This window comes from Triticum urartu, chromosome 1A (genome assembly GCF_056163025.1).
Source record: "Triticum urartu cultivar PI428250 chromosome 1A, HENAU_Tu73, whole genome shotgun sequence".
Classification (NCBI taxonomy): domain Eukaryota; kingdom Viridiplantae; phylum Streptophyta; class Magnoliopsida; order Poales; family Poaceae; genus Triticum; species Triticum urartu.
The window spans coordinates 17520563-17592651 of NC_141873.1; the positions used below are offsets into that span (position 1 = coordinate 17520563).

General features: G+C 42.9%; 3 protein-coding genes, 1 long non-coding RNA gene and 1 pseudogene across 5 annotated transcripts in view; all 5 read right to left on the reverse strand.

Moving 5' to 3' along the window:
- LOC147988470 (NADPH-dependent aldo-keto reductase, chloroplastic-like) overlaps positions 1-723 on the reverse strand; it is a 3294-nt gene extending 2571 nt beyond the window's left edge. The window contains exons 1-3 of the mRNA XM_087541349.1: positions 454-723; positions 262-312; positions 21-97 (exon numbers count right to left, since the gene is read on the reverse strand). Coding sequence (XP_087397475.1) covers positions 21-97; positions 262-312; positions 454-666 — 341 coding nt within the window. The 5' untranslated portion in view covers positions 667-723. The remainder of the gene's footprint in view (positions 1-20; positions 98-261; positions 313-453) is intronic.
- Positions 724-8926: 8203 nt separating this feature from the next.
- Positions 8927-11667, reverse strand: LOC147988471 (uncharacterized; annotated as a pseudogene).
- A 20870-nt stretch (positions 11668-32537) lies between these two features.
- LOC147988472 (uncharacterized) lies at positions 32538-33206 on the reverse strand. The gene is made up of 2 exons (XM_087541400.1): positions 33127-33206; positions 32538-33034 (listed from the first exon to the last, which is right to left on the reverse strand). The coding sequence occupies exons 1-2, from the start codon at positions 33191-33193 to the stop codon at positions 32643-32645; spliced, it is 459 nt and encodes a 152-aa protein (XP_087397526.1). The 5' UTR covers positions 33194-33206; the 3' UTR covers positions 32538-32642.
- Positions 33207-33267: 61 nt separating this feature from the next.
- Positions 33268-34723, reverse strand: LOC147988473 (uncharacterized). 2 transcript variants are annotated; one of them, XR_015615410.1, is made up of 3 exons: positions 34643-34723; positions 33499-33568; positions 33268-33409 (listed from the first exon to the last, which is right to left on the reverse strand). It is a non-coding gene; the product is annotated as an uncharacterized LOC147988473 (long non-coding RNA). The 2 variants fall into 2 exon arrangements; XR_015615412.1 differs by having other exon boundaries at positions 33499-33573; positions 34643-34722.
- Positions 34724-36501: 1778 nt separating this feature from the next.
- On the reverse strand, positions 36502-39462 carry LOC147988474 (uncharacterized). The gene is made up of 6 exons (XM_087534880.1): positions 39427-39462; positions 37320-39080; positions 37130-37201; positions 36937-37010; positions 36749-36839; positions 36502-36660 (listed from the first exon to the last, which is right to left on the reverse strand). Exons 1-6 carry the CDS (start codon positions 39460-39462, stop codon positions 36502-36504), a joined length of 2193 nt encoding a protein of 730 aa, XP_087391006.1.
- Between the last annotated feature and the right edge of the window lie 32627 nt (positions 39463-72089).

A 72089-nucleotide genomic window follows, 5' to 3' on the forward strand; every position in this document is an offset into this window, starting at 1 on the left:
TCCCAATGCTCTGAGCTTACCACAGCTTAGAGGTGATAAACAAATCTTCCCGCTTCACGACACCCTCTTCGAATAGCTTTTGCAGTGCCAAACCAACCTGAATAATCCAAGAGCAAATGTTATGCCTTCCTTAAGCCAACAATTGTTAATCAGTTGGAATGGAAACAGTATTGTCAACAACAACAACGATAAACTCCCTCCATCCACAAATGTAAGGATTTTTCTAAACGCTTGCCAAACAAGGAATAAATGATCACCTACCTCATTTTCGTTGCGGTAAGCCCTGGCACAATCGATGTGTCGGTACCCTGCCTGCACGATTCAAAAACAATCTCAAATCTGTGATTCTCTTGGAGGAAATATATATAAAATCACCATTCAAATACAGAGACTAGGACTACACAAAGGGAATAAATGATCTGAAGAAACCAAATCATGTGAGGCTGTGCGAACCTTGACGGCGGCGTAGACGGATTGGCCAACCTCATCTGGCTTGGACTGCCAGGTGCCATACCCCACTGAGGGGATCGTGCCGCCGGTGTTGAGCGCGAGGTGCCTCGCCATCACCACCGCCCAACGAGCTGACAGACTGATGCACAACGGCTGGTCCGCGGCACTTGCAGCACCGCATGAGATTGGAGAGGAAGAGGAGTGAGCAGCTAGCATCTGGTTGTTGGTATGTAGCACGGTACACCAGTACAAAGCTAATCCAAGAGAAAATCTAATTTATTAGGAATAAAGCTAATCTAAACCTGATGGCGTTTGTGCTCGGTAGCACGGTACAGATACGATAAAATATCACGTGGCCGCCTGCTTTAATCTATCCGCCGGGTCATCATCCCCTGGATTGATTTGATGGCCAGGCATCTCCCCCTCCATCATGGAAGAAACCAGTGGAGAAACCTTTTTGTCGATATCGTAGCGTACCTAGTCCTATAATGAATGTTTTTTTATCTCTACTTGTTTCATGGCACTCTTGAGAGCTTAGCATTGGTCTTGGCACTGAGGCAATATTTTTGTTATTTGCTTAATATTCCACACGAACGTTCAGTCTGGAACACAACAGCACGGCCATGTTATGAGCCGTAGGATCGGCCTTGCGACCACATGTGCATCTACATGGCTGACGTGTTGCACTACGCACCCACAACCCCGTTTTCACGGTTTAGATTGCTCCCATTTCGGACATAGCAAAACCTTTTTCTATTTTTGGTTTGAACTTAGGCAAAAATTGGAGGCTGTTTTTGTACAAAACTTTTCCAAAAAAAAATCAGGACGGAAGTGTTAGGTGCATGGGCGTCCCAAAAATTTGAATGGATACATTAAGGAAGACCGTGATGGGCTTGGGCGTTCATTAACCAAACCAGAACTAGATTTTCTAGTGTTTGTCCTATCAACTAAGCTGCTAAACCTGATTGAGTGTGTCAACCATTTTGTTCTTTTTCCTTATCTTAAGGATAGTCTGTTTTGCTAGCAAATGATAGGTCCACAAAGAAACATTTCTTGAACAGACCAAAAGGAGTCCATACATCACTAGTATAACATTAGCGGCATATGACGGCCAGATGATTTATGGCTTATCTTCCTAGACGAAGATATGTGAGTTTTTGAGGCTTGTGTCATGTGCATCCACTTATACTTGCTTGCCATCTATAGATTATCCGAGACATATTTTTAAGTAGTCACATGGCCTTAATGGGGTCCGAGAAGATACCATGACCATAGTTATTGGCCATGCCAATGTAGGGAGCGGTGACAATATCCAAATCGAGAGGCCCTATGTCACAGTGAAGGCGCTCTCTGTGGGTGCTAGAACGATTCTGCCAGGGTTTCACTCAGCCTGTGCATGTGTCTTCTACTCTTCTTCGACCCATGAGACGAGCTCAAACAAGTTTTTATTGTCCCTAAAGTTGGCGAGCCACATGTCGGTACTCCACCTCGAATTAGACGAAGTGTTCATCATGCAGCTGATTGTACTCCAATGTAAATGCACGGAGTATCCTCTCAGAAAATAAATGAGTACTAGAAACCAGGGGTGGAATCATAATCTAACACTAAGATATTTTAGTAATTATATTTTTCGAGTAAATTAATAGTTATATTCCGACTGTGCAATTGGATACCGTAAATTTTCTCGTGTTTAAACATTGTCCAAGTTATTAATTGTACCCAAGCTGTGCACACTTTAGCTGTGCATGACAGTCTTGAAGTATCGGCGCTTGAGAAATGTGAGCAGAACAGGACTCAGCATGCCACATTCTCTTTTTGTGCCGCTCCACTATTGGTGTTTATAATTTGGCACAGTCCTTGCTCGACCTCTCAGATCTGGCTACCACGTTTTGGCATCTGATCTGTCCATGGAAGCTTGGTGGACCTGCCTAACCTCTAGCAATAGCATGCCATGGAAAGCGATGGCCTCACTCACCATTTTGATCGTGTGGGAGGTTTGGAATGAGTGAAAAACATGTAACTATCGTTACCTTTCCACCATGCTTAATTCTGTCTTCTAGAAGATCAAGTCTAAGGCAGTCTCATCGGCCTTAGTAGGGGCAAAGCATTTGAGTTCTATAATGGCCTGAGAATAGTTATTTTTATATATTTTTTCCTCATTGTTGCCCTTCTTTGTTATTGTCTTGATTCTCATTAATTCAAGAAATGTGGTACGTTTTTTCCCTGTAAAAACAAAAACCATCAGCGAAGCAGTCTCATAGGCATAGGATAGTCGTGGCATTGTAAGGATGATGCATGTTCAGTGGGAATGGATACAATGAGGCAGTTTGCACAAAATTGGGATATGTTGCAATGTTGAAGATTAGCATGTCGACACTTGACTTAACAATGTTGCTTTCCGTACTGGAGGACGGTGCACACGATGCATGCCTATTGTATTGTAGGACACCGGCAAACCGGTGCAATGCATGACTATTATATTTTCACTTGTTGTCATTATGCGTTGGTCAGTCATGCTTGTTGTCATGCTTACCTTAATTACGACAGGGCCTTGATCACCTATAAATACTATACCAACACGATCTAAATACCATCCAGCGCCTACAAGTACAGCTAGGAACTAGTCACCAGCAATTCTTAAACAGACTCATCGGCTAGGCGGTACGATGGGAAGAGTCGAGCCCGCGGGTGCTGGTGGGGGTGGTGAGGGCACCGGGAAGACCTCCTGGCCGGAGGTGGTGGGGTGGCCGGTGCAGAATGCGGTGGTATGGATGAAAGGCGATAGGCCCGACGTCTCGTTCATTATTGGCGGTACAGGCGGCCAATGGCCACCGGGCCACAACCCCTCACGTGTCGTCATCCTCTCCAATGAAGTTGGTGTCGTTGTGAAGACCCCCGTCATTGGCTAGCTCAACCTAGCTCAACGGGCAGGGCAGCTTAACTAGCTCCATGGAAAGCGTAGTTGTGTTGTGCTTGTGCCCACTGGTATCCCCACAATGACAGTGCTAGGTGCTGCGTGCTTGCTGTTGGTAGCACTTTAAATAATGTGTAACATTCCGTATTGATTAATGAAATAAAGCACAAAGATATAGGTAATCTATATATTCATTGTTCCCTCGTCGAAAGTCTGCACCATCGATTAAATCCACAACAAAAGAGGTCATATGGTCCACAACCGGGACGACATGCTCCAATGGTCCCAGAGAAAACGCAGTGATGTTAATTGTGGTTTAGTGTACGGTGATTAGATAAGAGGTTAGTGCATATGGTGTATGTGATTGTGAGCTCGATTTTCTGCGAGTGGAAGGGGCTTGTTGTACCTAATTGTTTATTTGCATTTTTTGAAATGTAGCACCATTTTTGCACTTTCTTTACTGACTGGGTGTTAATGCATGTTGAGTTTTTTATCTGGTGTAACGATCGGACACATCAAAATTGAAGTTTTAGCTGGATCGGGAAGGCCAAAGATTGTCAGTTGATGTCAACCATGATTTTGTGAAGATGGACGCTCAATAGAAGTCAAGATGCATAACATGGCTGCTGTAGTAATTTCCCTTTCAATTCATCTTTGCTTTCTCTTGCCGATCTTGTTAGCAACCTCTCTCAACCCTCAAAAAATATTTTATATAATCGAATTATTACTCTTTAATATGATACGATGTGAGACAACTTTTCACATTTCATCGAAGGTATCACAAGTAAAGGCACATATATATTGTAAAATCAATAACACTCACAGTATTGCATGTATGATCCTTCTACATGTAGATGCTATGTATACACGTGCTCCGGACAAATTTCGTCAATAATCATATATGCATGACTATCATATGTAAACCAAGGCACCAAACACATCGGAGGTGTCTTTACCACTGTGTCTGGAGTAATTACTCCCAGAGCCACCACGCCTGCCATGAAAGCGTATAAAAGAGCGCACGTTTTGGTGTAAGGGGTTATGCCATGCCTATCGGGAGGTGCGTGATGGACGGGCCTCACAACTGGCATTCCAGAGTGGTATGGAAGGATTAGACCTCCTCCAATGCACTAGTGCTAAGATGAGGTGCTAAGCACATTAAAAATCTAAGCAACTAAAGTCCCCAACGCAAAGGTGCTTAGCTTGTTGTTTCTAAGCATTCTTCATTTAATGATTTAGCAACTAAAGTTGTCCATGCATTGGTGGGCTTCTTTCATTTAAGTGTTTTCCCTAGGTTCCCGCGCTTGGCATTGTTTCTTCCTGGGGTCACCACACTCATCTCTCTCCTCTTAATTACCTTGCCACATCATCTTTTTTGCCTACATGGCAGCCTTAGCACCTGTACAAGGTGGAGCATTGGGAGAGGCCTTAGAGGTCACGCTCAGCACTGATAAAGCGGTAGCGACTAACGGCGCGAGGGGTGCAGCCGTGCGGCAGCTGATGGGTCGAGAATGCCACCAATAAATTGAGCAACACGTGCGACGTGTGGGATAGGGAAAAGGAGATGGTAAAGACTATCAGTTTAGTATATTCAGGAATGGATATCGGCTGGGGCTCAAAATACGGTGGAATTCATGTTGTTTGCTTTCTGTTTATAAAATACTGTGCAAGGGTGTCCCCCAAAAAGTAAAAGAATGAAAGAAACTTGATTTGAACATATTGGGCCGACTTGTGCATTCACCACTCCACCACCGAACCACATGCACAAAATAATATGATAAAATTTCAATACCACCGAACATACCTAAATTTTTAGAACCATGCCCTAGATCTTGTTACCGCACAAGCTCCTGCGGTGAAGAACGGCCTGGCACTAAATCGGTTGCGACAAGCTCAGAAGTTGATCTTAATGGGTACATATGTAGTCGATGCGTGCAATAAGTATAGAATTAATATACTCAGGTCTCAAAGTACTCATTATTCTAAACGAAATTGTACTCTACTTTAAAACTTAACCACTAAAAACATATTAATATAATTTATTATAATATTGTGTCTTTCTGGATTTTATGGTAAAAAAAAATCGATATCACGTCAGTGTCCAAAACACAAATATTTGAAGACTTGATGTAGTAGCGAGCTCTAGCTCTGAAACCTGAGGGCAGGTTCTCTGGCTCGAGTTAGGTGACTTTGGATCAGACTTGTGGGCTGACCTGTTAGAGGGCCAACATATCAGCTACTGCCAGCGGTGTAGCCAGCAATCTGACAAGGTTGCTTGTTAGAGGGCCTAAAATCTGAGCTACATACTTAGGACATATAGCCCGCAAATAAAAAATTGTGTACAGGTTTGAAGATTGGAACTGAGCTACATATAATAGGTAAGCTTCATCACACCAGAATATTGTTCCTGTTTCCACTACCGGCTACTTCTAAGTCAGTTTGCCTTATGTCAACAGAATCTCAACGCCTGGAAGCCTATACAACAGTTCGGGCGAGCTGCTCTCGGATAGCTCAAAAGCTTTGGGAATGGCTATCAAAGTTGTCCATAATTTTGCTTGATATATATGCTTATTATGACATAAACTCTCATAACGTGTGCACCTATTGATCCTTCTAATTAATGTGATGATGGTCTTCCCTAAAACACAATACTTAGCTAGCTCACACAAGCGATTAACAAACAGAAACTTTGTTTTATGCCCGGAATAATCAGACAATTTGCAACGTTGATTCCTGCACTTGGCAACGGTGTGGACGATGCACCCGTGAAGCAGACGGTTGAATATTCAGCTCTACCAAGCGAGGCCGGTGTACCCGATGCACCCTCTCATTATCAAGCGTCAGCTTGTCACACTAACAGAGTTTGAAAAAATAAAAAGGAAGCTTCTCACACTCACAAATGCTCACCGTGTCCACCTCACGCTCAGTCCCAAATGCTCCTACAAGTACAGCCTGATCTCCTATCCTGGCTTCACATCCTACAAACGCAGACCACAAGTTGAGTACATCCTCCTTGAAACTATGGGAAGAGCGGAGCTCGCGGGTGTAGGAAGAGGATCGAGGTCGTCGTGGCCGGAGGCGGTGGGATTGCCGGTGGCCACCGCGGCACTCCTGATCAATGGGGACAGGCCCGACGTTGCGGTTACGTTAATCATGGAAACGGAACCCACTAGAAGGCCAGGCCGCCCCGACCCTAAGCGTGTCATCCTCGTGTCCGACGCGGCTGACATCGTCATCAAGACCCCGTTGTCGGCTAGCCTAACAGGCCTGTAGTGCAACTCCTATATATACACACTGTTCCATGTTGCGCATGTATCATATTCCCTAATACTAGTACTTAGTACTATTCTCTCTGTCCCACAATATAAGACGTTTGTGCAAAAAAATCTTATATTGTGGGACAGAGGGAGTATATAATAAATCTGTGATCGATGTGCTGCTCAGTCGGTTATAGATAATGTATTGCTCTTGTGCACTTTAAACAGTCTGCGGGAATAAGAAAAGCATATGATCGATACCCTTTTGTTTGTTCGTAGTAAATAATGAAATATCTAGATAGTAAATATATGTCTGTTATTCACTAATTAAAAATTTACATATCTATTAGTTGGAGTTAGCTTTACGTTGCATTTTGTTTGCATTAACATCATGTTCACATCACTGCGAGCTTGAAGCAATCTGCTTGAAAAGTTATGAATTGATTTAGTCATCTATGGAACAAATGTTTGGCAATATTCATCGGCCGGGAGATAATTTGTGCCATCTGATTTAGGCTAGTGGCTATGTGCATGTGTGACTACAACAATGCATGATGCCAGACATCGGCAGAGACGCCAGCAAACCGTAAAACCATATGTTGCACCCTTAGTAGATTTCTTTGACAATTAGACTAAGGCTCATCGTAATGAAAGTAACATAGATAGCAGTATCATGCATGTCAACTAGGCATTTTTGTGGAGGTGGCACACAATTAAAAAAAAAGAGATTTGAGTATCATGATATGATAACGTATCATATTAAAGTAATAGTATGTGTCATGCATGACAATACGTAAGGCCAGTATAATACTATGCATTGTGAAGTAGTATCATATAGTAATGATATTAATATATGATACTCCCCCATTGTGACTAGCCTAAATAAAATTTTACTCCCTACGACCCATATTATTTGTTCGTCGGAGTACTACTTAGATTGGTCGTAATGGGGAGTATTATATACTAGTATATTCATGTATATGATACTAATATACGATACTACGCCACATCCATAGTGCATGGTATATATTGATGTCATAGATGATTTTATTTATTACCATGCATGACACATAGTAGCACGTCATTTAATATGATACGGTATCATGATATGATACTCAACCCTGTCTTTCTTCATTTAATTCTATGCCACCTGATCAAAATTGCGTAGTCATATGCATAGTAAGTTCTATGATATTACCATTACGGGCAGCCTTAGTTGCAAATGTTTGTACTTCAACGATTTCTCTTATACGTACAGTTTGATTGGCACAAACTAATCTAACGTGAAAAATGAACTGATCTTTTTTTATATATAGTTTGGCCTCTCTTTCGTCAGCCTGCAATACGCCCATGGATCGGTGTGCAAGGCCTATCGATGCGACGGAGGTTACCTGTACCCTTCTCTTATGAACCGAGAGTTCCGACGGGCGATAGAAGGCGGGCGGCGGCTGGCATCTCAGGAAGCAGGAGTAGGTGGCAGGTTGGAAACTATGGATTAAAGGAGACATAAACTATTTGTTCATGCATACTGGTACTAGCATGGTCCTTTTTCTTTTCCTATATAAGATTTGGGATTTCTATTAGTACATGGGCCTTAGCTATGGGAGGGATAGCCACACACAGAGTGGGGTTGGGCAGCCTCCAATGGCTTGCACAGTCTCACACCTCCGTGCGACACCCAGCCCTTGCTGCGCCTTGACCTACGGCCACCACGGGAGTCCGGGGCTGCCGCATTGGCTTATTGTGCCGCATAGCATTAAACAGCCGCAAGGAGCCACCATGGACGGCCTCAGCAGCATGACTGTGTACACTGCGAGACCCCCCCCCCCTCCCCCCCACAACATTCCGAGGCAGGGACGAGGCAGGCGAGGGGGGGGGGGGGGGGCTGCGTTGCGTTAGGGTTCCCCCATGTCGCTTCAAGCAGAAGCGGCACGGGTGTGGTTACCTTGTATATATACTTTTGGATTTTTCTCATTTCGAGGATTCTGTCTTGTTGGCGGTCGGTTTGTTTGTTATAAGGACGCTTACTTCTGCGGCAAGATGAACAGGAGTTTATAAATTAAACCATGTAGCGACCATTCCTGAATTTCGCACAGGACTTGTGTGGAAATGTCTCAACGAGGATTTTCCACCAATTGAATTTGTTCATTTCATGATGACATTTGAACAGTTTGCTCTACAGTATTAATAAATTGGAGACACAACTAATCAATGCAAGATGAATAATGCAGCCTTGGAATCTTTATGGAACCAGCGGCAAGACATTACCAACACATATACACAGGTGCTATCTTAGCAAACACAACTATGCAGCTACTATCTTGTCCTTGGGAATTAATCCGATGAGTTCTGCAATCTTCAGCTTCTTCCTGGCATACTGCTCATACGTTCCAGAACACAAACTCTGAAAATGGGAAGAGTAAGATACTACATAAAAAATTTCAAGTGGATACAATGTTGTTTGACAATATCTACCCAACAAACATACCGTCCAACGAATTTCGTGTGCAATAAGATCACGGGCTTTATATTCTGGAACCTATAGAGACACAAAAGAAAGAAATCACACGAGAATATAACAGGAACCAATGGATGCTAAGACAACGCCATACTATACTTACACTGTCACTAATGCCTTTTGTGCACCGAGCAAACTACAAAGAAAGAAGACCAAATCAATTTGCATTGTAAAAGAATATATTGATTTATAACAGAAGCAATCACATATAGAACGCCTTTGGAACAAAAAACCTACAACACGCTCCATGTTGGAATCGCCGTAATTCAGCTCATACTTCATACTGCGGTCGTGTGCTGAATACAAGTTTTCACCATAAACTTGCTCAAGAGCATCTCTGAAACTCAGCTGAACATTGTCCAAGGGAAAAATAAATAACATCACCAAGCATAAGTAGAGAGAAAGTATTCACAAAACACAATCATCAGTAAAATAACAATGTTGTGTTTTGAAAAGGCTGATGTGCAGCGCTGACCTGATGATTCTCATTGACCCGCTTCCAAATCTGATAGAAGACACCATCACGATCTTTCTCAAACATGAGATTCATGCGTGCATCCCATATATACTCCTGAATTGAACCGAAAGAATGCAATTGTTAAATACAACTATAACAAGGGCCGAATATCTAACTGAGCAAGGGATAGAGGAATTTTACATGCAAACCAACAGCTGCTAGTTCCAGAGTCATGTTCTGAAACCCAGCTGCGATCCTACATGCTTGGAATGTGGCCTTTGAATGTATACGCGCCCACTAAATAATAGAACAGATAAGTTATTGTGGTGGTGCAACATTTATATAGAGATTTTTTGCAATTTCATGGTTTTGAGAGGTCAAATATGCATACCTCAATAGACGACTCATTTGTCAGCAAATACTGTTCAAGCCACTGTCAAGAACAAACATTGTTAGTCCAAGAAAACAAAAATACTGAACAAAGTTCTAAACTTGAACTAGCTGATCATTCCAAAAGGCATACATTAATTTCCTTCACAATTGTTTCCCAGTATTGGAGATAATCTCTATCAGCGTCAGGGGTGCTATAAAATGCTCGGTATCTACTCCAACTTGTATACTCAGCGCCACCGTGCATCCGAGTAAAACAACAGGAAAACGACATAGTTCAGCTGTCCTGAGGATAACAAGCACTGAACATAAGCGAAGAGGATGCTCTTAAGAGTACTGATTAGAGTACTTATGAAGTTCGAGAAGAGCCAAATAACACATAGTACTTGAACGTGTCAAAAATATACGGGGACTCGAAAAAAGGGGCAAACTTTGTTTATGCGTACGAAAACAGGATAGTAGTTGTATTCTAGGAGCAGCCTATAGCATGTGCACCCAACTGAGGTTTTAGGACTTGTTCCATCCAAATAAAAATTGAAAATTAATCTCTGTTTGATTTTAACTGAAAGACCCTGCTAATTTATTAAAAGAACACATATTCTAATATGTGCTTAATCTCCAAATACTGCAATTTTCTTAGTTTTAGTGTTGAGTTTGTCCAAGGACCTTATGTATGCCTCTTAAACTCAGACTTAAAAGTCAAGCTACAAAGAAGTTACTTTCATATTAAGCAATTTTTTGCTATTGTCCATTCAAAGGGCAAATCAATATGAAACCAGTTAGCGACTGCATTTGTACATATTAAATGTAGATGCATTACATAAATAAGTGCAGCGAATACGGTAATGACACTTACATCATTGAAAATGACTAGCCACTGGTAGTCGTTCAAGGACTGTTTGTAACAGAGTTCAGAATCAAAATACCAACCAAAGAAGCCATCTACGACGTAGTGAAAGAAGTAGTCGTTCTTCACGATTAGCTCTGGAGGGTACTTGCGTTCCAATGCAGCAGCATCATCCAGCTCGTCAACCGGCTTTCCTTTCAACAGCTACGTACACAGATGGAGTAAGTACATACATAAGAAGGCATAATAATTTTTCATGAAGCATTGATAGATCAATCAATTGTGAACAGAACGATAGGAGCATTATATTGATATGGGACTAACTAACTAACCAGGCAAGCTTTGATGCGATAAAGCGCATACTTGAGATGGAGCTTGTTGGTCTCCTCTTGGTCGAATGATGGCCGAATCAGCAGATTTTTCTTGTGAATCTCTGTCTCGTCGTCCCTCCTGGGTCTCGTTCAAGAAACACTGGATTTGATATTGTACTAGAGCAGCTTGCGACTCATTATGGTGGAAAGATTTACGGGTAAGGGCTTCCAGGATTTCACGTGAAGGGATGTTTGACAAACCGGCGAGCTCCGATTCTGAGCCATCGTCGCCGACTGGTAATTGCAATTGGGCGAGGCGCGAGGCGATAATTTCGTCGTACCTGGACATAACAGGCTCGTCGGGGAATCTGGGCGGCGGAGAGACTCCATCCACACGGCTGCTGCTATCAGAGTCGGAATCGACAAGGGATCCAGACAACAACGACGCGCCACCTTCACCAAGACGCCGTCGAGACACTCCTTCAAGAGGCCTCCTTCGGCGGCGGCGCCTCCTGTGCGGCATCGGCATCCCCATCCGATCGGCATCAAAGGGGAGATGAGCACTGCAATTTAGGAGAGGCGAAACCATCATATCCTTTGGCAAACTGGGCCTAGCAGGCCTAAGTTGTTAAAAAAAGCACAGTTAAGTTAAAAAAAGTTAAGTTTTATTTAGTTTTAGTTTTCTCAAAAGCAATTTAGGTTTTTTTTGGTGTCTCAAAAAAAGTTCAGTTATTTTGCCCAAATATAGTTAAGTTTTTTCTAGGGTAAAAAAAGTTTAAGATTCTCTCTTTTCCACTTAGGTTAAGTTTTGGGGAGTGACTGGTTGCAACTCCGTGTCAACATGAATCACGAGGCAAATCAGACAGTCAAATACACCTTTCCTTAGGCTAGTCATAGTGGGGAGTAACTTAGACTAGTGTCATGCATATGACACTAGTCTTTGTTACTACCTTCATAGTGCAAAGTAACATACAAGTAGTATCATAGATGATATCATTTATTACATTATAGACTCATTTTGCTTTGGATTGCGTTATGTTACAGTAACATATTATGTTACTCCAAACGCCTCTCTCCTCATTAACTCTATGCCACATAAGCAAACTTGTCTTGAAATGCGCTGAGTTATTTGCTAAGTTACTCCCACTATGACCAGGCTTAGTAGCAAACTGAGAAACACTCGGTTGCAACCCTCTTGCAACTCACATGACGCACGAATCACAATGCAAATCTAATGGTCGCTTTGCATCCACCACTCCACCCGGGTAACTCCTTCAGAAATAAAAGAAATAAATCAAAGGTAAATTCTCTATAATAAATAAATCCTCAATCTTGAACCAATGTTGGTGGAAGTCGGGCGTTGGGGCAGTTGACATGACGTATCTCCGCCCTCTGCTGATGGGCTAAATGCCGGTTGGCCTCCACATAGACCTCGTCCTGGATGGGCTTGGGGATGACAGACTGCTTTGTCATCTCCGCCGCTTCCGTGGCCTCGTACTCCCCCATGGTGTCCTCCATGGCGAAGCACGCAGCCGGTCGGCTCGCCGTCACCTCCTCCATTGGCTGGGGCTCCGCCTGCTACTGCTCCTCTGCCTCCTCCTCCTTATCCGACTGCTACCCCCTGCTCACCCATCTCACTACTAGAAAAAAAGCTTATAGGTGGCCTCAAATTAGTGGCGGGTATAAACAGGCACCCGACATTGCTATTTTTGAAAGGAAGCGGCAGCGGGTAAAAACAGACCCGCCACTGCTTCCTTTTCAAAATAGCAGTGGCAGGTAATAAAACAAACCGCCACTGCTCTCCACAACAGCAGAGGGCGGAAATAATCACCTGCAACAGGTGAACTCTTCAAAAATTGTCCGCGTGCTGAAAATGAGCATTGGTGGGTGCTATGGAATAGCCGCCACTGGTATGGAAGGTATGACTTGGCAACGGGGCAGTATTTATGCCTGTCGCAGATAAATTATGCTTAGTGCTAACCCATACAAAATAAGTTTTATGTATCTAGAAGTTAGCAACGGGGCAGTATTTATCGGGGTCATGCTTGTTGTCATATTTGGCTTGTTGTAGGTATGCGTTGGTCATTTTTGTTGTCATGCTTCACTTAATTACCACAACGACTTGGTCTTCCCTAAAAGATAATGCTAGCTAGCCCACACAGTTATATTGCCGCATAGACACTTAGGAACGTTGATTCCTGTACTCGTTGATGGTGCGCACGATGTGCCCCTGAAAAATACGGTCGGGAGAAGCTCCACCAAGTGAGGGCGGCGCATGCAATGCTTTTACTCGGTTGCAAATGCTCCTACAAATACCGCCAGATCAACTATCCCAGATTTCACATCCCACAAACGCAGATCACAAGTACGTCCTCCTTGAAACTATGGGAACAGCGGAGCTCACAGGTGTAGGCAGGGGCTCGAAGTCGTCATGGCCCAAGGTGGTAGGGCTGCCTGTGGCCACGGCGGCGCTCCTGATCAACGGGGACAGGCCCGATGTCGCGGTGGCCGTAGTCGAGGGACCAATCAGGCGGACAGGGGAACCCGACCCTAATCGCGTCATTCTCGTCTCTAACGCCACCGGTGTCGTCGTCAGGACCCCGGTGGTCGGCTAAGCTTAATAACATGCCCCGGCGTGTAGTGCAACTCCTAGATACGCACCGTTCACTGTTGCGCATATATCCAATTCTCTATCACTACCACTTGCTATAGAATAAATTTGTGGTACATGTGCTGCTCGGCCGGGTTATAGTTAATCTATATATAGCTCTTGTGTAATTTCGACATTATTATGCCAGAATAACAAAAGCATGCACGCTTTTGGAAGGATGGTGGTATATGAATGGTCGCCTCATCCGTAAAATAAAATAAAATATGGATGATCGCTTCAAAAGTACTATTGTGAGCTGGAGCTCATATGATCCCAAGTGAAGAGTGAATTTCAAAAAAAAAGTAGACGAATTCAAAAAAAATCTGTTTTTTGTTCGAAGAAACATTGACATTTTTTGAACGCATGCACATTTTTGTGATGGAATCACGTTTGTAGAGGTATGGACGAAAAAAATAAATTTGATGCTCCAAAATGCTTCCATAAACTCTCTTTTTAGAGCATCGATTTTATATTTTTCACCAACACCTCCACAAGTGTAATTTCATCATTAAATTTTGCAAACATGTAGAAAAAAATCAAGGCTTCTTGAAAAGAAAAACCAGTTCTTTTTATTTACTATTTTTTCAGATTTTACTGTTGACCCGATCTTATGTGAGCTCGAGCTCACAAACTCCACGTCCTGATCGCTTTAGGTTGTCTACTAAAGGTGTAATCCTACCGCATTACTCCACACCAATTCTGGGACGGATTCATGGGGCTTCCATGGACCATGGGGTATTGGACATTTGAGTAATTTGGGCCAACTAGTACACACATGTTCTCTTACATTTTAGGGCTAGACCAGTCCCTGCCCATGGGCTCTCCCCAGCCGTTAATTGAAAGAGACCGGCAATAGCAGGTGCTCGCCTATGGGCGGACGAACATCGGCTGGCCCAGTAGCTGGGGTTTCAAGGGCCATTTATTTTTTGGGAGGGAACAAGTTTTTTCGTGGTTTTGGTAGGTTTTTTCACGAATCGGGTTCTGTTTGTTTTACTCTTTTTTCCTTTACTTATATTATATTTTTTCTATGGTATTCCCTTTTATTTTTTATTTTATTTTCATTTTTGTTTCTATTTTTCAAAAAATATATAAGAATATAGAAAACTACTTGAACATTTTTATATTCTTTATGGGTTATTGTAACACTATATGACATCTTTTTAAAGTCATGAACACTTTTAAAATTTGTACGAACATTTTATATAATAGTTGAACATTTTTCTACATTGCATGATTTTTTTAAAATGCATGATTTTTTAATGACGTTAATACATTTATAAACCTACATGGACATTTATAAACCGACCAGGCAGCCAGGAAATCCTGACCCTAGGGCGCGTTGCCCTCTTCTCTGATGCTACCGACATCATCTCAAGACACCCGTTGTCAGCCTCATATGTTAATGGGGTGCAAGTGTCCTAGTGCCCAGCAATACGACTTATTATTTATTGATTGCTTTGGTGGAATTATTATTTAATTACTTTGTCATAGATGTGCTGCTCGGTTAGGTCATACAGAAAAAAGGTTATGGATACTCCATTGCTCTTGTGTACTTTCAACATTCAGCAAAAATTAGAAAAACATTTCATTGATGCCTCCTTAGAAACATTGTAGTATATGGATGATCATCTCAAGTTGCCAAAAGATAGCTACTCAAATGTGTAACCCTATTGCAGTCACCACTCATCAACCCTTGTAGGGTGGGCCATGAAATCGACCAAGGGTGGCCTACCATGGGGCATGGGATGGTGGATCTTTTTAAATTGTGTCATTTCGACGAACTAGTATACGCATACTCTTGTACATTTTAGGGCCAGGGCTTGCCCCATGCGTTGAAGCATAGCAACTGCTATATATCGCTCGTAGCGAGTGGTGATAGGGGTATCGCACTACAAGAAATATGTCAACTTATGACCACCACTATTGGTCATTGAATGGTCACAAATTTCCATTTATGACCTTTTTGCGACAAAAAACATAAGGTCAAAAGCTGGGCGTCGTAAACTGACTATAGCAACCTTTCTTATGGAATGGTCGCAAATGTTTATGACCAAAAAAAGGTCGTAGATTTAACGACCAACTGTTTTGGTCGCTAGCAATCCGACCACACCACTTCAAATCCACCGTGGCAAGCTGACGTGGCAGACTTACGACCAAATGATAAGGTCGTAAAATAGAATCAGCCCGGTCCATTTCAGCCGTCTTAATGGGCCAAGCCCAATAATTCAGCCCATTTAATTTTTTCCTCTTTATTTTGCTTATCTGCATGGGCCTGGCCCAATAATTTGGCCTTTTATTTTCTGGGAATGGAGCCTTTTTCTGATGATTTTTTTATATTCCACTATTGTTTTGGGCCACAGCCTTTTTAGTCTAGTCCGAATTTGGGCCTTGGCCTTTTTATTTTCTGTTATGCAGCCTTTTATATTATTTTTTCTTACAGTCATTTCTTTTTTTAGGCCCAAGCCTTTTTGGTCTAATTCTTGTTTGGGCCTTGGCCTTTTTAGAGCCCAGGTTCTCATTTTGCATAACTATAAACAGAAAGGCCCAGGTGCACAAGTGATCCACATAACTTCACAGAAAATAAACAAAATGATCCACAAGTGATCCAGGTTCACAAGATCACATAACTTCACAGAAAGGCCCAGGTTCACAAGTGATCACATAACTTCACAGGATCCATGTGCTCTAGTTTAAACAGCAAAATGCAACAAAATGCAATAGCTCTCAGCTCAGCTCCCAGGTTCACAGGTTCAAAATGCAACAACTACCTTAGCTCAAAGACAAAGAGGTTCATAGCACAGCCATCAAACTACCTTAGCTCCAAAGAGAGCCATCAAGTGGGCTAACTTCTCTTCCTGTTCTTAAGACTTCTTGCGCAGCAGCTCAAGTTCCTTGTCGCGTGCAGCTTCAGATTCTTCTGCCTTCATCTTGATTGCTACCAATTCTTCTTGCACCAGTTCAGCTTGAAGCTCGGACCTCTCCAGCTTCTGCTCAAGGTCACGAACATGAGCAGCAACTTTGCCGGAGTTGTTCCTGAAGGAAATATGCCCTAGAGGCAATAATAAAGTTATTATTTATTTCCTTATATCATGGTAAATGTTTATTATTCATGCTAGAATTGTATTAACCGGAAACATAATACATGTGTGAATACATAGACAAACAGAGTGTCACTAGTATGCCTCTACTTGACTAGCTCGTTAATCAAAGATGGTTATGTTTCCTAACCATGGACAAAAGAGTTGTTATTTGATTAACGAGGTCACATCATTAGTTGAATGATATGATTGACATGACCCATTCCATTAGCTTAGCACCCGATCATTTAGTATGTTGCTATTGCTTTCTTCATGACTTATACATGTTCCTATGACTATGAGATTATGCAACTCCCGTTTGCCGGAGGAACACTTTGGGTGCTACCAAACGTCACAATGTAACTTGGTGATTATAAAGGAGTACTACAGGTGTCTCCAAAGGTAGATGTTGGGTTGGCATATTTCGAGATTAGGATTTGTCACTCCGATTGTCGGAGAGGTATCTCTGGGCCCTCTCGGTAATGCACATCACATAAGCCTTGCAAGCATTGCAACTAATGAGTTAGTTGCGAGATGATGTATTACGGAACGAGTAAAGAGACTTGCCGGTAACGAGATTGAACTAGGTATTGGATACCGACGATCGAATCTCGGGCAAGTAACATACCGATGACAAAGGGAACAACGTATGTTGTTATGCGGTCTGACCGATAAAGATCTTCGTAGAATATGTAGGAGCCAATATGGGCATCCAGGTCCCGCTATTGGTTATTGACCGGAGACGTGTCTCGGTCATGTCTACATTGTTCTCGAACCTAGGGTCCGCACGCTTAAGGTTTCGATGACAGTTATATTATGAGTTTATGAGTTTTGATGTACCGAAGGAGTTCGGAGTCCCGGATGAGATCGGGGACATGACGAGGAGTCTCGAAATGGTCGAGACGTAAAGATCGATATATTGGACGACTATATTCGGACATCGGAAAGGTTCCGAGTGATTCGGGTATTTTTCGGAGTACCGGGTAGTTACGGGAGAAGTAATGGGCCTTGATGGGCTTTAGTGGGAAGAGGAAAAAGGCTGCTACGCCCCCCCTCCCCTCTAGTCCGAATTGGACTAGGGAAAAGGGGGCGGCCACCTTTCCTACTCCTCCACTTCCTTCTCCCTTCCTCCCCTCTTGGTGGACTCCTACTAGGACTTGGAGTCCTAGTAGGACTCCCATCCTGGCCGCACCAATAGCCTTGGCCGGCCTCCTCCTCCTCCATCCTTTATATACTGAGGCAGAGGGCACCCCATAGACACACAAGTTGATCTTCGTGATCGTTCCATAGCCGTGTGCGGTGCCTCCCTCCACCATATTCCACCTCGGTCATATCGTAGCGGTGCTTAGGCGAAGCCCTGCGACGGTAGAACATCAAGATCGTCACCACGCCGTCGTGCTGACGGAACTCCTCCCCGAAGCTTTGCTGGATCGGAGCCCGGGGATCGTCATCGAGCTGAACGTGTGCTAAGAACTCGGAGGTGCCGGAGTAACGGTGCTTGGATCGGTCGGATCGGGAAGAAGACGTACGACTACTTCCTCTACGTTGTGTCAACGCTTCCGTTGTGATCTACAAGGGTACGTAGATCATACTCTCCCCTCGTTGCTATGCATCACCATGATCTTGCGTGTGCGTAGGAAATTTTTGAAATTACTACGAAACCCAACAGTGGTATCAGAGCCAGGTTTTTTATGGTTTGATGTTATATGCACGAGTAGAACACAAGTGAGTTGTAGGCGATATAAGTCATACTGCCTACCAGCATGTCATACTTTGGTTCGGCGGTATTGTTGGATGAAGCGGCCCGGACCGACATTACGCGTACGCTTACGCGAGACCGGTTTCCCCGACGTGCTTTGCACAAAGGTGACTTGCGGGTGACTGTTTCTCCAACTTTAGTTGAACCGAGTGTGACTACGCCCGGTCCTTGCGAAGGTTAAAACGGAGTCTATTTGACAAACTATCGTTGTGGTTTTGATGCGTAGGTAAGATTGGTTCTTGCTTAAGCCCGTAGCAGCCACGTAAAACATGCAACAACAAAGTAGAGGACGTCTAACTTGTTTTTGCAGGGCATGTTGTGATGTGATATGGTCCAAACGTGATGAGATATAAGTTGTTGTATGAGATGATCATGTTTTGTTGAAGTTATCGGCAACTGGCAAAAGCCTTATGGTTGTCTCTTTATTGCATAAGATGCAAGTGCCAAATAATTGCTTTACTTTATCGCTATGCGATAGCAATAGTTGCAAGAGCAATAGTTGGCGAGACGACCATGTGACGACATATTGATATAGATCAAGATGATGGAGATCATGGTGTCATGCCGGTGACGATGGAAATCATGACGATGATTTGGAGATGGAGATCACAAGCACAAGATGATGATGGCCATATCATATCACTTATATTGATTGCATGTGATGTTTATCTTTTTATGCATCTTATCTTGCTTTGATTGACGGTAGCATTATAAGATGATCTCTCACTAATTATCAAGAAGTGTTCTCCCTGAGTATGCACCGTTGCGAAAGTTCTTCGTGCTGAGACACCACGTGATGATCGGGTGTGATAGGCTCTACGTTCAAATACAACGGTTGCAAAACAGTTGCACACGCGGAATACTCAGGTTATACTTGACGAGCCAAGCATATACAGATATGGTCTCGGAACACGGAGACCGAAAGGTCGAGCGTGAATCATATAGTAGATATGATCAACATAATGATGTTCACCGGTGAAAACTACTCCATCTCACGTGATGATCGGACATGGTTTAGTTGATTTGGATCACGTGATCACTTAGAAGATTAGAGGGATGTCTATCTAAGTGGGAGTTCTTAAGTAATATGATTAATTGAACTTAAATTTATCATGAACTTAGTCCTGGTAGTATTTTGCAAATCATGTTGTAGATCAATAGCTCGCGTTGTTGCTTCCCTGTGTTTATTTTGATATGCTCCTAGAGAAAATTGTGTTGAAAAATGTTAGTAGCAAAGATGCGGATTGGATCCGTGATTGAGGTTTATCCTCATTGCTATACAGAAGAATTATGTCCTTGATGCACCGCTAAGTGACAGACCTATTGCAGGAGCAGATGCAGACGTTATGAACGTTTGGCTAGCTCAATATGATGACTACTTGATAGTTTAGTGCACCATGCTTAACGGCTTAGAATCGGGACTTCAAAGACGTTTTTGAACGTCATGGACCATATGAGATGTTCCTGGAGTTGAAGTTAATATTTCAAGCAAATACCCGAGTTGAGAGATATGAAGTCTCCAACAAGTTCTATAGCTAAAAGATGGAGGAGAATCGCTCAACTAGTGAGCATGTGCCCAGATTGTCTGAGTACTACAATCGCTTGAATCAAGTGGGAGTTAATCTTCCAGATAAGATAGTGATTGACAGAATTCTCTAGTCACCATCACCAAGTTAGTAGAACTTCGTGATGAACTATAATATGCAAGGGATAACGGAAACAACTCCCAAGCTCTTCGTGATGCTGAAATCAACGAAGGTAGAAATCAAGAAAAACATCAAGTGCTGATGGTTGACAAGATCACTAGTTTCAAGAAAAGGGCAGAGGGAAGAAGGGGAACTTCAAGAAGAACAGCAAGCAAGTTGCTGCTCAAGTGAAGAAGCCCAAGTCTGGTCCTAAGCCTGAGACTAAGTGTTTCTACTGCAAAGGGACTGGTCACTGGAAGCGGAACTACCCCAAGTGATTGGCAGATAAGAAGGATGGCAAAGTGAACATAAGTATATTTAATATACATGTTATTGATGTGTACTTTACTAGTGTTTATAGCAACCTCTCAGTATTTGATACTAGTTCAGTTACTAAGATTAGTAACTCGAAACGGGAGTTGCAGAATAAACAGAGACTAGTTAAGGGTGAAGTGACGATGTGTGTTGGAAGTGGTTCCAAGATTGATATGATCATCATCGCACACTCCCCTATACTTTCGGGATTAGTGTTGAACCTAAATAAGTGTTATTTGGTTTTTGCGTTGAGCATGAATATGATTTGATCATGTTTATTGCAATACGGTTATTCATTAAAGTCAGAGAATAATTGTTGTTCTGTTTACAAGAATAAAACCTTCGATGGTCATACACCCAATGAAACAAGTTCATTGGATCTCGATCGTAGTGATACACATATTCATAATATTGAAACCAAAAGATGCAAAGTTAATAATGATAGTGCAACTTATTTGTAGCACTGCCGTTTAGGTCATATTAGTGTAAAGCGCATGAAGAAACTCCATGCTGATGGAATTTTGGAATCACTTGATTATGAATCACTTGATGCTTGCGAACCATGCCTCATGGGCAAGATGACTAAGACTCCGTTCTACGGAGCGAGCAACTGACTTATTGGAAATAATACATACTGATGTATGCGGTCCGATGAGTGTTAAGGCTCACGGCAAGTATCATTATTTTCTGAACTTCACAGATGATTTGAGCAGATATGGGTATATCTACTTGATGAAACATAAGTCTGAAACATTTGAAAAGTTCAAAGAATTTCAGAGTGAAGTGGAAAATCATCGTGACAAGAAAAATAAAGTTTCTACGATCTGATCACGGAGACAAATATTTGAGTTACGAGTTTGGTCTTCAATTAAAACAATGTGGAATAGTTTCACAAACTCATGCCACATGGAACACCACAGCATAATGGTGTGTCCGAACGTCATAACCGTACTTTATTGGATATAGTGCAATCTATGATGTCTCTTACCGATCTACCACTATCGTTTTGGGGTTATGCATTAGAGACAGCTGCATTCACGTTAAATAGGGCACCATCTAAATCCGTTGAGACGACACCGTGTGAACTATGGTTTGGCAAGAAACCTAAGCTGTCGTTTCTTAAAGTTTGGGACTGTGATGCTTATGTGAAAAAGTTTCAACATGATAAGCTCGAACCCAAATCGGAGAAATATGTCTTCATAGGATACCCAAAGGAGACTGTTGGGTACACCTTCTATCACAAATCCGAAGGCAAGACTTTTGTTGCTAAATTCGGAGTTTTTCTAGAGAAGGAGTTTCTCTCAAAAGAAGTGAGTGGGAGGAAAGTAGAACTTGACGAGGTAACTGTACCTGCTCCCTTACTGGAAAGTAGTACATCACAGAAAACTGTTTCAGTGACACCTACACCAGTTAGTGAGGAAGCTAATGATAATGATCATGAAACTTCAGATCAAGATACTACTGAACCTCGTAGATCAACCAGAGTAAGATCCGCACCAGAGTGGTACGGTAATCCTGTTCTGGAAGTCATGCTACTAGATCATGATGAACCTACGAACTATGAAGAAGCGATGGTGAGCCTAGATTCCGCAAAGTGGCTTGAAGCCATGAAATCTGAGATGGGATCCATGTATGAGAACAAAGTATGGACTTTGGTTGACTTGCCCGATGATCGGTAAGCAATTGAGAATAAATGGATCTTCAAGAGGAAGACGGACGCTGATAGTAGTGTTACTATCTACAAAGCTAGAATTGTCGCAAAAGGTTTTCGACAAGTTCAAGGTGTTGACTACGATGAGAGTTTCTCACTCGTATCTATGCTTAAGTCTGTCCGAATCATGTTAGCAATTGCCGCGTTTTATGAAATCTGGCAAATGGATAAACAAAACTGCATTCCTTAATGGATTTACTAAAGAAGAGTTGTATACGATGCAACCAGAAGGTTTTCTCAATCCGAAAGGTGCTAACAAAATGTGCAAACTCCAGTGATCCATCTGTGGACTGGTGCAAGCATCTCGGAGTTGGAATATACGCTTTGATGAGTTGATCAAAGCATATAGTTTTATACAGACTTGCAGTGAAGCCTGTATTTACGAGAAAGTGAGTGGGAGCACTACAGCATTTCTGATAAGTATATGTGAATGACATATTGTTGATCGGAAACAATGTAGAATGATTCTGTAAAGCATAAAAGGAGTGTTTGAAAGGAGTTTTTCAAAGAAAGACTTCGGTGAAGCTGCTTACATATTGAGCTTCAAGATCTATAGAGATAGATCAAGACGCTTGATAAGTTTTTTCAATGACTACATACCTTGACAAGATTTTGAAGTAGTTCAAAATGGAACAGTCAAAGAAAGAGTTCTTGCCTGTGTTACAAGGTGTGAAGTTGAGTAAGACTCAAAGCCCGACCACGGCAGAAAATAGAAAGAGAATGAAAGTCATTCCCTATGCCTTAGTCATAGGTTCTATAAAGTATGCCATGCTGTATACCAGCTCTATTGTATGCCCTACCACTGAGTTTGGCAAGGGAGTACAATAGTGATCTAGGAGTAGATCACTGGACAGCGGTCAAAATTATCCTTAGTGGAATAAGGATATGTTTCTCGATTATGGAAGTGAAAAAGGTTCATCGTAAAGGGTTACGCCGATGCAAGTTTGACACTAATCTAGATGACTCTAAGTCTCGGTCTAGATACATATTGAAAGTGGGAGCAATTAGCTAGAGTAGCTCCATGCAGAGCATTGTTGACATAGAAATTTGCAAAATACATGCGGATCTGAATGTGGCAGACCCGTTGACTAAGATTCTCTCACAAGCAAAACATGATCACACCTTAGTACTCCTTGGGTGTTAATCACATAGCGATGTGAACTAGATTACTGAATCTAGTAAACCCTTTGGGTGTTGGTCACATGGCGATGTGAACTATGGGTGTTAATCACATGATGATGTGAACTATCAATGTTAATCACATGGTGATGTGATCTAGATTATTGACTCTAGTGCAAGTGGGAGACTGAAGGAAATATGCCCTAGAGGCAATAATAAAGTTATTATTTATTTCCTTATATCATGGTAAATGTTTATTATTCATGCTAGAATTGTATTAACCGGAAACATAATACATGTGTGAATACATAGACAAACAGAGTGTCACTAGTATGCCTCTACTTGACTAGCTCGTTAATCAAAGATGGTTATGTTTCCTAACCATGGACAAAAGAGTTGTTATTTGATTAACGAGGTCACATCATTAGTTGAATGATATGATTGACATGACCCATTCCATTAGCTTAGCACCCGATCGTTTAGTATGTTGCTATTGCTTTCTTCATGACTTATAAATGTTCCTATGACTATGAGATTATGCAACTCCCGTTTGCCGGAGGAACACTTTGGGTGCTACCAAACGTCACAACGTAACTGGGTGATTATAAAGGAGTACTACAGGTGTCTCCAAAGGTAGATGTTGGGTTGGCATATTTCGAGATTAGGATTTGTCACTCCGATTGTCGGAGAGGTATCTCTGGGCCCTCTCGGTAATGCACATCACATAAGCCTTGCAAGCATTGCAACTAATGAGTTAGTTGCGAGATGATGTATTACGGAACGAGTAAAGAGACTTGCCGGTAACGAGATTGAACTAGGTATTGGATACCGACGATCGAATCTCGGGCAAGTAACATACCGATGACAAAGGGAACAACGTATGTTATTATGCGGTCTGACCGATAAAGATCTTCGTAGAATATGTAGGAGCCAATATGGGCATCCAGGTCCCGCTATTGGTTATTGACCGGAGACGTGTCTCGGTCATGTCTACATTGTTCTCGAACCTAGGGTCCGCACGCTTTAAGGTTTCGATGACAGTTATATTATGAGTTTATGAGTTTTGATGTACCGAAGGAGTTCGGAGTCCCGGATGAGATCGGGGACATGACGAGGAGTCTCGAAATGGTCGAGACGTAAAGATCGATATATTGGACGACTATATTCGGACATCGGAAAGGTTCCGAGTGATTCGTGTATTTTTCGGAGTACCGGGTAGTTACGGGAGAAGTAATGGGCCTTGATGGGCTTTAGTGGGAAGAGGAAAAAGGCTGCTACGCCCCCCCCTCCCCTCTAGTCCGAATTGGACTAGGGAAAAGGGGGCGGCCACCTTTCCTACTCCTCCACTTCCTTCTCCCTTCCTCCCCTCTTGGTGGACTCCTACTAGGACTTGGAGTCCTAGTAGGACTCCCATCCTGGCCGCACCAATAGCCTTGGCCGGCCTCCTCCTCCTCCATCCTTTATATACTGAGGCAGAGGGCACCCCATAGACACACAAGTTGATCTTCGTGATCGTTCCATAGCCGTGTGCGGTGCCTCCCTCCACCATATTCCACCTCGGTCATATCGTAGCGGTGCTTAGGCGAAGCCCTGCGACGGTAGAACATCAAGATCGTCACCACGCCGTCGTGCTGACGGAACTCCTCCCTGAAGCTTTGCTGGATCGGAGCCCGGGGATCGTCATCGAGCTGAACGTGTGCTAAGAACTCGGAGGTGCCGGAGTAACGGTGCTTGGATCGGCCGGATTGGGAAGAAGACGTACGACTACTTCCTCTACGTTGTGTCAACGCTTCCGTTGCGATCTACAAGGGTACGTAGATCATACTCTCCCCTCGTTGCTATGCATCACCATGATCTTGCGTGTGCGTAGGAAATTTTTGAAATTACTACGAAACCCAACAGTTCCTAGATGACTGGAGCCCAACATTCCTGAGGAATGTGCTTTCCTTGGCTTTGGTCTTGAGGACTTGTTCGACAATTTCAACAGCAGACTTTGGCTCTTCACCTTCTAGTACCGGCGATTCCTTCATTTTTTCCATCTCAAGCTAGCATATGGAGGAAAATGATAGGCATTAGTGGGAGATCTATTTCACATTTTGCAAACCAAACCAAGCAAGAGAAACCAAACCAGCACACAAATGGATTATTTGAAGTAATCAAACCAGCACACAAAATCTATACAAGAAGATGATGACTAGTGACCTGGAGACATGCAATTGGAACAATATGATCACTTCATTGAGCCTAGAATGGTGGTTCTATATAAGATGGCTTCCTGAGTGAGACGATCATCAAACTAACATTCAGAACAAATTTCATCATATCATAAAAAATGCATCAAATAGCTACAGCAAGTTCTGATATCTTTGTTGAACTATCAAACAACATCAAAGCATGGAACATAGCATGTGTTCTTAACTGGCTCCGAGTCAAACAACATCAAATCATCAAAGCATCAAAGCTGGCTATGAATCAAAGAGGGCAAAGCATGGAGTGACTTACTATAGCAGTCTTGACTGGCTCCGAAAACCCGTGCTTCTTGCTGTTGTGGGTGGCCTTAAACAAGTCAATCGCAGACAGCTCCTCACCCTTACGCTCTTCTTTCTGAAATGTTTTTCAACAAAAAATCAAAATGTTATTCAGCAAGAATCAGAAATGTTATTCAATGAGGAACCAAAGGTAAGGTCTCTAGAGAAGAGTTCTCACAGTGGCAAAAATGTGTGCTGTGTAGTGCCTGGAACCAGTTCTTTGATTGTACATGACTTTTTGTCGATTCATCTTGTTCGACAAATAGGTTTCCTACAAAAAAGCATACTGTCAGCATGATCTAGCAGTAGCATATCATGTGCAGAACATAAAGCATCAAACAAAGCAGAGACAAACCTTGTGTCTTGGGGTAGACCACATCTCCACCAGAGCTTGCCATTCACCATCCGTTAGATCAGGCACCAGAGACTTAATGCTGACTTTATTTGCGGCTATGGTATCAAAATACTTCTTCTTGATCTGATGGCGTCTGTTCTTTGAATATTTCTGCAGAATATCTTTGCACGAGGTCTTGATGGTCTCCGAGTCCGTCTTCATCTCAAAATTTGCCTACCAAGATAGCAAACAAGGTAGGAACAATATTAGTGATCATGCATAGGTGTAACAGAAAATAGATAGCACATTAACTATGAAACAAGTAGCTTACAGCAACTTTCCCAATGTAGTTCTCCAATAGACTAGCATTTTTTTGTATAGCTTGAAGTGAGGAAGAACCGGAAGATGGCTTTTTGCAACGAGTCCACACTCAGAAGCAAGCTTTGCTGCCTGCAGAGGCTTCTCTGGACGAATCATCCCTTCGGCAATTTGGATAGGCACCTTGCTACCAAGCGACTTGGTGATCCTCTCTAGCCCTCTGCCCTTTCTAAGTCTAGTCTTGGGAGTCATTGCATTTGAAAATGAAACTAAACTCATAAATTAGAATAGAAATCGACAAATGCAGGAATCAACAAAAGCATACATGATCATTCCATTTGGAAAATGCACTAGTAAAAGATAGCATTGCAAAGGTCAACTTGCCTGATTGAAGCACAAGCTGCTGTTCTTCTTCACTGATGACAGCGTTCCTGTCAATAGAAGGTGCAACAAGGCTGAGGTCTATGTGGATAGTGCCTGCTTCATCAATGCAGATGGTTCCTGCTTCATCTAGGCAGACAGTGCCATTTCCATCCATGCTGAGAGTGGTTCCTTCATCCATGGGCGGCAACTCATCACCCGTTTGCACCGAGGTCTGAGAGTCCATGAGCAGCATACTTTCCTGATGGTCTGTCGTAGTCGCCATCCTTGCTTTCTGCCTTGTGACTCTATCAAGGGCAGGTTCATCAGGTTCCAGGATCCTCTTTTTTTGTCCTGGATCTGGGGCCATCACCCTTCCTGGAGGCATTGCAGGAGATGTTTCTGAGCTCTTGTGCTTCTTGCTGACTGTCTTCTTAACACCAGGCCTCTTCGTCCTAGATTCCTTCAGTGCCTCGTATAAACAGCACGGAAAAAAGCATTAGAACACAAGAGAAATATGTGAGCACAAGGAATAACATAGAATAACAGAACCCCAACCCTCCAAGCAAGACAGAGTTTGCAAGTTAACAAGCTTGTTGACTACAACATCATCCACTTCCTCTCCATCAATAACTTCATCCTCCTTAGGATTGTACTCTGGGTCATCATTGATAACTCCACTACCCTCTTGAACCTCATCACTTCTACCTTCTTATACACCATTTGTTTTCCTAATCATTGAAGCTATTGCACCGATGCCAAGGGACTGGAACATCCGATTGTTCCTCATGATATTTCTAGCCCTAACCTTCTCGTACTCAGTGAGAGGCTCTTCTTTGCATGATACAGGAAACATAACTATTAGGTGAATGTTTGGAATGCATGGACAGGCAGCCAAACATATCTTATGAAATTTTATTATCATTTAATCCTAGTTATTCAGGTAAGGAAGACTAACAGCACACAGGCACAATTAAGCCAGCTTATTCAGATTGCAGCAATACATTTCACTGAGCATATTAAGACACAGATTTTATGAAACTGGCCACAAGGAGCAAGTTGCATACCAACGGTTGGCCTCATGCTTGACCTTGTCCTCCTTGCCATGGATGATCTTGAGGTGGTGCTTGAAAATAGAATAAACAACAATCAGATACAACAGGGATAAAGTAAAATGATGCACTTGTATCAATAAAGGAAAGCATTTGGACCATCATGCACATACATGTAATACATGTGAAAGAAACTTGAAGGATAAACAATACAGTGATCTAGTGTTATTAATTAAGAAAACATGTAAGTGCACCAAACAAGCATGCATGTACACTAGGAGCAAGTAAGCAAAGTGCATAAGTGCTACTGATACAAGCAAACAAGCAAAGTGCTACTGATAGAAACAAGCAAGCAAAGTGCTACTGATAGAAACAAGCAAGCAATGAAGGAAAATGAAGAGAAGGAAGCAAGTACTATTGATACAAACCCTAATTAATAAGCAAGCAAGTAGGTTCTTCTCCAAGTGCTAGTGATACAAGCAAGTAATGCTGATGGAAACCCTAATTAAGCATGTATGCCAGCAAGCAACATGTATGCTAGCAAGCAAGCAACATGAACTAGTGAATTGGTGTCATGTACACATGCTTAGACAGTCTGATAGGAAGCTAGACGAGTATATCATGAGGACCTTCAAAACAACTAGATGTTGCCACTGGTAAATCATGAAACAACTATACTTGCAACAGTACAAAAGCAGATGAAAAAACTATACTCAACTATTGATTATGCTGTCTCTACACACCAAAAATGGCTACAGACTAGATGACACAAGTTAAGACATTTTGACAATTAGAATCAACCTTGTATATTACAGCAATCAAAATTATCTAGCACCAATCTAGTATATATTAAAACTAGTCATACTGCCTTAACACAGCAGGAATTCCAATACCACAATAAGTACTAAGCATTCCCGTGTTCACTGGAAAGAGGAACACAAGCTTCATGCAGATATCATGAAAGAAGAACACTGCTACAAACCCCAGTAGTGCTACTGATAGAAAAGTGCTACAAGCAATCAAGTACATGTTCATACTAACCCAAGTTGCAAGCAAGCAAAGTGCATAATACAAGCAAGCAAGCATGGAAAGTGCTACTGATAGAAACAAGCATAGTGCTACTGACAGTAACAAGCAAACAAGGAAGGAAATTGAAGGGCAACAAACAAGAAAGTACTATTGATACAAACAAGGAAGCAAGTAGCTTCTTTTCGAAGTGCCATTGGAAACCTAATTCACCATCTATTCTAGCTGAGTAATTGAACCATACACAAGCAAGTACTGATACAAGCACCATCAACCAGACATCATCCACTTCCTCATCCCCTAAAATCATCCACTTCCCCATCCATCCCCATCTCCTAAAATCATGAACCCTAAACCATGAAGCGGACCAAACGAACCACCAGGAGGTCCTAACGCTAACCCCATGAACCCTAACCCTGACCCCATGAACCCTAACCCTAACCCCATGAACTAGAGGGAGATCATCCCCACGCAACAACAAGCATGAACCCTAACCCCAAGAACCACCAGGAGATCCAGGAGACCTACCGAACTAGAGGACCTACCGAACCACCAGGAGATCCTAACCCTAGAATATCCTAACCCATGAGGGGGATCTACTAGAGGGGAGATGGATCCACTAGAGGGGAGGTGGATCCACCATAGGAGGGGAGATGGATCAAGGGAAGAAGTACCTAGGGGGAGATGATGTTGACGATGCAGCGGTGGTCATCGTCGATCGCGCCGTCGTCGATGTAGCCGCCGTCGTCGTTGATGTAGTCGATGTGGCCGCCGTCGTCGTCGATGTAGTCCGCGGCGTGGCGGGGCGGCACGGAGGAGGGGAGGGAGTGGGAGCGGGCGGCGCGGAGCAGGAAGGTGCGGGGCGGAGCAAAGGAGGGGTGGCGCTAGGGTGGGGAGTGGGGCGGCGCGGAGCAGGGAGGTGGGGAATGGAGGGAGAAGCTAGGGTTCGTCGGGGAGAGGGGAGGGGAATGGGGAAATTTTGGGAGGGGAGGGGAGGGGATCCCGCGTGTTAGTGGGAGAGGGAGTGGTGGGTCCTGCCTGGTAGTGGGAGAGGGAGTAGAAGGAGTGGAGGGAAATTTTGGGAGAGGGAAATTTTTGTGGAGGGAAAATTTTGGTGTGGGAGGGAAATCCTTTTGGGTTTGGGTGTAGAAAAAAATAGGGTTTTTTTGTAAACTTTGTAGAAATCATGGTTAAAATCATACCGAGTAGCTCAAGAAAACGCCGGTATTGCAAGTTTAGTATTTTTGCTAGTTGGTAGGCCACATTTGATGATGTGACGCGGAGGTCTCCCATTTTTTTGATTTTTTTTGAATTTTTTACGGTGTATTCAAAAACCGGCCGATTTCGTCGCGGCGACCGTCCGTGGCTAGGGTTTGAGCCGTGCAAATCTGTTATCGATTCTGTGATGGAATGCCTGCCTGTGATGCTAAAAAGCATTTTTAGTGAAAATAACAGGCAAGCTATGGAGGACCCGCAATTCAAATTCCAGCCGGTTCCAGCTGAATCGACCGAAGGTAGTCCGAATTGCCGGGAGTAGCTACGAGGGTCGGAAATGCATACTTTTTGGCAACCGTCCGTAAAATAGGGTCTACTTTGAGATAGACATGGAATGGCGCCGTTTGGCGTGCCCCTCCTTGTAGCTGCTTCACGAAAAACGCATGTCTTTTGCATTCAAAAAATGAAAAACGGTTTTTTTTGTTAAACAAGTTGGAACCTCGCTTTGGCAACATTGTTTGCCATCACAAGATGGAGGCATGCGCCCAATTTGGGCATATTATCAGAAACTATTCAACGGATGCGGCCATATCATTGCTAGTTTGGCTTGAAAGCCATGAATCTTCGTTCGAGGTAGGTCGTTTTTGAGAACACTTTTTCAAGGAAACACCGGTATTGCAAATTTAGTATTTTTGCTAGTTGGTAGGCCACATTTGATGATGTGACGCGGAGGTCTCCCATTTTTTTGATTTATTTTGAATTTTTTACGGTGTTTTAAAAGACCGGCCGATTTCGTCGCGGCGACCGTCCGTGGCTAGGGTTTGAGCCCTGCAAATCTGTTGTCGATTCTGTGATGGAATGCCTGCCTGTGAAGCTAAAAAGCATTTTTAGTGAAAATAACAGGCAAGCTATGGAGGACCCGCAGTTCAAATTCCAGCCGGTTCCAGCTGAATCGGCCGAAGGTGGTCTGAATTGCCGGGAGTAGCTACGAGGGTCGGAAATGCATGCTTTTTGGCGACCGTCCGTAAAATAGGGTCTACTTTGAGATAGACATGGAATGGCGCCGTTTGGGGTGCCCTTCCTTGTAGCCGCTTCACGAAAAACGCATGTCTTTTGCATTCAAAAAATGAAAAATGGTTTTTTTTGTTAAACAAGTTGGAACCTCGCTTTGGCAACATTGTTTGCCATCACAAGACGGAGGCATGCGCCCAATTTGGGCATATTATCAGAAACTATTCAACGGATGCGGCCATATCATTGCTAGTTTGGCTTGGAAGCCATGAATCTTCGTTCGTGGTAGGTCGTTTTTGAGAACACTTTTTCAAGAAAACGCCGGTATTGCAAGTTTAGTATTTTTGCTAGTTGGTAGGCCACATTTGATGATGTGACGCGGAGGTCTCCCATTTTTTTGATTTTTTTTGAATTTTTTACGGTGTTTTCAAAAACCGGCCGATTTCGTCGCGGCGACTATCCGTGGCTAGGGTTTGAGCCGTGCAAATTTGTTGTCTATTCTGTGATGGAATGCCTGCCTGTGAAGCTAAAAAGCATTTTTAGTGAAAATAACGGGCAAGCTATGGAGGACCCGCAGTTCAAATTCCAGCCGGTTCCAGCTGAATCGGCCGAAGGTGGTCCGAATTGCCGGGAGTAGCTACGAGGGTCGGAAATGCATGCTTTTTGGTGACCGTCCGTAAAATAGGGTCTACTTTGAGATAGACATGGAATGGCGCCGTTTGGGGTGCCCCTCCTTGTAGCCACTTCACGAAAAACACATGTCTTTTGCATTCAAAAAATGAAAACCGGTTTTTGAATTTCAGTTTTGCTAAAGCACATCTAGATGTGCCATAAGTATTGCACATCTAAGTCCTATGGCATTGATCTTACGTCGAGATTCGTGTGGATATTTTCCTTTTTCGTTTTTCTTTTCTCTTTATGCTTGATTCACTCACTTAGATGTGCAATAACTAGAGCACATCTAGATGTGCCCTAGACACACCCTTTGAATTTGTACGGTGTTTTCAAAAACCGGCGGATTTAGTCAGGGCGGTCGTCCGTGGCTAGGGTTTGAGTCATGTTTTTAGCATTCAAAAAATGAAACTTATATTGTTTCATACATGAGCATGCACAAAAACCCATAATTTTATCTTTCATCCATGAGCATGCATAAAAAAGTTCAATTCCCATCAATTACCAAACTGAATATTCATTGTTAAAAACATGACTTGTTTAGATGACACTATCATACAGCATCCATGAGCATGCACAAAATTAAACCTGACATACTTAACATTGACATGTTCATATTACACTAACAAGCTTAAACCTAACATGCTGAACACCTTCTTAACACCTTCACTCCTCCTTCTTCTCCTTCATCAACCTGATGCGCTCAGAGTGGCGAATCCCAACGCGGATGTACTCCTCTACCACAATTGGCATGGTCCTGTCGCCAAGCTGTGGGATTGCAGGCGCCGCCACCATCGCGAGGTCGTCGTCCGCCACCACCATCGCGAGGTCGTCGTCCGCCACCACCATCGCGAGGTCGTCGTCCACCACCACCATAGCAAGGTCGTCATCCGCCACCAACATAGCAGGGTCATCGTCAGCCACCACCATAGCATGTTCATCGTCAGCCAGAATAGGCTGCTCCTCATCATCCCCGCTCTGCTCCTCGTCATCCCCGCTCTGCTCCTCGTCGTCATCCCCGCTCTGCTCCTCGTCATCCCCGCTGCTGCTCCCATTGCCTGGCCAAATGCAACAAAGTGTGAACATGGTGTTGTCATCGTGCAGGTAGAGGAAGCCAAAAGGACAGGAAGAAGAGAGGCAGAGAGCTTACTGGCATCGTCGTCGTGCTGGTAGTACATGCGGCACATGGTGTTGTCGAACATCTTCACGGTGAACATGGCGTCACCGTCGTAGCGGAAGACAAGGAAGTACCCGAGCTATAGCTCATGGGCGCGGGCGAAATGCTCCCAGCCGAGCCCTAGGTACATGTGGCCTTCACCATCAAACACCACCAACACTTTCCACAGCCTGTGAAGCCCGCTGTCGGCCTCCCGCAGCTTCACTTTGTGGGGCTCACGGCCCGCGAGCATCTTCGCAAACTTGTCAGGCAGCCTCTGCAGCGAGGGTCAAGCAGTGGTTAATTGTGGCAATCAAGCACTAGACAGCAGAGTGATGATAAAGAAATGAGTGATGATAAATATACCTGCCTACTGCAAGATTTCTCAATTATGATCTCGAAGAACTCAAAACCTTCCAAGCCAGCCATCTCACTTCTACTCTAAACAAGCAATAGGAGAGGAAGAAGCACTTGTGAACAGGACTGGACATAAATAGGAACAGAACCAAGTTTATGATGGCAAAAGTGATAAGAATGAGAAGAGCAATGCACTTGTGGATATTTATGATAGCAAAAGTGAGAAAAAAAAGCAATGCACTTGTGAACATTTGGAATACTACTACTCTATCTACAATGGACCATATCTGCCCATGTGCCCATGTCTACTATAAATGGCAAACACAGCATCAGGATCATATCTACTATAAATGGACCTTATCTACAATGAACCATATGTACTATAAATGGACCATATCTTCCCATGTGCTACATTTTGTTAGAACCCAGCACTTAAGAACTGAACCCTAGATTCTCAATTTAAACACACCTACCCAATACAGTCATGTACAAAACTGAACAGCTTTATAGTCGTCGATATGCGCATGAAAGCTATTGGCTTGACACCGATATAGTCATGTACAAAACTGAATTTAACACTAGAATTTCAGAGATTCAGAGCTATTGGCTTAATTTGCTTTGCTAGGGTTTATATAGCCAAAGGCCACTGGAGGCTAGATCCCCTACAAGTTTAACTGCTCCAGTGTGCCGCTGCATCTTTTTAGACAAATATAAACATGTTTATTTTAAAAACAAACAAACAAAATTGGAAAATACTAATACACTTGCAACATTATAAGTGTTGGCATCATTTTTTCCCCTTTCGGTCTGCCTTTTCTATTTCTGATGAATTCTACGTCACTGTGAAGAGAACCATAGGGAAACTAGCATACCTAGCAAGGTAGCACCACATCAACTGAACATGGCCAAAAGGGACCTAAACCTAAATGCCTAATTCAGTCTGCAAAATCCCTCTGAATGTGGTCCAATCGCTCGACAGTTGGGCTAGAATCAACAGAACGCACGCGCAGGCACGATACGACCATTAGCCATACACGCAGGCACAATACGAGTAACTCCTAAATCAGCATGCTTGTTGACCTTGTTGGCCTTGTCGACAAAGAACATGGGGGAAACAAAGCAAATCAAAGAACACGGGGGGAACAGAACGGACCTGGGGGGACGGCGACTGCTTGAGCTTGTTGGCCTTGTCGGTGTCGTGGACGGTGCCTCCTCTTCATCTACTACTCTATCTACAATGGAACCCTAATCAGCATGCGCCAGGGAACCCTAATCTAATCAATAGGAAGAGGAACAGGAAGGACTCGGCGGATTCATACCTTAGGAGGCCGTCGCTGTCGATGGAGGAGTGGTTCGCCAGGGAGGTCGTCACCATCGATGGAGGAGAAGGGGATGCCAGCGGCGGAGAGGAGGAGTGGGTCGAGTGGATAATGGAGAGGAGGAGCGGGTCAAGTGGACAGGAGGAGTGGGGCAAAGAGTGGGTCCACTTCTCAGCGAGTTCTGTTCTGATATATTGAAAAGGGTTGGCATAGAGTACAAAACCAACAGCCTCTAACTAGCCCAGTGGTAGAAAAACAATGTAATAAGCGGCAGGTCGTGGGTTCGAGCCCCCGCTCGCCCAATATTTTTTGGTAGCTGAGGGGAAAAGGGTCGAGTGGGTAGAGTAGCAAAATGGCCCACTTGTCAGTGAGTTGGTCGAGTGGCCCACTTGTAAGCGAGCTCTGTGTTGGATACTTAACTGGTTTGATGATTTGAAAAGAGATGGCATAGAGTGGACGACCAGTAGCCTCTTCCTAGCCCAGTGGTAGAAACATAGTGAAACGAGCGCATAGTCGTGGGTTCGAGTCCCTGCTTGCGCATATTTTTTTGCTCACAATGAAATGGGGCCGCGCGTGGGATCAGATGGCTGTCTGATGGAGCGCGTGGGATCAGTGGTAGAAACACAGTTAAAACAGCTCTGAAAACATCTTCAGTTCACCCAAAACAACATCTTCAGTTGAAAAAACATCTTCAGTCCAAAAACAACATCATTTTGCAATCTTTTACATCACAACCAAAACTACATGATCACCAAAACTAGGAAAAACAGCTCTAAAAACAACATCTTCAGTTCATCATTTTTCTTCTTCATTCAAAACAACATCTTCATTTTGCATTGTATCTTCCGTCACCAAAACTACATCATTTTGCGTTGTATCTTCAACCATCATCTACCTCTCCATCACTACACAGTCTCATGCATTTTGCTACCTGGAGAGATTTGTAGTACAAAAACTACATCAGGATCACATCAACAACAACTACGAAGGAGACAAAATAGCATTAGATCACCAAGGAGACCAAATTTACCTTTGCTACTCATCGTCGTCGATACGAAAACAAGGAACTCTATGCCCACTCCTGTTTTCCTCATCATCACTACAATATTGCAGCATAGTATGATCAGTCCGGTTTTCCTCATCCTCGCTTTCATGTCCATCCTCTACCACCTTTCTTCTTTTCTTGATGCCTTCAACTGTTGCAGCACCAATGATCACACGTTCTCGGTCCCTTCGCACTCTGCTTTGCACCGGAACTTCCATAGAGTCATCATCAGCTTGCAATGGAACTTCCGTAGAGTCATCATCTTGGTATGTTAGTCCACCATCACCGGGCCCTTTTCCACTTCAGTGTCAGTCACACTCCACAAGTGTCTGTGCTGAAAGTTTTGCACAACTCGCCATTTTCCGTGCAAAAGAGTGTCTGGCAGATAAAACACCATTGTTGCTTGTGTTGTTAGAATAAAGGGATCACTCTTATACCAGCACCTTGCAGTGTTGATGCTTTTGAAGTGGCCATCATATTTGACAAAAGAGTCTCTCCTCTTCTTGCTACCAAGCTCAAACCAGTCACAGCGAAATAAGACAACCGAGCGATGCATGCCTCCACTAGAGTTGTACTGCAACTCTATGATGCTTCTCAACTGACCATAGAAGTCAATGATCTCACCATCATGTGACCCCTCAGTGACGATTACACTATTCTGTGTCTTCCTTTTTCCTCGTGGTCAACGGTGTGGTACCGGACACCGTCAGGAATGCATGCTGAATACACTCTCACTCGCTTATCCGGTAAGCATGCCAAAGCAAATAGATCATCACTGACCTTCTTCTCCTCATGCAACTTTCCAATCTGCACAAATAAACCATTTAGTAAACAATGGTATTTAACAATGGGTGAATAACACAGAAAACATAAAACATGTGGCTAAAGATCTCACATGATTCTTAAACCAATTAGCAAACACCTTGGCAACCCTTTTATCAACATTGATATTGCTTTCTTCCTGATTTAACTCTTCCTTGCATTTCCTACAATGCCAACAAAACATGTGAATTAAAACATTAGGCTGGTGCCAACCCAAGCAAAAAATATATATATATAATGAGTGCACAAGATATAACGTACTCGATATATGGTAGAACCTCGGCACAATTGCTGAGCACAAACAAAACCATCTTGTCATACTCATCACCAGCCTCCTAGTATTGTGAGGCTCCAAGAAAGTTCACACCATGGTTGAAAACAGAGACATCACCACTTTGCGAATCAGACCGCTCTCTATTTCTGCCCGGCCGGTTCCATCTTGTTTCCACATCACCAAAGTATCTAGAGCAAAAAGTAAAGCACTCGTCAACGACATATGCTTCAGCAATAGAACCTTCAGGTCTTGCTGTGTTTCGCACATAACGCTTACAAGTAAGCAGCCTTCTTTCGATTGGGTACATCCAACCGTATTGCACAGGGCCTCTAAGCATTGCCTCTTTGGGTAAGTGCACCGCCAAATGGACCATCACGGTGAATAAAGCTGGAGGGAAAATCTTCTCGAGCTTGCAAAGAATAATTGGGATTTCTTTTTCAAGTCTTTCCAAGACAGTTAACTTGAGGGTTTTGCAGCACAGTTCTCTAAAGAAATTTCCCAGCTGAGCAACCGCTTCATATATATCCTTGTGCATGATTCCTCGGAGGCCCGCCGGTAAAATCCTTTGGAGGAGGATGTGACAATCATGGGTTTTCAGTACTGAAAGCTTGAATCCATCAGAACTAACACACTTTGCTAGGTTAGCAGCATAACCATCTGGAAATTTCACCGCTCTTAGGAATTCACAGAATGCAAGCTTTTGTTCTTTATTCATTGTATACCATGCTCGTGGAATTTCAAATGAATCTTCATCTTCATTGTGCTGTAGATGCAAATCTTCTCTTATGCCCATGTCCTCCAAATCAAGCCTAGAACTAACCGTGTCCTTTGTCTTCCCTTCAATGTTCAGAAACGTCCCTAGCAGATTCTCGCATATGTTTTCCTCTATGTGCATTACATCGAGATTATGCCTTAATTTCAAATCAGCCCAGTATGGCAGGTCCCACAGCCTGGAATCCATAAAGACATGAAAATCCTTTCCTGTAGAATCTGGACCCGGGATAAGCAATGACATCATGAAGTTGGACTGATCCATGCATGCCCATGGTGGCAGGTTGTACGGCACCACAAAAACTGGCCACATGCTATAAGACGTGCTCATGTTCCCAAATGGATTAAACCCATCTGTGGCAATGCCATGTTTTATGTTCCTTGGATCTGCAGCAAAATCAAAATGTATACGGTCAAACTCTTTCCATGCCTCTCCATCCGCTGGATGGCTCAGCTCATTGTCCACAGGTTGCCGCTTCAGCTTGTGCCACTGTACCTCACGCGATGATTTCTTCGAGATGAACATCCGCTGCAGCCTTAGTATCAAGGGAAAGTGCCTCAGTACCTTCTCCGGTATTGACTTCTTCCCATCAGCATCTTTCCACCTAGATGCATTGCATTTTGGACAGTTGTCATGCTTTGCTAAATCCTTCCGAAACAAGACACAGTTATTTGGGCACACATGTATTGACACATAACCTAACCCCAGCCTGCAGATTATGCTCAATGCTTCATCATAAGATCTGGGAACACAACTATTAGGGAATTGCAATCTCAAAAGACGGAGTATTGTGTTGAATGCGGCATTGCTAATCCGGTAGAAAGACTTGATGTGGAGTAACTTCACGGTGAAGGTAAATCTTGAAAATTTACCCCCTTCATGAGCTGCGCGCTTCGCCTCCTCTAACACCTCAGCAAACAATGATTTCTGTCCATCAGCACGATCTTCTGCATCGTACAAATCCTTCAATAGGTCAGGAATCCTATCATCTTCATGCCCATCCTCTTCCTCCAAAACAGCATTATCTCGCAAAACCTTTTCCATGAAATCAATGCCAGCATCACCACCACCCATCATATGAGGGGCCTCTGTATCAGCTTCAAAATGTTGAGGTTGTCTGTATAAAGGTTCTCCATGATATATCCATCTATCATATGTGCTGGACATCCCATTAAGTACCAGATGATCTTCCACTCTTCCTTGAGCCATTCTTGGACGGTTGAGGCATTCACAACATGGGCAAAGAATGTGAGCATCGTTGGCAAAATTTGCCCGAACAAATGCCATGAAATCATCAACTCCTTTCATATGTTCTTTCGAAAACTTTCTAACTCCTTCTCTAATCCAGCTTCTGTCCATCTGCCAAAGACAACAAATTGTTGCAACTTAGCAAATCAATCTAAGTGCATCAACATTAATTAATGAAAATGGATGGAAGTAATGGAAGCTAAAATTCCAGAAAATTTTATATGCTAATTGCCTAACCACAAGGCCTGAAGAATTCTTAACAAACAAGCTGAACAATTCCTAACAGCACATCAAGAAAATTCATCTATGCATTATCTACCAAACAAGCAAGCTATCTCCTAACTACTAACAGTGCATCAACAAAATTCATCTATGCTGAAGAACATCTGACTGAAATCCATCTCCCACTGCTCGGGTGACGAGAGAGGAGAGGGGGGAAGAGGTGAGGGGTGCATACCGGGAGGTGTGCTTGCGGCGGCGGCGAGTCCCCCATGCTCGGCGAGCCCCCACCACCGTCGGTCACCTACGCCCCTGCTGCCCCCCGCCTCCACGCCCTGCCTCGCCTCCGCCCCCTGCCGGCCCCGCCCCCGCCTCCGCTGCCGGCCCCACCCCCCGCCTCCGCCCCCTGCTGGTTGCTTCCGCCGCGAGGCCGTGGGCGAGGTCACCTGCGGCGAGGCCGTGGGCGAGGTCACCTGCGGCGAGGCCGTGGGCGAGGTCACCTGGTTGCTTCCGCCGCCGCCCACCGCCACCTGGTCGGAAGACCTAGAAAAACGCTAAGTGTTGCTCTGTTCGATGCCACCCGCCGCCACCTGGTCGGAAGGTCCCACTTGTCACTGGTACGTGAGAGCCGTGGTTTTATATACTATATGGAAAACTACCCACACATTAGCAACAATCTCTCTCTAGCCCAGCATTAATGAACGAGCGAACCCAGCGCGAGGTCGTGGGTTCGAGTCCCCACTAGCGCATATTTTTTAGGGAATTAAACGCTCGCTCAACCACCTGTCAAATGGGTCCCGCCTGTCAGTGCTGCAAATCGTTGCTCTGTTCAATGCCACCTAGTCGGAAGGTCCCACTTGTCAATGATACGAGAGAGCCGTAGTTCTATATAATGTATAGATAAACTCCCAGATGCGAGCAACTGTCCCTCTCTAGCCCAGCGGTAGCATGCAAGCCAACCAAGTGCGAGGTCGTGGGTTCGAGTCCCGCCTCGTGCATCTTTTTTGGGCGAATTAAGCGCTCGGCCCCATCTGTCAAATGGGTCCCGCCTGTCAATGTGTCCCCCGTCTATCTATTGAATATTAAAACTTAAGCAAAAATGACACCTAGACAGTGACACATAAGCGAGGTTGCTGAGGTGGCTGCCTAATCATCCTAATTCATTCAAACTCAAGTGTAGTGACCATTTTATATTGGTCGTTATCAGCTACGCATGAGGCAGTGGACAGTGCTACTAGCTTTACGACCATTTCCTCTAATGAAATTATGACCTTTCTGAGGAAAATGGTCGTTATGGTTTAGGGTTTAGAGCCCCCCAGACAGCTTTTGAAATTGTGTCATTTCGACAAACTAGTATACGCATACTCTTGTACATTTTAGGGCCAGGGCTTGCCCCATGCGTTGAAGCATGGCAACTGCTATATATCGCTCGTAGCGAGTGGTGATAGGGGTATCGGTAGGGGTTTTCCTTTTGGGGTTTTTTCGGAAACAATTTTTTCCATGTGGTTTTTGGACTATTTTTTCCTTCGGGAATCTAGTTTCAGTGCCTTGGAGCTTGAGGGCACGACACCAAGCTCCGACGAAGGCAATGGGCTACATGGGATTGGGTTCAATGTCACCCTATATTATGTCAATGAGGCACCATCGAGTCGATTTTGCCGCCCATGAGGCAGACCCAATGGGTTTGCTACTAGGAAATGAAAGTTAGTAATATATGGATTTTCAATGCTACAAATGCGTTTTCACTCAGGCGATATGCAGTGACGACTCAGGGTTCTCTATCGCACATGTTGCCTTCGTGTTGCAAGTGCTTTTTGCAATGCCGTAAATGTTGGCTAACATGTTGCATAAAACCAATAATTTTTTCCTCGTCAATGTGCGACATCCCGTGAGAATTTGTTGTATACACACAAAATTTGATGCATTAGTGGAAATAATATGCAATGCAAGTTCATGCTTATATTTACTAGTCATCAACCCGTGCAGCTGCACGGTTTAGCAACTTTCAGGGAAACATGGATTTTAAAACAATTTTTTAATGAGTTGGAATATATGAAATATATATATTCAAATACCTCAGCAACATTATCAAAATCCTCAGTGAATATTATCACTACCAAGAGCATTGTTTTTGAAAAGCTATAGTTCATTGTTTAAGGCCTTATAAGATATTTGAGTATATTATCACTACCAAGAGCATTGTTTTCAAGTATAGGGAATTTGATTGTTGAATCTAAATAATTCAGCAACATTATAAAAATCTTCAATGAATAATAAGTAAGAATATCTATATCAATACGTAAACAACTCAAAGGGGATTCAGTAAGATATTATTGTTTTCGTAAGATATTTGTTTTGTTATGTATTTATTCGGAAAAAATGACATCAGAATTAGCAACATCATTCATGAGAGAATGGTTAAAAATATATTCTCAATTCAAGGAAAAAGATCAGTCTGACTATTCATTTGCTTCGCTTACTGAGAGAATAATTATTTAACATAAACCCAAAATTGCTTAATATGCATGAAGTTGTTTTCATGTAATACAGAGTCTATATAATCAATTAGAGGGTAAGCGGACAAACTTTTTAATGTTAAGAATGAGGAAGGAACGAATACATGCCTAAATCTAAAAAAATAGGATCCGGATGACACTGTCCGCATCATCTTCATTTTCATGCTCCGGTTATGGTAGAGAAAGGGGAAAACATTAGCCAACAGTGTGCAAAAATTCATATATGCATCCAAGAATTTTAGAAATATAGTAGCAAAATATAATAGTAAAAATTCTAGAAGCACCACCATTTGCTGCGGCGAAGAATTTTTTTGTCAACCACAAGTATTTTCTCTAATAACTATTATTACAAAATTTATGAGGATATTAAGAAGACAATTAACATACAAATTTGATACAACTTTCAGTCTAATGTGCAGAAAAACTGGACAACTACATTAATTACGTCAAAATATCAGATAAGGAAGTAATGAGGTGCATGTTATACAGGTTAGAAGGCTACATATGGTATTGTTCAGAGTATCAATGGTCCAATCTCTTATATAGATAGTAGATACAATCATGTTCCAAGTCCCAGCACGTATGTGCATAGCACAAACAAATCAATAAAGTAACAACATCATTGATCATTTCAGTAAGTCGGAGGCATCCTAAACTTTTTGCTGATCTTTTCCATGTGCATTTCCACAACTGTACATAGAATAATACTGGGTCATCAATTATATCATTAGATCAAAATGAAAGGGAAAAACATAACACACACAAAAATATGATATTTGAGTAAGAGAGGGCACCATCTGAACCCATGGGCATATGCACCCACTTTTCATAAAATGCATTTTAAGCACGTTTTAAAATGTCAAAAAAATCAAAAGAAAATATCACGCATACAAGTTCGCAAATGTGTGTGCGCCGCACAAAGTTTTATGAAAAAATGTCTTGTTGTTTTGCCTCTGCAAAAAAGACAAATTTCAGTGCTACTAAATAGTGTTTCACGACATAATGTTTTGTCTTTTTTGCACAGGCCATAAAAAAAGTTATTTATCCGTGAAACTTTATGCACGCATATAAAACAAGGAGACGTACCCATGCAATTTTTTTTCAGATTTTTTTAGAATTTAGAAATGTGTTTTCCAAAATGGGTTCATATGTACCCGGGTTCATCCATGTACTTCTCATTTGAATAACTACTACCTGGAAATATCGTGCCAAGCAAGTACATTGTCCATGAATGCTCCATTATTAATTTTTGTATAACAGTCCGGATATAAAATCCGTTGCCAACAGAACGGTTGAGTGCACACCTGAAAAATGATAAAATCATGTATGGTATTGCCAGTAACATAAATCACAATATTGTTGCAGACACTTTTCAGTCTGCACTTCCATCCATCACTAATTCCATCAAATATATGTCAACTTAACTAAATGCAAACATGAAATGCGAGATTATAGAGATTCATGCACAATAATATAAAATATGTAAGATGGCAACTAAAGAGGTACATTAGCAGAAGCAAAGATACAATGAATTTCTTTTCACGCCGAGATAGCAAGGAATACATGACTATCAGGACGTGAGTAGTACAAAAAATTGAGCATATGAAAAGCAGAGATGACGCCACTTGTGCTAATGTGCATCATTGGCCGCCGAATGCCATGTGATACTATAGTTAGAGACGCCTCGTGTCACTGGATGCTGAACCCTATTTTTACGCTAGCATTGCTAATGCTCTGTTCCTTCTTTTTGTGTCATCTTGTTTTTAATCTTTTTTTACAATTTTTTGTATTTTTAAATGATAATGAAATATTTAATGCAACAAAGAAAAAACAAACAAAATATAAAAGAAGAAGACAATTTAATTGTCTGTGACCGACGAATAACTATATGCGGCCGAATAGTGTGCAAATGGGTATCAATATTATTTTGAAGGGGAAAAAGTAATTTGCAAGCAAATGACATGAAATTGTGTGTGACATGTAATTCTGTTCGATCAAGGACACGCAATTGCATGCGGATGACATGTGTGCAACTGGGTAGACGGCCAAGCAACTCATGTGGCCGAGTTAGACGGCCAAGCAACTCATGCGGCCGACGTGTGTGCCACCTGAGGGCAAATATAAAAAAAGAAAAACAATTAAGTTTGTTGGAATATATTTAAAATAAGGATTTGAATCTTCCCTCATCCCTCACAGAATAATAAAGAGTTGCACTCTCTTTGAAGACATGCAATTATAGACGAGTGACGCTTGCACTTGCGTGCATAGTAGCAACTGCAATTGCCTTCCTTCATCTGGACAGAACAGTACTGAGTTGGAGTTGCAATCAGCAGACGTACATGCAATTGTGTCGGGGCGAAGCTTGCAGTTGCGTGCCTACTAGCAAACTCCCTTCACAACAACATTAAAAATGTGCCTGACGATCTGGACAAGTAACTATTCTCTCCGTTAATATGCTCCTTTTTTTGTTGAGAAAATGAGCTCCGCTGTCAGAATCAGATAAAAAAAATTAAATTTTTTCTTCATCCTTGGAAAAACAATAAAATGCAAAAAGAAACAGGAAAAGATGCGTATGATTTCAAAGAATAAGAAAAAAAACACAATCTGGTTGTGAGATCGGGTGCTTGATTTGTTTTTGCGGGCATGTCAGAAAATGGGGGTGTTCTGGTGCTCGTGTGACACATAGCGAGGGTAGGGGATTCACGGGGGAGCCGCCCCCCTTCCGACCAAGCAAAAAAAGTCTAGTTGCGATAAATATTTGTAAAAGACATGCAGTTATAGTCTAGGGGGAAAACGCTTGCAATTGCATGACTAGTTGCACCCCTCTCTCTTGTTGTCATCCCTCCGACAAAACAAAGGTGCCCGGTTGCCCCCCTCTCTCTTGTTGCCGCCCCTCCGACAAAACAAAGGCTCCTAATTGCAAATAAGTTAGAAGACACTAAGTTACAACCGGCATCCCTCCCCGTACAACAAAAATAAAAATCAAGTTGCAACCAAGTTATAACACATGCAGTTGCGACCAATTTAGAAGACATGAAATTGCGTGCTTAGTATGGGGCATGCAACTGGGCCCCATCTCTCTCGACATCGCCCCCCTCCGACCAAACAAAGGTCATCCTAGTTGTGACCAAGTTAGAAGACATGGAGTTGCGTGTCCATTGTGGGACATGCAACTAGCGCCTCTCCCCACATAACAAAAATGGAAGTCGAGTTGCAACCAAGTTATAAGACATGCAGTTGTGACCATGATCGAAGACATGCAGTTGCGTGCCTAGTGTGGGACATGCAACTGTTGCCTCTCTCTGTACAAAAAAATGGAAGTTGAGTTGCAACCAAGTTATAAGACATGTAGCTGCGACCATGCTCAAAGACATGTAGTTGCTTGCCCGTTGTGGGACATGCAATTGGCGCCTCTCTCCGTACAACAAAAAATGGATGTCGAGTTGCAACCAAGTTATAAGACATGCAGTTGCGACCAAATTAGAAGACATGCAATTGCGTGCCTCGTGTGGGGCATGCAACTAGGCCCCATCTCTCTCTACGCCGTCCCCTCCGACAAAACTAAGGTCCTCCCAGTTGCGACCAAGTTAGAAGACATGGAGTTCTATGCCCATTGTGGGACCTGCAACTGGCGCCTCTCCCTGCACAACAAAAATGAAGGTCGAGTTGTAACCAAGTTATAAGACATGCAGTTGCGACCAAGTTAGAAGACATGCAGTTACGCGCCTAGTGTGGGACATGCAGCTAGGCTCCATCTCTCTCGATGTAGCCCCCTCCGACAAAACAAAGGCCCCCTAGCTGATATGAAGTTAGAAGGCATGTAGTTGCCCACTATGGGACATGCTACTGGCGCCTCACCCCGCACAACAAAACTGGAAGTCGAGTTGTGATACGTCTCCATCGTATCTATAATGTTTTGTTGTTCTATGCCAATACTATACAACTTTCATATACTTTTGGCAACTTCATATACTATCTTTGGGACTAACATATTGATCCAGTGCCCAGTGCCAGTTCCTATTTGTTGCATTTTTTGTTTCGCAGAAAATCCATATCAAACGGAGTCCAAATGGGATAAAAACTGACGAAGATTTTTTTGGAATATATGTGATTTTTGGGAAGAATAATCAATGTGAGACAATGCTCGAGGGGGCCACGAGGCAGGGGGGCGTGCCCCAGGGGGTCAGGCGTGCTCTGGGCCCTCGTGGCCACACCGTAAGGCGGTTGGTGCCCTTCTTTCGCCTTAAGAAAGCTAATATCCGGATAAAACTCGTGTCCAAAATTCAGCCCAATCGGAGTTACGAATCTCCGGAAATTTAAGAAATGGTGAAAGGGCAGAATCTGGAACGTAGAAACAGAGAGACAGATCCAATCTCGGAGGGGCTCTAGCCCCTCCGCCACCATGGAGGCCATGGACCAGAGGGGAAACCCTTCTCCCATCTAGGGAGAAGGTCAAGGAAGAAGAAGGGCGGCTCTCTCCACCTCTCTCCCGGTGGCGCTGGAACGCCGCCGAGGCCATCATCACGACAACAATCTACACCAACAACTTCACCGCCGTCATCACCAACTCTTCGCCCCTCTATGCAGCGGTGTAACCCCTCTTTTACCCACTGTAATCTCTACTTAAACCTGATGCTCAACACTATATATTATTTCCCAATGATGTATGGCTATCCTATGATGTTTGAGTAGATCCATTTTGTCCTATGGGTTAATTGATGATCGTGATTGGTTTGAGTTGCTTGTTTTATTATTGGTGATGTCCTATGGCGCTCTCCATGTCGCGCAAGCGTGAGGGATCCCCGCTGTAGGGTTTGCAATATGTTCATGATTTACTTATGGTGGGTGGCATGAGTGACAGAAGCACAGACCCGAGTAAGTAGGTAGTTTGCGTATGGGAATAAAGAGGACTTGATACTTTAATGCTATGGTTGGGTTTTTACCTTAATGATCTTTAGTAGCCGCGGATGCTTGCTAGAGTTACAATCATAAGTGCATATGATCCAAGAAGATAAAGTGTGTTAGCTTATGTCTCTCCCTCAAATAAAACTGCAATAATGATTACCGGTCTAGTTATCGATTGCCTAGGGACAAATAACTTTCTCACGACAACAAGCTCTCTACTAAAACTAACTTAGTTGTGTCTTCATCTAAACGGCCCCTACTTTTTATTTACGCGCTCTTTATTATCTTGCAAACCTTTGCAGCATCACCTACAAAATACTTCTAGTTTCATACTTGTTCTAGGTAAAGCGAACATTAAGCGTGCGTAGAGTTGTATCGGTGGTCGATAGAACTTGAGGGAACATTTGTTCTACCTTTAGCTCCTCGTTGGGTTCGAAACTCTTACTTATCGAAAGAGGCTACAATTGATCCCCTATACTTGTGGGTTATCAAGACCTTTTTCTGGCGCCGTTGCCGGGGAGCAATAGCGTGGGGTGAATATTCTCGTGTGTGCTTGTTTGCTTTATCACTAAGTTACTTTTATTTAGTGTTCTAAGTTGTTTTCTATCTTTAGTTATGGATATGGAACACAAAATACCAAAAAAAATAGGTTTACTTGCTACTCATGGAGATGGGGAACCTTCTAAAACCCTCGATGCTCATTATGTGAAAGATATTATGTACTACTTTTATAATCCCAAGAAAACCCCATTCAACTTTATAATGGGGGTAACGTTGGATCAACGTGAATACTTTAAGAATTATCACTTAACTCAAAAGGGAAACTATTATGGGATCAAATTTATATGTTTCATTGGTATGCTCGACAACTATGCTTGAGATATGATTATATTTGTTGCTCTAGGATGAAGGCTCCACACCTTCCCTTTCATGCGAATTTAATGATAATGAAACATTAGCTTCATATGCTAATGGTATATATGATTAGTATGATGTGGAACGAACAGAAGAATTCGTTGCTTTTATGTGTGCTTATGAAATTGAATCTTTGTTTAAAGAGTGTGAAAATCTTGATGATGCTGTTTACAGACCTGAAAATTTTGCTATACTTCAATATTGCTATGAAAATTATGAATTCAATTCCGATATTTATGATTTTATTGAGAGAGTCTCTGCTGTCCAAGAAGAGGCTAATATTTTGCAGGAGTCTATGGAAGAAGAAATTGATAAAACTGTGAGCTCATTGGATGAAAAAGATGATGAGGAGAGCGAAGAACAAAAGGAGGAAGAGTGGATTAGCTGCCCGTGCCCACCTTCTAATGAGATTAACTCTTTAACTCATACATTGTTTAATTTCCCTTCGTGCTTACCGAAGGATGATTGTTATGATCCCGTTGATTCTTTTGAAATATCCCTTTTTGATGACGCTTGCTATGCTTGTGGCCAAGATGCCAATATGAATTATGCTTATGGAGATGAACTTGCTATAGTTCCTTATGTTAAACATGAAATTGTTGCTATTGCACCCACGCATGATAGTCCTATTATCTATTTGAATTCTCCTGACTACACTATATCAGAGAAGTTTGCCCTTATTAAGGATTATATTGATGGGTTGCGCTTCACTGCTACACATGATGATTTTTATAGATATAATATGCATGTGCTTGCTGCTCCTACTTGCAATTATTATGAGAGAGGAACTACATCTCCGCCTCTTTATGTTTCCAACACGATAGATTTGCAAGAAACTGCTTATGCTATGTATTGGCCTTTACTTGATGTGCATGAATTGTTCTTGTATGACATGCCGATGCATAGGAAGAGAGTTAGACTTCGTCATTGCTTGATATATTTTACTTTGTGCTCACTACTAAATTACAAATCATTGTTGATTCAAATTGGCTTTGATATACCTTGGGATCCGGGTGGATTCATTACTTAAGCACTTTATGCCTAGCTTAATGGCTTTAAAGAAAGCGCTTCCAGGGAGACAACGGAAGTTTTAGAGAGTCATTTATTTCTGTTGAGTGCTTTTATAAAGTTTTTAAAAAAAGAGGGGAACCCAAAGCTTTTCAAAAAGGAAAGTGAAAGTGAGAGAGACAAGCATTGTTGAAGTGGGGGAGCTCCTTGAACTTTGTTCATGCTCACGAATGTGAATCTTGATTACAGAAACTTTTCAACAAAAATAATTATCCCCTTGTACAATTCCATTGTATTATAAAAATAATGTGCCAAGATTTGCATTTAGGATGTTTACATTGCTTGTTGGTTTGTGCGGTGCAGAACAGAAACGTTGGCTGTAGTGCACGATTTTACATTTTTTACTGGAATGTCAAACGGTTCTCAAACTTTTTGCACTGTCTTTATATACAAATTTTTCATTTTTCCTAATTTTGGAAGAAGTTTTCGAGTACCAGAGGTATGGTGAATGTTCAGATTACTACATATTGTCATATTTAAGACAGATTCTGTTTTTGATGCATAGTTTGCTTTTTTTGATGAAACTATCAATTTCTATCAATGGATTAAGCCATGGAAAAGTTATATTACAGTAGTTACATTGAAAAAAAAAATATGAATAGGTTTGCAATAGTACTTAAAGTAGTGATGTGCTTTATTATACTAATGGATCTTACCGAACTTTCCGTTAAGTTTTGTGTGATTGAAGTTTTCATGTTTTGGGAGAGATCACGATGGATGAAGGAATAAGGAGTGGCAAGAGCCTAAGCTTGGGGATGCCCGAGGCACCCCAAGGAAATATTCAAGGACTCCCAAGCAACCAAGCTTGGGGACGCCCCGGAAGGCAACCCCTCTTTCTTCTAACAATCATCCTTAATTTTACCTTGAGCTATATTTTTATTCGTCACATGATATGTGCAAATCTTGGAGCGTGTTTTGCATTTAGTTTCCACTTTTCTTTGATGCACCATGCTGGTATGAGATAGTCCTTTGTTGATTTATAGAATGCTCATTGCACTTCACTTATCTCTTTTGAGTATGGCTTTATAGAATGCTTGATGTGCTTCACTTATATCATTTGAAGTTTGGATTGCTTATTTGTCTTCACATAGAAAACTGCCATTTGTAGAATGCTCTTTTGCTTCACTTATATTTGTTAGAGCGTGGGCATATCTTTTGTAGAAGAATTAAACTCTCTTGCTTTACTTATATCTATTTAGAGAGATGACATGAATTGATCATTCACATGGGTTAGTCATAAAATCATACATAAAACCTGTAGATCACTGAATATGATATGTTTGATTCCTTGCAATAGTTTGGCGATATAAAGATGGTGATATTAGAGTCATGCTAGTGGGTAGTTGTGGATTGTAGAAATAATTGTGTTGAAGTTTGTGATTCCCGTGGGGTGCACGTATGGTGAACCGTTATGTAACGAAGTTGGAGCATGAGGTATTTATTGATTGTCTTCCTTATGAGTGGCGGTCGGGGACGAGCGATGGTCTTTTACTACCAATCTATCCCCCTAGGAGCATGCGCGTAGTACTTTGTTTCGATGACTAATAGATTTTTGCAATAAGTATGTGAGTTCTTTGTGACTAATGTTGAGTCCATGGATTATGTGCACTCTCACCCTTCCATCATTGCTAGCCTCTTCGGTACTGTGCATTGCCATTTCTCACCTCGAGAGTCGGTGCAAACTCCGCCGGTGCATCCAAACCCCGTGATACGATACACTCTATCACACATAAGCCTCCTTATATCTTCCTCAAAACAACCACCATACCTACCTATTATGGCATTTCCATAGCCATTCCGAGATATATTATTGAGCATTCATTGTCATATTGCTTTGCATGATCGTAAGATAGCTAGCATGATGTTTTCATGGCTTGTCCATTTTTTGATGTCATTGCTACGCTAGATCATTGCACATCCCGGTACACCGCTGGAGGCATTCATATAGAGTCATATCTTTGTTATAGTATCGAGTTGTAATATTGAGTTGTAAGTAAATAAAAGTGTGATGATCATCATTATTAGAACATTATCCCATGATCAAAATAAAAGTGGCCAAAGAAGCCCCCCCCCAAAAAAAAGATAGAGGCCAAAGAAGCTTACAAAAAAAGAAAAAAAAGAAAAAAAGAGAAGGGACAATGTTACTATGCTTTAACACACTTGTGCTTCAGAGTAGCACCATGTTCTTCATATAGAGAGTCTGTTGAGTTATCACTTTCATATACTAGTGGGAATTTTCATTATAGAACTTGGCTTGTATATTCCAACGATGGGCTTCCTCAAATGCCCTAGGTCTTCATGAGCAAGCAAGTTGGATGCACACCCACTTAGTTTCAGTTTGAGCTTTCATACACTTGTAGCTCTAGTGCATCCATTGCATGGCAATCCCTACTCCTCACATTGACATCAATTGATGGGCATCTCCATAGCCCGTTGATTAGCCACGTTGATGTGAGACTTTCTCCCTTTTTGTCTTCTCCACACAACCTCCATCATCGTATTCTATTTCACCTATAGTTCTATATCCATGGCTCACGCTCATGTATTGCGTGAAAGTTGAAAAGGTTTGAGAACATCAAAAGTATGAAACAATTGCTTGGCTTGTCATCGGGGTTGTGCATGATTTGAATATTTTGTGTGGTGAAGATGGAGCATAGCCAGACCATATGATTTTGTTGGGATAACTTTCTTTGGCCATGTTATTTTCAAAAGACATGATTGCTTTATTAGTATGATTGAAGTATTATTGTCTTAATGTCAAATGATAGATTATTGCTTTGAATCACTCGTGTCTTAATATTCATGCCATGATTAGATTACATGATCAAGATTATGCTAGGTAGCATTCCACATAAAAAATTATCTTTTTTATCATTTACCTACTCGAGGACGAGTAGGAATTAAGCTTGGGGATGTTGATACGTCTCCGTCGTATCTATAATTTTAGATTGTTCCATGCCAATACTATATAACTTTTCATATACTTTTGGCAACTTTTTATACTATTTTTGGGACTAACATATTGATCCAGTGCCCAGTGCCAGTTCCTATTTGTTGCATGTTTTTTGTTTCGTAGAATATCCATATCAAACGGAGTCCAAACGGGATAAAAACTGACGGGGATTTTTTTGGAATATATGTGATTTTTGGGAAGAAGAATCAACGCAAGACGATGCCCGAGGGGGCCACGAGGCAGGGGGGCGCGCCCCAGGGGGTCAGGCACGCCCTAGGCCCTCGTGGCCACCCCCTAAGGCAGTTGGTGCCCTTCTTTCGCCGCAAGAAATCTAATATCCGGATAAAAATCATGTCCAAAGTTCCCACTCTCTCACTCATGCTCTCTTTTACTGCATTAGGACAACAACGATTCAACTGTTACATGCTGCGGTAGTTGAACCCCTTTCCTCTGCATGACCTGTCATTGCCATAGTAAATAGATGAAACCCACTAGCATGGGTAGGAGTTGTTTGAGCCCTGATGTGCCTACTCATTCATGTTTGTTTGTCATGCCTGCTACTGCTTAGAGTTGAGTCAGGTCTGATTCATCGGGGATGAATCGGAGGTGTGTAAACATGTCCTACTGTTGAGAGCTGTGTGTGAACACGATTTGGTAAAGGTAGCGGTGAGAGGCCATGTAGGAGTACATGGTGGGTTGTCTCATTGAAGCCATCGTCAGGAACTGAGTTCTGTGTTTGTGATCCATGAAACAGTTACTACCACGCATTGGGCCCGAAACCAATGGACCCTCCCGGCTTCTTGATCACCCTTGTCCTCTGTCCAGGAGTTGCAACTAGTTTCTGGTGTTTATAGGATATGTGTTGGCGGCCGTGTGAAGCGCTGACCCTAGGGGTGGGCTATGATGCGGTAGATACACCGTGGCATGGTGTACCGGGCGCCTGTTTGGTGTCTCGGGAACCCTGTTCGCATCGTTCAGGGCCGTATGTGGAAACCTCGGCCGGACTCCCTGCGGATGGAACCTGGATATGCGATAAACCTGGACTAGAGACTTGAGTGTTTAGGTAGGCCGTGGCCGACACCCTCGTTGGGATTCCGCTTGAAGGTTGCCGAGTACATGTCGTGTAAACGGCGGTAAGTGGTGAGAGCGTGTGTGAAGAAGTACACCCCTGCAGGGTTAACATCATCTATTCAAATAGCCATGTTCGCGGTAATGGACTTCTGGGTTGCCTATAACAGTTCATAGACAAGTGAAAGTAGATACTCTAAAATGCGCAAGATAAGCGTGAGTGCTATGGATGGCCTTCTCGTAGGGAGACGGAAGTGGATCCATAGTGGTGTATTGATATGGTGAATATGTGGACTCTTGTGCGCCACCTCAAAAGAGTTACTTGCAGTCATAGTTTAGGTTAGCCACTGAGTCAAAGCTGGCTTGCTGCAGTAAAACTCCACCACCCCCCCCCCCCCCCCCGCCTTGTTGATACCGATGCATAAGTAGCTAGTCCTAATGTAAGTCTTGCTGAGTACTTTTGTACTCACGTTTGCTTAATTTATGTTTTGCAGAGAGAGACTTCAGCCTCGCTAGTAGTTTCGCGTGGACTTCGACGTTTAGCTTGATACCTCATCTACGATCTTGTGCCCTCGGCAGGATCTAGTAGATAGTCAGGCTTCTTAGCCTTTTTCATTTGTAGATGTCTTTTCTCAGACATGTTAAGCTTCCGCATGTGCTTTGACTTGTATGCTATGATTGTTGGGTCATGAGACCCATGTTTGTAATATCTCGCTCCTCGGAGCCTAATGAATAAATATTTGAGTTGTAGAGTTATGTTGTGATGCCATGTTGTATTTACACATATCGAGCATATTGTGTGTATGATTGAAATGCTTGGTATGTGTGGGATCCGACAATCTAGTTGTTTATCCTTGGAAGTCTCTCTTATGGGGAAATGTAGTCTAGTGCTTCCATGAGCCATAGTAGTCCGCTACAGCCCGGTTCACCGGAGTCCTGTTAGCCCAGCACTACTGCTCAGGACACTTGACTGGCGGGCATGTGTTTCACTTCGTTCCTGTGTCTGTCCCTTCGGGGAAATGTCACGCGGTGACATCCAGAGTCCTGCCTAGCCTGCTACAGCCCGGGTTCCCGGAGTCCTGTTAGCCCAGTGCTACAGCCCGGATTCACACGCTGCTGATCGACATGCTCGATGTGATTCATGTATGCCTGTCCCCATAGGTTAGTGCCGCTTTGGGTTCACGACTAGCCATGTCGGCCCGGGTTCACTGTCATATGGATGCTAGCGACACTATCATATACGTGAGCCAAAAAGCGCAAACGGTCCCGGGCCATGGTAAGGCGACACCCGTGGAAATACCGTGCGTGAGGCCGCAAAGTGATATGAGGTGTTACCAGCTAGATCGATGTGACTTGGAATCGGGGTCCTGACAGCAACCTGGCTTGGACGCAGGGAGCACACGAGTTGAAGAAGAAATGTGTGTCACTGTGTTGGCAAGTGCTAGCTTGGTGTGTGCCTCCAGGTTGAGGGAGAGTGAACTAACATGGCATTGGTTCTAGTATTAGTAGGCGCACAACTAATGGTAGCAGTACTACATTTGCTTAGTACACAAATGAACAGGTTTAAACCTCTGTATTATAACTGCAGTACTGCCACACTGTACTGATGTATTTTTCTTCTTAGATTCAGATTAAACTTAATTCTGGTTATATATATTCACCAAGCTGCAGTTGACAATATGGACAGAAGTGTATGGAGAAAACTCTAAACAGAACATGTCACCATATTAATACAGTAACAGAAATCATGTCCCCTATTTGATTAAATTATTCACCACTTGATTACATTGATTTATACTGAATTATATTTTGATAGAAAACTCTAAATAGAACATGTCACCATATTAATACAGTATAACAAAAATCATGTCTCCTATTTGATGAAATTATTCACCACTTGATTACATTGATTCATACTGAATTATATTTTGATAGAAAACTAAACTGAATGCATATAGAACACTTAATTATATAGATTTAGAGAACAAATATACATGAAACTGTCAAAAAAATCTAAACTGAATTAGATCTTTGTATAAAATTAAACAAAAGTTGATCTTGATAGAAGCCCACATAGCACAGTGCAGCCGGTTGACGAACATGTGCCTTATGTCTCTACTGGGTACCCTGCAGTGTAAAGATACAGAGAAAATTCAGTGTCAAAGATACAGAGAGGAAACCCGCAAACACAACTCATGGTCAATTGCACGCACACACATCTCACTCGTATACACGTCCATAGCCGCTGCCTCCACCATGTTAGCACGCACACACAACTTCCTAAGATTTGGAGAAGGCAGTAGCCAAGCTTAAGCAATCGATTGAAGAGGGAGGCCACGCACATGCGTTAGGCTTGCCACCCTGCCCACGAACGGCTGTTATGACTACCAGCTTAGGAAAATGAAGCTGACCTGTGGTCGAAGCAGCATCTTGAGGCTATGCTGTCGAGGAAGCCAACAGAAAGAGCGGGAGCCACACCAGAATCCAGCGGCGGCTAGGGTACACTACGGCCTCCCGCGAGCCATTGTCCTAGACCGGCCACCGCACGGTTGCTCCGCTCCGACAAGGCCAACACCAGGGGTTGATCCCAAGCTGGATATGTGAGCACGCAAGACGTGGATCTCATCACTCGGGCTGCTGCCGCCGTTAAACTCGACAGATCAGCAGCACATGATTTGGATGCGTCGTGAAGATAGGGCGGAGGGGGGGATAGTTGCCACTAGGTGTGGGTGGAGAAAGGACGAGAGAGGCCGGGGAGGTGGGGACTGGTTCGAGGAACGAGAGACCGTCAGAGCGGTGGGTGTGCGGCGGACGGAAAGGAGTGGATCTGGGAGAAGGAAGAAGATGGGGGCGGCAGCGGAGGGAGAACGAGATGAGGGCAGGAGGGGCTTAGGGTTAGATTTTATATGAGGAATGGGTTAGGCGGGCTCCAACGGGCTTGGGCGGGCTTTGGGGCCGTACTAGGCCGGTTCATGACGGATTCCCAGATCATCACCGGAAATCCGTCATGTATTAACTGATTTCTTATAGTGAGATAGTCCCCGAGCCTAGTGAAAGGCTTCAGGTCGAGACGCTGAGAGGCTATCCATGTTCGGACATCTTCCCGCGACATTTGTCCTTCTCCGCAGAACATCCCTGTTTTCCGACGACCTCCTTCATGATGATTTGGGCAAGTTCGCGCTGGATGTTATAGAACTCAGCTCGAAGTCGATAATCCTCGATATCTCCTATGTCCTTTGCCCATTGCAAAATATGGGCATCGCCGGAAGAAGGTGCCATGCGAAGGTTCTGGCGATCCCGTCTGTACTCCAGCATGTGGCGTAGGACATAGAATCCATCATTAAGAGAATCGTTCGGTTGTTGGATGCAGCAGAAGTCGGTCTTATGGCCGAAGGCGACCATGCCTCCCCTTATCTTCTTGTCCCTGACCTCTCCACCCATTGATTGGTAGTAATACATAGCACTGTCGAGAACATCCTTGATGTGGGTGTTATCCTTTTTGTGAATGTTCTTCGACGAGTCCAAGTAAAGAGCGTGGGAGAATCGGGGGTAGAGCATGATGAGGACGGCGCGCCCGCCGCTGCGCAAAATAAGTCCTCAAATTAATTAGCCTCCACCGTGCAAATGAATGATTGAAATCGAAGGAAGGATAGCAGCGCGGATGACTTACACGGGATGATAAGGCACGAGAATCGCCCCCTTTTCCTTATTGGCGAGCATGAAACTGGCGATGTAATCCCTCGCGTATTCACGGTGCTTTGTGCAGACTCCCATGAAACTGGCGATGTAGTACGGGTCAGCGACACAGATATGAGATATCTGCTCAACCCCGATGATGTAGTTCATGTGCAAGGCATAAAGGCAGACAAACGTAAAATCCAGCTTCTTCACGTGAAACATGTCGAATATGTAATCGAATAGGAGGAATAACTTATCCGCGGGGAAGCTATCGACGTACGACATTTGCCGCGGAAAGTTAACCACATAGAGTGGGTATCCTGGATCTTTCGAGGCGATGAGGTCTTTCTCTACACGCAGCACATCGTCATGAAGTCTCTTTAGATCACCGAATCTGGCCCATAGCGCTGTTGCAGGTAGGATTGGTTGACCGGGGATATGCCATTTATCCGCATCGAGGATATCTACACGGTCCTGAAGCCGAGGCTGCTGAGGCGGCTGGATCATAGAAACAACTTTTTTGCCTTTCCTCGCTCTCTTGCTAAACTTCTTTACTACTAGTGGGTCGTCCATAATACGTTGAGACGGCAATTTAGGCACCGACTCATGACACTCAAACCCTGAGGAGGCGCCAGTATAGACATACTGTTCAGCAGCGCCATCGTCGTCCTCATCCTCATCCATGGCGACGTCATCAGCGACTAATGGAGCCTCCTCCTTACCCCATCCGCTATCACCCAACCTGACACCCGACGCTAATTGGGTAGGTGGGGTGTTGATGTTCATACCTTGCTGAGGCTGCATGCTCGTGGGTGTGCTCCCGGCCGCCTCCAGACGAAGCAGACTCTTTGGCCACAACAGGACCCACCCAGCATTGCAACAATCACCAAGCCTCCGCGGTGTCTCGTCGTCATCCCCCAGTAGAACTGGAGGAGGCAAATTCTCATGGCCCAGTTTGACACTCGGGGGATGATACGTCTCCAACGTATCTATAATTTTTGATTGCTCCATGCTATAATATCTACTGTATTGGGCAATATTGGGCTTTATTATCCACTTTTATATTATTTTTGGGACTAACCTATTAACCGGAGGCCCAGCCCAAATTTGTTGTTTTATGCCTATTTCAGTGTTTTGAAGAAAAGGAATATCAGACGGAGTCGAAACGGAACGAAATCAACTGGAGAAGTTATTTTTGAAAGGAAACACACCTGATGGACTTGGACCCCACGTCAGAAGATACAGGAGCTTCCCATGAGGGTGGGGGGCGCGCCCACCCCCCTAGGGCGTGCCCCCCTGCCTCGTGGGGCCCCCGTGGCTCCCCTAACGTGCTTCTTCTACCTATATAACTCCATATACCCTAAAACTTCCAGAACGCAACATAGATCGGGAGTTCCGCCGCCAGAAGCCTCCGTAGCCACCAAAAACCAAGCTAGACCCGTTCCAGCACCCTGCTGGAGGGGGCAATCCTTCTCCGGTGGCCATATTCATCATCCCGGCGCTCTCCATGACGAGGAGGGAGTAGTTCTCCCTCGGGGCTGAGGGTATGTACCAGTAGCTATGTGTTTGATCTCTCTCTCTCTCTCTCTCTCTCTCTCGTGTTCTTGAGATGATATGATCTTGATGTATCGCGAGCTTTGCTATTATATTTGGCTCCTATGATGTTTCTTCCCCCCTCTTCTCTCTTGTAATGAATCGAGTTTCCCCTTTGAAGTAATCTTATTGGATTGAGTCTTAAAAGACTTGAGAACACTTGATGTATGTCTTGTCGTGGATATCTGTGGTGACAATGGGATACCGCGTGCCACTTGATGTATGTTAAGGTGACCAACTTGCGGGTTCATGAACCTATGCATAGGGGTTGGCACACGTTTTCATCGTGATTCTCCGATAGATCTTTGGGGCACTCTTTGAGGTCCTTTGTGTTGGTTGAATAGATGAATCTGAGATTTTGTGATGCATATCGTATAATCATACCCACGGATACTTGAGGTGACATTGGGGTTTTGGTTGATTTGTATCTTAAGGTGTTATTCTAGTACAAACTCTAGGGCTGTTTGTGACACTTATAGGAATAGCCAGACGGATTGATTGGAAAGAATAACTTTGAGGTGGTTTCGTACCCTGCCATAATCTCTTCGTTTGTTCTCCGCTATTAGTGTCTTTGGAGTGACTCTTTGTTGCATTTTGAGGGATAGTTATGTGATCCAATTATGTTAGTATTGTTGAGGGAACTTACACTAGTGAAAGTATGAACCCTAGGCCTTGTTTCCACACATTACAATACCATTTACGCTCACTTTTATTACTTGCTACCTTGCTGTTTTTATTATTTAGATTACAAATACCTTTATCTACTATCCATATACCACTTGTTTCACCATCTCTTCGCCGAACTAGTGCACCTATACAATTTACCATTGTATTAGGTGTGTTGGGGACACAAGAGACTCTTTTTTATTTGGTTGCAGGGTTACTTTAGAGAGACCATCTTCATCCTACGCCTCCTACGGATTGATAAACCTTAGGTCATCCACTTGAGGGAAATTTGCTACTGTCCTACAAACCTCTGCACTTGGAGGCCCAACAACGTCTACAAGACGAAGGTTGTGTAGTAGACATCAAGCTCTTTTCTGGCGCCGTTGCCGGGGAGGTTAGCGCTTGAAGGTATATCTTTAGATCTTGCAATCGAGTCTTTTAGTTTCTTGTTTTATCACTAGTTTAGTTTATAAAAGAAAACTATAAAAAAATGGAATTGAGTTTGTCTCATACGCTTTACCTTTTTAATATCTTTCGTGAGTATGATGGAAAGGATAATTGTGCTCAAGTGCTAGAAGAAGAAATCTCTAAAATGTTTGGCACTAAATATTTGAATGATGAGCATGATTGCAATGTTGTTAGTACGAATTCTTTGAATATCCATGATGCTAATGATGATTGCACTAGTTATGATGAAAATGCCTCCTATAAACATGTCAATTTTTGTGGAGTAGACTAGGTCTGCATGTACACACCAAATAGGGAAGATAGATATTGCAAGAGGCATAAGTACTTAGAAACCAAATTGTTGCAAGAAGAGCTAGATGAATGTGCTGAAAATTTATCTTTTCTTAGCCCTACTTGTGAACTCTGCAATGAACGTGATCATTTTAGTACCCAATGCAAATTGTTTCATGAGCGTATCGTGTCCAAAAATTGAGATGACTTGATTTCCCTTCCACATCATAATGAACTTAGTTTGCTCTTGGGTTACGAAGAAATTAAACGTAGAACTAAGGATATTCCAAAATTTTCCCTTGATAAAATTCTTCATTTTGATCTAGAGGAAATTTATATGTATTGCGCGGTGAATTGCATTGAAAATCCTTATATTGCCAATTACATAAAGAAAAGAAAATAAATAGAAGATGAAGAGAATGCTAACGAAAGGGAAGAGACCTCCCAATATTCTCCTATTATTTCTTATGATGAATCAGGTAACGAAGAGGAGCCCTCTATTCAACCAATCTCATTAATAAGGAGCTCCAAAAAGAGGATTGAACCCACACATGATGTGGTAAAGAAGAAGAAAAGAAAAAGGAAGAGAGGTAAAAAGGTATCTCTCCTAAATAAAGTTGCTCCTATTATTGTTGTGCCTCATGAAAATGATACACTTGATGATGATCTCTTTATGCCTATTGCTTGTTGTGATGATTATGATTGGGAAGATAATGACACTTCTTATGATCTTGAAAATCTTTTTCGCACTTGCTTGGAAGAATATTATAATTGCTACACTATTGGTGCTATCTATACTATTAATGATGAGAGTGATTATGCTTATGATATGAAAAGGCCCAAGCTTGGGGAAGCTATGTTTGATGAGGATGACATATTTGAGAATATATTTGCTGCAATTAATGTTTGTCCCAAGCTTGGGGATGCTATGTTTAATAATGATGATATTTTTAGCCTCTCAAGTTTTGATATGCAAAGTTGTTATGATGATAGCATGCCTTCTACTTACGATGATGAAAGTGGGTTTGGAAGGGTGTCAACTTTAGGAAGTAATGATCCCACTATTTTGGAGTTTGTTGAATCTTATAATATTTATGAAAGTGTATTTGGAGAGGTCGTGACTTTATTTAGTGATGTATCCACTATCTTGGAAGAGGTTTCAATAAATTATGATGAGAACAAAGTTGCTACTTATGATGATTATTGTGATAAAACTTATGCTATAAAAAGTAGTGATTATATTTATAAAACTTGTCATGATTATTATTACCCCTTCTCTGAACATTACTCTTTTAATGTGTAAACAATTTATAGTATCCAAGTCTCTTATGATACTCCCACTATTCATGAGAAGAAACTTGCTTATGTGGAGAGTAATAAAATTTCTATGCTTGTAGATCATGAGAAGAATGCTTTATGTGATAGTTATATTGTTGAATTCATTCATGATGCTACTGAAAATTATTATGAGGGAGGAACATATGCTTGTAGGAATTGCAATAGTATCAAGTTTCCTCTCTATGTGCTTAAAGTTTTGATGTTATGCTTGTTTTACCTTCCTATGCAAGTTGATTCTTGTTCCCACAAGTTGTTTGCTCGCAAAATCCCTATGCATAGGAAGCATGTTAGACTTAAATGTGCTAGTCATATTCTTCATGATGCTCTCTTTCTGTTTCAATTCTTATCTTTTATGTGAGCATCATTGAAATCATCATGCCTAGCTAGGGGCGTTAAACGATAGCGCTTGTTGGGAGGCAACCCAATTTTATTTTAGTTCCTTGATTTTTGCTCCTGTTTAGTAATAAATAATTCATCTAGCCTCTGTTTAGATGTGGTTTTATGCTTTTAATTAATGTTTGTGCCAAGTAGAACCTTCGGGAAGACTTGGGGAAAGTCTTGTTGATCATGCTGTCAAAAACAGAAACTTTAGCGCTCACGAGAACTGATGTCATTTTTATTTGGAGAGTGCTATTTATTTAATTATTTTTGAAAATGATTAATAGATAAATTACTCAGGTCCAGAAATTTATTTGAGAATTTTATGAGTTCCAGAAGTATAGGTTTCATTCAGATTACTACAGACTGTTCTGTTTTTGATAGATTCTGTTTTCATTGTGTTGTTTGCTTATTTTGATGAATCTATGAGTAGTATAGGAGGGTATGAACCATAGATAAGTTGGAATACAGTAGGTTTAACACCAATATAAATAAGGAATGAGTTCATTACAGTACCTTATGATGGTAATTTGCTTTCTTATACTAACGGAGCTTACGAGTTTTCTGTTAAGTTTTGTGTTGTGAATTTTCAAGTTTTGGGTAAGGATTCGATGGACTATGGAATAAGGAGTGGCAAGAGCCTAAGCTTGGGGATGACCAAGGAACCCCAAGGTAACATTCAAGGACAACCAAGAGCCTAAGCTTGGGGATGCCCCGGAAGGCATCCCCTCTTTCGTCTTCGTTCATCGGTAACTTTACTTGGAGCTATATTTTTATTCACCACATGATATGTGTTTTGCTTGGAGCGTCAATTTATGTTGTTAGGATTTTCTTGCTGTTATTTAGAACAATGTTTTGCATATTTTATTTCAATAAAAGTGGCATTGATAGCCTTTACTATGCCTATGTTACAAGTATACATGTTGCTGTTTGAAAACAGAAAGTTTACCGCTGTTGAAATAATTCCCTAGAAAATTAAGAATGTGATAAAATGTTGAAACCTTCTGCATATTAAGATCTGATAAATTTATTACAGTGGGAATTTTCTTTCATAATTTTTGGAGCTAGGGAAGTATGGATGTTGCAGCATTCTTTATAGACTATCCTGTTTAGGCAGATTGCTGTTATGTTTGCATTGTTTGCTTCTTTAATGATTCTATTTGAGGATAGGACTATTAAATATGCAGAGGCATTTAGTATGCAATGTTGAATAATAATTTTAGTGATTTTCTACAGTAGATTATGATAAGGTTTTGGAAATGGTTTATACTAACTTATCTCACGAGTCCTTGTTGAGTTTTGTGTGGATGAAGCTTTTGAGATTTAGGGAGACCGTGATATGAGAGGAATTAAGGAGACACAAAATCTCAAGCTTGGGGATGCCCAAGGCACCCCAAGACAATATTTCAAGAAGTCTCAAGCGTCTAAGCTTGGGGATGCCCCGGTTGGCATCCCACCTTTCTTCTTGAACAATTATCGGTTAGTTTCGGGATCCTAAGTTTTTGCTTCTTCACATGATGCTTGGCATTATTAGATGTCATTTTCTTTTGCTTTGCTTGCTGTTTGAATAAAATACCAAGATCTGAAATTATTAAATGTTAGAGAGTGTTCACATAGTTGCACAATTATTAAACTACTCATTGATCTTCACTTATATCTTTCGGAGTAGTTTGTTGTTGCTCTAGTGCTTCACTTATATCTTTTAGAGCATGGTGGTAGTTTTATTTTGAAGAAATATATGAACTCTCATGCTTCAGTTAGATTATTTTGAGAGTCTTAAATAGCATGGTAATTTGCTTAAAATCCTAATATGCTAGGTATTCAAGAATAATAAAATTCTCTTATGAGTGTGTTGAATACTAAGAGAAGTTTGATACTTGATGATTGTTTTGAGATATGAGGATGGTGATATTAGAGTCATGTTAGTTGAGTGGTTATGAATTTGAGAAATACTTGTGTTGAAGTTTGTGATTCCCGTAGCATGCACGTATGGTGAACCGTTATGTGATGAAGTCGGAGCATGATTTATTTATAGATTGCCTTCCTTATGAGTGGCGGTCGGGGACGAGCGATGGTCTTTTCCTACCAATCTATCCCCCTAGGAGCATGCGCGTTGTACTTTGTTTTGATAACTAATAGATTTTTGCAATAAGTATGTGAGTTCTTTATGACTAATGTTGAGTCCATGGATTATACGCACTCCCACCCTTCCACCATTGCTAGCCTCTCTAGTACCGCGCAACTTTTGCCGGTACCATAAACCCACCATACACCTTCCTCAAAACAGCCACCATACCTACCTATTATGACATTTCCATAGCCATTCCGAGATATATTTCCATGCAACTTTCCACCATTCCGTTTATTATGACACACTCCATCATTGTCATATTGCTTAGCATGATCATGTAGTTGACATTGTATTTGTGGCAAAGCCACCGTTCATAATTATTTCATACTTGTCACTCTTGATTTATTGCATATCCCGGTACACCGCCGGAGGCATTCATATAGAGTCATACTTTGTTCTAGTATCGAGTTGTAAGTAAATAGAAGTGTGATGATCATCATTCAATAGAGCATTTTCCCCAAAAAAGAAAGGCCAAATAAAAAAAAGAAAGGCCAAATAAAAAAAGGGAAGGCCCAAAAAATAAAAATAAATTAAAAAGGGGCAATGCTACTATCCTTTTTTCCACACTTGTGCTTCAAAGTAGCACCATGATATAGCGAGTCTCATATATTGTTCTTCAAAGTAGCACCATGTTCTTCATATAGAGAGTCTCATATGTTGTCACTTTCATATACTAGTGGGAATCTTTCATTACAGAACTTGGCTTGTATATTCCAATGACGGGCTTCCTCAAAATGCCCTAGGTCTTCGTGAGAAAGCAAGTTGGATGCACACCCACTAGTTTCTTTTGTTGATATTTCATACATTTATAGCTCTAGTGCATCCGTTGCATGGCAATCCCTACTCACTCACATTGATATCTATTGATGGGCATCTCCATAGCCCATTGATACGCCTAGTTGATGTGAGACTATCTTCTCCCCTTTTGTATTCTCCACAACCACCATTCTATTCCACCTATAGTGTTATATCCATGGCTCACGCTCATGTATTGCGTGAAGATTGAAAAAGTTTGAGAACATCAAAAGTATGAAACAATTGCTTGGCTTGTCATCGGGGTTGTGCACGATTTAAATATGTTGTGTGGTGAAGATGGAGCATAGCCAAACTATATGATTTTGTAGGGATAGCTTTCTTTGGCCATGTTATTTTGAGAAGACATAATTGATTTGTTAGTATGCTTGAAGTATTATGATTTTTATGTCAATATGAACTTTTGTCTTGAATCTTATGGATCTGAATATTCATGCCACAATTAAGAAGAATCACATTGAAATTATGCCAAGTAGCACTCCGCCTCAAAAATTCTGTTTTTATCATTTACCTACTCGAGGACGAGCAGGAATTAAGCTTGGGGATGCTTGATACGTCTCCAACGTAACTATAATTTTTGATTGCTCCATGCTATATTATCTACTGTTTTGGGCAATCTTGGGCTTTATTATCCACTTCTATATTATTTTTGGGACTAACCTATTAACCGGAGGCCCAGCCCAGATTTGCTGTCTTATGCCTATTTCATTGTTTTGAAGAAAAGGAATATCAGACGGAGTCGAAACGGAACGAAATCAACTAGAGAAGTTATTTTTGGAAGGAAACACACCTGATGGACTTGGACCCCACGTCACAAGATACGGGACCTGCCCACGAGGGTGGGGGCGCACCCACCCCCCTAGGGCGCGCCCCCTGCCTCGTGGGGCCCCCGTGGCTCCCCTGACGTGCTTCTTCAGGCTATATAACTCCATATAACCTAAAACTTCCAGAACGCAACATAGATCGGGAGTTCCGCCGCCAGAAGCCTCTGTATCCACCAAAAAACAATCTAAACCCCTTCCGGCACCCTGCCGGAGGGTGCAATCCTTCTCCGGTGGCCATCTTCATCATCCTGGCGCTCTCCATGACGAGGAGGGAGTAGTTCTCCCTCGGGGCTGAGGGTATGTACCAGTAGCTATGTGTTTGATCTCTCTCTCTCTCTCTCTTGTTCTTGAGATGATACGATCTTGATGTATCGCGAGCTTTGCTATTATATTTGGATCCTATGATGTTTCTTCCCCCCTCTTCTCTCTTGTAATGAATCGAGTTTCCCTTTGAAGTAATCTTATTGGATTGAGTCTTTAAAGACTTGAGAACACTTGATGTATGTCTTGCCGTGGATATCTGTGGTGACAATGGGATACCGCGTGCCACTTGATGTATGTTAAGGTGACCAACTTGCGGGTTCATGAACCTATGCATAGGGGTTGGCACACGTTTTCGTCGTGATTCTCCGGTAGATCTTTGGGGCACTCTTTGAGGTCCTTTGTGTTGGTTGAATAGATGAATCTGAGATTGTGATATGCATATCGTATAATCATACCCACGGATACTTGAGGTGACATTGGAGTATCTAGGTGACATTAGAGTTTTGGTTGATTTGTATCTTAAGGTGTTATTCTAGTATGAACTCTAGGGCTGTTTGTGACACTTATAGGAATAGCCCAACGGATTGATTGGAAAGAATAACTTTGAGGTGGTTTCGTACCCTGCCATAATCTCTTCGTTTGTTCTCTGCTATTAGTGACTTTGGAGTGACTCTTTGTTGCATGTTGAAGGATAGTTATGTGATCAAATTATGTTAGTATTGTTGAGGGAACTTACACTAGTGAAAGTATGAACCCTAGGCCTTGTTTCCACACATTAAAATGCCGTTTATGCTCACTTTTATTACTTGCTACCTTGCTGTTTTTATTATTTAGATTACAAATACCTTTATCTACTATCCATATACCACTTGTTTCACCATGTCTTCGCCGAACTAGTGCACCTATACAATTTACCATTGTATTGGGTGTGTTGGGGACACAAGAGACTCTTTGTTATTTGGTTGCAGGGTTGCTTGAGAGAGACCATCTTCATCCTACGCCTCCTATGGGTTGATAAACCTTAGGTCATCCACTTGAGGGAAATTTGCTACTGTCCTACAAACCTCTGCCCTTGGAGGCCCAACAACGTCTACAAGAAGAAGGTTGTGTAGTAGACATCAGGGGGATCGGCCGGCTGTGGAACAATGGTTCCTTCGGCTCCATTATCGTCGCCTTCCCCACGTCCACCTTCTGGTCGCCGATGGTGTACAATATGGTGCACGGGGTTTCGTCGGCCTGCAAAGAAAAGTCTGTGACGTGAGACATCCGAAAGGCAACGAAAACGGGAGATTATACGTTTATATTGAAGGGGGTCGGTGTGACAGATACCGTGAGGGCGTCGAGCTCAGCCAAAGACGAAGCACCGCCTAGCACGTCCGGTGCGGGAGCCAATGCGGGAGCAGGTGTAGCTGCAGGTGCTGGTGCAACGCTAGTGGAGCTGCTCCCCGCCAACAAGTCAGCAAGGGGAAAGTCCGCTGCATTTTTTTCTAGATTTTGCCTGGTCCAATTGAAAACGGCCGGAACCAAGGTAGTAGAAATATCTACAGCCACCGGTTTTGCGGCAGCTACCGTTGTTGCGACTGTTTGCGTTGATTCCTTCTCAACCGCAATCTCAACCCTCTTGTCGATGTTTTCTTCATTTAACCTCCGTCTTTCCTTTCACTCCTCCGTGGTCTCACGGTAGTACTTCTTCCCCGTGGCGCCGTCTCCGACACCGTGCACGCGTCCATACGACGGTCGAGTATCCACCGGTTGTTGTTTCAATATGTTCAACACCCGGTTGAATGGAGTGTCCACGCCGGCCTCGGGGGGAGACGGTGAGGTTGCGGGCGTCCACGCTGGCAGGAGACGGCAGCGAAGTGGGGCGACGGCGAATTGGGGAGACGGTGGCGAGGGCGAGGGATTTGGGGAAGAAGTGGTGGCCTGGGGCGGGGGGGGGGGGGCGCTGTTTAAGTGAAACGTAACAGTAGCGCGTTTCCGAAAACGCGCTATAGCTAAGTTAGCTATAGTGCGTTTCCTGAAACCCGCTACTGCTATTCCTTTCTCCCTTTTTCCTTTTTTTCTTTTATTTTTCTTTACATTTTATTTTTTTCCTTTCTCCTTTTTCTATTTTTTCATTTTCATTTACTTTTCTACTTGTTTTTCACTTTATTTTATTTCCGGTAGCAGCAGCGCCTTACACGTAAGCGCGCTACAGCTAAGGGGAGTAGCAGTAGCACTGGGCCAGTATACGCGCTATTGCTAGGTTGGGCTAGCCATGCGCGCCCAGTTCAAACATAGCAGCAGCGCTTTTCGCTAGTACGCGCTACTGCAAAAGTCATAGCAGTAGCGCGGTTTATTTACGCGCGCTGCTACTAAGTAGCAGTAGCGTTTGATTTTGTACAGTGCTACTGGTAAGATTCTGTGTATAGGCTTTTCCCTAGTAGTGGAACTTAATACTCTAGATGCATGCTGGATAGCGGTCGATGAGTGGAGTAATAGTAATTCTGTCAATTGCTCAACAGTAATTCGTTCACCCACCATAAAATACTTATGCTCTTGAGAGAAGCCAGTAGTGAAACCTATGGCCCCCGGGTCTATCTTCATCATATTAAGAGCATCTCCAACAGCCGCGCCAAACTAGTGTCGCGCCGCAAAATTCCCCGTTTTAGCGCGCGCGCAACCGGAATAGTTTCTCCAGCGGGCGCACGAAAACAGCATGCGCCGCATATGTAGTTCAGCACGCGGGCCGAAACTCAATCGCACGCCGCTTATTTGCTGCGCCCGCTCCCGCTCGCTGGACTCTCACGCGCTCGCTCGCACCTCCCACTCCCCATCCAGCCGCGCCGCCGCCGCCGACCGTTCCGTCGCTTCCCCGGCCTATCCCCGTCCCGTGGCGGCCTCTCCGGCCCCCCTCTAGTCCCGCCGCCCCTCGCGCGGGCTGGTCCTCCGACGAACAGCGCTCGCTGCCGCTCGGCGCCCACAAGGTGTTCAACAAAACGCCTAGAAGGTATGTATTGCTCAGAAGCCATGAATTTCATGCATGTTGATTGTAGTTTTTTATAGCATACTATTGAACATTGTAGATGAGTTCGTCATATGATTCTTCCGGAGAAGAATTTGATATGGAAGAGGAGAGGAGGATCTTGCAATGATCCTAGCTATGCATATCAATAAAAAAACCGAAGCACGGTGGTTCGGTTATGGGTCGGCAGAAAATTGGGAGGGATAGGATCGATGCCCACAACAGATTGATCAGGCATTATTTTGCGGAGAATCCCACATACCCCGAGTCGTATTTTCATCACCGGCTTAGGACGAGCACCGAGTTGTTCAGGCGCATTGCAGAGAAACTAGCGAGCCATGACCGCTTTTTTCAGCAAAGGAGGAATGCCGCCGGAGAGCTCGGGCATAGCACTTTTCAGAAGGTGACAACCGCTTTGTGTATGTTGGCATACGGTATACCGGCTGATCTAGTTGATGATCACTTGGCTATGGGTGAGAGCCAAGCCGTCATGTGTGTCAAGCGCTTCGCAGTCGGAATTGTGCAAGTGTTTGGAGAGGAGTATTTGAGATCTCCCAATGCTGAAGACGTCGCAAGGCTATTGGCGATGAACAAACCTCGCGGATTTCCTGGCATGCTTGGCTCAATAGATTGCATGCATTGGAGTTGGAAGAATTGTCCAAAGGCATGGCATGGACAATTCCACGGCCAAAAAAAGGGTTCCACTATAATCCTTGATGCGGTGGCCGATCAAGAGACTTGGATTTGGCATGCATTCTTTGGAATGCCTGGATCTTTGAATGACATCAATGTTGTGAACCGGTCACCACTGATGAATAAGATTGCAAATGGTGAGTTGCCACCGGTGCAGTTTGTAGCAAATGGCCGTACATACAACTATGGCTATTATCTAGCGGATGGCATCTATCCAAAGTGGCAAACCTTTGTCAAGCCGTTGAAAAATCTAGAAGGTAAGAAAGAACTTGATTTCCACAATGCTCAGGCGGCGGCTAGAAAAGATGTGGAGAGAGCTTTTGGGATTTTGCAAGCCCAATTTGCTATTGTGAGAGGACCGGCTAGATTTTGGGATCAGAAAATGCTTTGGTACATCATGCACGCTTGTGTGATCATGCATAACATGATCATCGAGAATGAGCGTGGCCAAGATGTAGACTACTCTCAGTATGAGCTCTTGGGATATCCCGTGCGAGTGTGACGGAGGGCTGAAAGGGTGGCCCGTTTTGTTGCCTCCTATCATGCCATTCGACGTCCCGCAGCGCATAATGATCTTCAGAAGGATCTCATTGTGGAGTGGTGGGCATGGAATGGATGACAAAGAGCATCATGATTTGTGCGTTCGATATTGTGTTGTTGAACTATTTGTTATGTTTAATTGCAGTATTTGTTGTATTGAATGATAAATTGTTTGTTTGAGTTGTAATAACGAAATTGAACTATTTATTTTAATTTATTTTTGTTTGTGTTTGATCTTTTTGCTTCTGTTTTTGAATGCATATGTTGTTTGTGCGAGAGTCGCGCGCGCTGCATTTTTGCGCGCTGCTGGAGCCAGCGCTGCGCGCCACGCCAAACCAGGCGATGGGCGCGCGTCAAAGCTGTTTTTTGCGCGCGGCGCGTTCGGAGCCTGTTGGAGATGCTCTAATCTTCCAATACATAGTTATTCTTACTTTGCTTTTACTTTTCTTTGCATCTTTATCATAAAAATACCAAAAATATTATCTTATCATATCCATCAGATCTAACTCTCGTAAGTGGCCGTGTACGGATTGACAACCCCTTATCGCGTTGGTTGCGAGGATTTATTTGTTTTGTGGAGGTGCGAGGGACTCGGCGTAGCCTCCTACTGTATTGATACCTTGGTTCTCAAAAACTGAGGGAAATACTTACGCTACTTTGCTGCATCACCCTTTCCTCTTTAAGGAAAAACCAACGCAGTGCTCAAGAGGTAGCAGGGGCTATCTTGTTTTATGCTATTTTACCTAGGAGAAGGTAGTAGGTCCTAGCTAATAATACTCATGATCATGTGCTAAGGTATTAGATCCTAAGACAATGTAGTAGGTCCTATGAGGTACAATATGTTTATGAGAGTTGATGACGATGAGTAGTTGTGATTATGTCTAGTGACCAACTTGTATGTGATGTCTCATTGATGAAAACGATGATCATGAGGTGGTGTTATATGACAATGATGTATTATGATGATAAGTTGTTAATGATATGATGATGATGATGATGATGATGATGATATATTAGGTCATTGGATGAAAGAACCGCGGATTAGTTTCAAGTGGATGTCCATCCACTTGAAACTAGTCCACGGTTCTTTCTTCCAGTGATGTAATAACTCATTATGATGTAAAATCATTCTCTAAATTACTGCAGTATGAAAACTTGTATAAAGGTGTATGAATACAACATGAAATAAGAAAGAAATACGGAATAATAGTAGTAGCGCGTTCCAGGAGAAGCGCTACTACTATTTACCAGTATCACTCATACTACAAGGCGCTGCTACTAAGTCAATATAGCAGTAGCGCGGTCCTACCCACGCTACTGCTAACCTTTAGCTATAGCGCCTTACTAGTAGCGCCCCATCCAGCGCCATTGATATGCTTAAAACACGCGCTACTGCTAGGGTTTTCCCTAGTAGTGAATCCCGGTCCAAGATGTGTGGCCTGTGATGTGGTCGACCCACCAAAAGCAGCAGCCGTAGAAGATCTCACACTGCCGGCCTGCACATGCGCTTGGGTCAGGGATCCCAAGGCTGACCCGGATCCGCCTGTCATTGTCGATGCGTTGGGCCCGCGCGTGGGACGCGGTGCGGGACGCGGTGTCCCGTCTCTATGCGATGACGCGTCGTCCTCCAACTGGCGCTGCGGGCTCCTTCCTGGCGCGTGGTCCAGCATGAATCTACGCGCCCGATCCGAGGCAACCTGGCGCACAAGAGTTCCAGGTGACGGCGGATCTGCTTCGTGCTCCGCGCCTAATCCGTCTTCTTTTGGCACATGCAATATAAGGTCGTTTTCTTCAAAATTTTGATCATTTTCTGCACCGATTTCTGTTGCATGATCCTGCATACCAAGAGGCATAGTTCCACTAGTAGGATCATCAGTTAGGTCAGTATAATTATCGCCCCCATGATCAATGTTTTGGAGATGTGGTGGAAGAATAAGTAGTTCTTTCTTGAGGAGTGCTCTGGCATTAGGATGAAGAGATGCAAAAGGGTAGACGGATTCATCAAACACAACATCTCGAGAGATATAAACCCTACCAGTGGAAACATCAAGGCATTTGACTCCCTTGTGGATTGGACTATATCCAAGAAACACACACTTTTTGGAATGGAATGCAAGCTTACATGTATTATATGGACAAAGGTTGGGCCAACAAGCACAACTGAATACACGAAGTGTTTTGTAGTCAGGAGTGGTACCAAAAAGACGTGTGATGGGAGTCTCAAATTTGATGACTTTACTAGGAAGTAAATTAATGAGATATGTGGCAGTCAAGAATGCCTCATCCCAGAACTTTAGTGGCATGGATGTGTTTGCTAGTAGAGCTAACCCTACTTCAACAACATGGCGATGTTTCCTTTCGGCCGAGCCATTCTGTTGGTGTGCATGAGGGCACGATACATGATGTCATATGCCATGTGAAGGAAATATGCCCTAGAGGCAATAATAAAGTTATTATTTATTTCCTTATATCATGATAAAATTTTATTATTCATGCTAGAATTGTATTAACCGGAAACATAATACATGTGTGAATACATAGACAAACATAGTGTCACTAGTATGCCTCTACTTGACTAGCTCGTTAATCAAAGATGGTTATGTTTCCTAACCCTGGACAAAGAGTTGTTATTTGATTAATGGGATCACGTCATTAGTTGAATGATCTGATTTACATGACCCATTCCATTAGCTTAGCACCCGATCGTTTAGTATGTTGCTATTGCTTTCTTCATGACTTATACATGTTCCTATGACTATGAGATTATGCAACTCCCGTTTGCCAGAGGAACACTTTGTGTGCTACCAAACGTCACA

Coding starts and splice junctions, on each gene's coding strand:
- LOC147988472 (XM_087541400.1), bottom strand. CDS start 33,193: ATGTTCACCGTGAAGATGTTCGACAACACCATGTGCCGCATGTACTAC. Junction 33,035..33,126: donor CCAGCACGACGACGATGCCA/GTAAGCTCTCTG, acceptor GCATTTGGCCAG/GCAATGGGAGCAGCAGCGGG.
- LOC147988474 (XM_087534880.1), bottom strand. CDS start 39,462: ATGGGGGACTCGCCGCCGCCGCAAGCACACCTCCCG. Junction 37,011..37,129: donor TTTTTGCTCTAGATACTTTG/GTGATGTGGAAA, acceptor TCACAATACTAG/GAGGCTGGTGATGAGTATGA. Junction 36,661..36,748: donor CTAATTGGTTTAAGAATCAT/GTGAGATCTTTA, acceptor TTATTTGTGCAG/ATTGGAAAGTTGCATGAGGA.